Source organism: Balaenoptera musculus, chromosome 7 (genome assembly GCF_009873245.2).
Source record: "Balaenoptera musculus isolate JJ_BM4_2016_0621 chromosome 7, mBalMus1.pri.v3, whole genome shotgun sequence".
In the NCBI taxonomy this organism is placed as follows: domain Eukaryota; kingdom Metazoa; phylum Chordata; class Mammalia; order Artiodactyla; family Balaenopteridae; genus Balaenoptera; species Balaenoptera musculus.
The window spans coordinates 7,850,634-7,922,722 of record NC_045791.1 but is presented as its reverse complement, the minus strand read 5'-3'; positions in this window follow the sequence as shown (position 1 = coordinate 7,922,722).

Genomic DNA, 72,089 nt, shown 5'->3' with positions numbered 1-72,089 from the left:
TTATCCTGTGCATAGTCAAGCTCTCCTATTCTGTGCTTGTCCTTCTCCTGGGGATCAGTATTCTTTTGCAGCCTGTAAAGTTATCAACAACTGGTTATTACCTTAATAATAATAAATATGGCTTGTTGATTGCCCAAGATTTAGTTACAAGAATTCTGAAAAGTGTGCACTATTTTTTTCACTCAGGAAGAAAGAGAGGCACAAAGCAGTTAATGAGGTAGCCTTAGGCTACACAATTCCTAATTAGTGCAGCTTCTGTGGCCCTCTTATGGTGGTTATTGTCTCAGAGGGAAAAGTTTCTGAAGTTTTATATTTGAGTATAAAACCAAATCTTTGCTTTCATCTTGAAAATGATTCTGTGGGATATTCTCTGTGCTCCTAAACACACAAGAGCATTTGGTCCTACATCCTCTCCTGCCCATACATGGCAACCCATCTTTCTTGTGTGTATTGACTTAATCAGGTGTCCTGATTGTATGATAGAGCTAAATGGGCTTCCTGCCAGGGCTGTCTCTGTGCTACCGAACTCAGGTTCAGAGGCTCCCTGCTGAAAAGCCAGTAATCAAAGGGCAAATGTTGGTAGAGAAGAAAGGTAGTTTATTCAGAAAATCCAACAATCTGGGAAGAAGGTAGACTCATGTCCAGATACCAACTCTGAAGATTTTGCTCAGCCACAACAATTTAAAGGGAAAAGTGGTAGCTGTCTCAGTTAATCATTAAGATAGGAGGTCAGATTCTTCATCATTTTTCCATTGCGTGCAGACCTGCTGACTTCTCCTGATGTTCTTTTGGATGCTGTCTTGCCGGTGTGGTCCGCCTGCAATTGGATGCTGTCATGCCCACGTGGTCCGCCTATGTCTGTGGGGTCCACCTGCAGATTTACTCAGGGGAAACTAGGAGTAGAGAGTCATTCATTCTTTAACTACTTAATTCTTCATTCTTACTCCTTTTAATCCAAAAAAGGAGTCAACTGGTTAGGTAAGGCATTGTGTACATTTAGTAGAGCATAAGTCAGGAATTAGGTTAAATGTTGCCTTGTGATCTCACTTTTATAATTAAGGTTTAAGGGGAACAAAAATAGACAAACGGGAAGAGGCAAAAGAGCTGCTAATATGTGTCTGGGCAAAGCATGGAAGAACCACTATAGGCATGAGTTGTTCAGTAAATATTTATAAAAAGAAACATTTTTAGAGCAGAAAAATATCCATTACAGAAATATGCTAATTATAAAAATAGTCCCACTCAATCTTACATCATCAATATCTCTCCTGTCCATCACATCAGTAAATTTGTCGGAATATACTAATTAGTAAATGCTGCGAAGTCATGAAATATGATACCATGTAGATAGAGAGCAAATTATATCAAAGTTTACGTAGCAAATTCACAGAAATGCTGAAGCATGTAACATTTAAAAATTAAAGTTAATATAGATGGTTCAAGGGATAATTAATTAACTATCGAAGAATTAAGAGATATTTTTCACTACTTGGAAAACCCTAAAAGTGTTTTTCAAAGTTCATCTTCTTTCTGGTTGCGTGCTGGTCTTTGAGTTCCCAGCAGAGAATATATGCGTAACAGCAGCAAGTTGTTGAGTTTTTCTTTTCTTTTCTTATCATTTTAACCCAAGATCTGGAGTTAGAGAAACACAATTGGAAAAGAATTAGTTAAATCTACCATGAGATTACAATTACAGAGTCAGGGCTCCTTAGGGAGCTGCTCAAGCTGGACCATAAAAAAGCCTCACAGCTTCCCAATGATGAAAACAAAGAGGAAAATAGACCCATTTTCAAATGTTTAGGACTGTTAGGATAACAAAAAACCCACACTATCCCTGGAACTCAGCCCTGAGGGACCTTCTGGGCACATGCAGTAAATAGAAAGTTTTCTATTTGTATAAGATTTTTGCTATGCATTTTTGATATGACAATATTATAACCTATATTAATACAGTACAGTGATTAAGTTCAAGGCTCTATGAATGCTTACTTTCTTTTTTCTTTCTTTCTTCACTTTTTTCTAAGTTTAAAAATATGATTTTCAACGATTAAGTATTGTCTAGTACCTGGAAAATCTATTTTATATACTTTTACTTTCTATTTTTTCTTCTGGTGTTTAATAAATGAATTGTTATAAGTAACTGTGGGCTGTAGCTAAAATCTTTTAACAGATTAAAAATCATCCTCCAACACACTCAACTTCTACCCTAACCAACCCAAATCAAACTTTCATGCAGTTAAACTCATTCACCGCATTTTGATATGAAGGAGGACTCAGAGAGTCAAACACCATCATGGATTAGAGTAATTTTTATCTAGTGTTCACCACAAAGCTTAGATGTCATAGTCAGCTCAGGATAATCTAAAGCAGTACCATCCAACAGAAATAAAATGCAAGCCACATTTAAATGAAAATTTTTTGAATAGCCGCATAAAAAAGGTAAACTGAAACAGATGAAACTAAGGGTAATACCATATTTTGTTTAATCCAAGATATCAAAAGAATTATTGTTTCACAGTAATTCAATATAAAATTACTAATGAGATTTTTTTTTTCCTTTTTTATCTATGTAGACTTCAGAACACAGTGTGTAATATACACGTTCAGTAACAGCACATTTCAGTTTGGACTAAGGACACTTCAGAGGCTGCATAGCCACAGGTGGCGAGTGGTTACCACACAGGGCCACACAGCTCTAGAGGATATATATTTCTGCTCTTAGGGAGGACTCACAGGAATTAGCTATCTTGCTGAGGTACAAGTAAAGGAAACTTATTTTTCTGAATAATTTTTCCAGCCCATGGTACATCCCAGTACATGGTCTCACTGTGTATAAGTAGCGCTAATGCGACCCACCTTCACAAGTCTGACATCACCTGAACTGGGCTCTGCTGTGTCCCACCAGGCGGGGACCAGATGCTATGGCAATGCCGAAGTGTTCAACGACTTCCTGAATGTAAACTCTCAGTCCCTGCCTTTGTCTCCTAGCTGATCAGTATCAAGTAGATCCAGAACTCCCTGTGCTGCGGGGACCACTCCCTGAGTAGCACTGCTCTATCAGAATCCCAGAAGTTGAGACTTATAAAAAGAAACATTTTTAGAGCAGAAAAATATCCATTACAGAAATATGCTAATTATAAAAATAGTCCCACTCAATCTTACATCATCAATATCTCTCCTGTCCATCACATCAGTAACTTTGTCGGAATATACTAATTAGTAAATGCTGCGAAGTCATGTAATATGATACCATGTAGATAGAGAGCAAATTACATCAAAGTTTACATAGCAAATTCACAGAAATGCTGAAGCATGTAACATTTAAAAATTAAAGTTAATATAGATGGTTCAAGGGATAATTAATTAACTATCGAAGAATTAAGAGATATTTTTCACTACTTGGAAAACCCTAAAAGTGTTTTTCAAAGTTCATCTTCTTTCTGGTTGCGTGCTAAACTAAAATGTCACTCGAAAGTTGTAGTAGCATGTTCTTTTCTTACAAAATTTGATCGGAAAAACTGTATACCAGCAAGGTAACAATCAACAGTTTTTTCTCTTTCTAAAAAGTACATAGACATAATTACAATAGATTTGACTAAATACAAAAAACAAAAGTATTTTGATAATTTCTTCATTTTATAAGTTTAATCTTTCTGTATCAAAGGGAAGCATATAAAATTTAGTCTGTGAATGGTAAAAGCCATAATCACCAAATATTTGCCTCTCCTTTCTTTAACATTCTCATATTCAAAAATGCTATGTTGATTTTTAACACACAAGGAAATTGATGCTTGCACATGTGCACTTTAAAATATGGTTTATAATATATGAACATCTGCTCCACTCTAACCCAGAATATCAACAGGGAAAGTGCAATAGAATATTGTGTTGCCCACATCATTACTGTTACAATGAGTAAGATAAATATTTGAACATAATGGCATACTTTATCATAAAAACATATTGAGGTTATTTGGGGAATTCATAATGTTTCATTTAATCACAACAAAAGGAAAAGCATGAAGTGTGTAGAGAATGGGTTTGCTGACCTGGGAGCTGTTTCCCTTGCTGTGACATTCAGTAAAATCTTATTAACTCAGACCCTACACAGTTCGGAAATTAAGGTTATTCAAACATTTGACTCTCAGTTAGGAAAAATTTGGAAACAATGTCTTTATTTATGAGTTATAAAAGTATTGTTCATGAGAAAGGGGAAGGTAGAATAATCAAACATGGCTCAAAACCAAACCAAACTTAAAACTGTCTCTGTATAAGGTGCTATAGTTGTGAACTCAGAAGATGATGTTGACTGGGAAAGAGACAGAGTCTCGGCCTGGCACCAGGGTGTGGTCTTAGCCCCCATGACTCTCCACCATGTGCTTTCTGCCCATCATTGGAATTTTGGGCTTCTGCATGCTCACTTTTAAAGAGTGGAAGAGATGTTTATTGATTTTCCTGCCAGCTTTGAGTGCCTGTAATCCTAATTTTTATGAGTTAAATAATGTTTGTGCTTAGGATATATTATTATGTAATTAAGATAATTGGGCATTTATTCCCATTTAATAAATCAAGGCTTATGCAGCATATCCTCTATAAGTTATATTTTTCATCTTTTCTTACTTTTTTTCCTTCACAGTTAGAGAAATTAGCCAGCAGGTGGGCATTAGTCTCATATTTATGATTTTGCCCATCTCAGCATTCTGATTTTCCATAGACTTATTCAATGAAAAAATCATATTTTATTTTATGTAAAATTAATATTTATGGTAATTTAGTATTTATGCATATACATAAAATAGATTTACTATAGTGTTACATTTCAACCCAACACAAAATTTTAAATATGACTTAAAATGTACTTATAAGGAAACACTTATTTTGAATTCTCTCTTTCTGATCCTTTAAGCCTGGCTTGATCATCCACATAAGATTGTTGAGTTGGTTTATAATCCTCCTAGAAATAAAAGTTTTTAGCTTCCAAAAGTGTATCACATGATCTACTTAGAGCTGGAAGAAGGTGTTAGAATTTCTATCTCTATTTTTATTTTACCTGTTTAAATTTTCTATTTCTCCACACATTTTACAAAAATATACCAAATTTTTATAGAGCTTGGCAGATCTATCATTTAAAAATAAATGTTGAAGATGCATTTAAATTGTGTTTACTGACAAGGGTATGTGTTCAAGAAAGTTGAGAATCCACTCTCCAAACATATGATGTCCAGTAGAAATATAAACATCATTTATAAGTTCACATTTCCTAGAAGTCACATATGTATAGATCTGTGGCATATATAAACTGTTATCCTTTTGACATGTAAAATTATAAATGTATTAATGGTTTTTTTTATATTAGTTTACGTATTTTGTACTATATCTTGGAATCCCAATGTGTAGTTTACACTGATGACACATCTCTGGACTACTCGTATTTCAAGTGCTCAGTAATTACCTGTGGGAAGTGGCTATCATCCCATGTAACTCAGTTCACGAAACAGCACAAAGAAGCTCTTCCTCCAGCTGGTTTTGTCCTGACCCTCCCGTTTCCTCCCGGTCCCTGGATCTTCATATTCTAGCCCCACCCCTGAACCTGTCTCTGCACCTTGGATTTGGGCTGCACAAAACATGTTTAGCTTCCTGTTCTTAGTGCTCTTGTCATGTCTTAGCTCTGCTGCCCACTTGGATTTTGAGGACTGTCCCCAGCTACCTTCAGAGAACACCTTAGCCCTGGGTTCCTGCCTGCAAGAAGTTCAGGGTTTTTTTAAATTGAAGTATAGCTAATTTACAATGTTTTGTTAGTTTAAAGTGTACAGCAAAGTGATTCATATATATATATATATATATATATATATATATATATTTCAGATTCTTTTCCAGTGCAGGCTATTACAAGATGTAGAGTGCAGTTCCCTGTGCTATACAGTAGGTCCTTGATGGTTTTCTATTTTATATATAGTCACATATATATGTTAGTTCCAAACTCGTAATTTATCCCTCCCCCCCTTTCCCTTTTGGTAACCATAAGTTTGTTTTCTGTGTCTGTGAGTCTGCTTCTGTTTTGTAAATAAGTTCATTTGTATCATTTTTTAGATTCCACATATAACTGATGTCACATATTTGTCTTTCTCTGTTGGACTTACTTCACTTAGTATGATAAACACTAGGTCCATCCATGTTGCTGCAAATGGCATTATTTCATTCTCTTTTATGGCTGAGTAATATTCCACTGTGTATATGCACCACATGTTCTTATCCATTCATCTGTTGATGGACATTTAAGTTGCTTCCATGTCTTGACTATTATAAAAAGTGCTGCTGTGAATACTGCATGTACCTTTTTGAATTAGAGTTTTCTCCAGAAACTCGAGAGTAGGATTGCAGGATCATATGGTAACTCTATTTTTAAGAAGCTCAGATTTTGCTTCTGAACATTTAATCATTTCTAATAATTGTTATTCTTGCTCAATCATCAAGTCCCAGTTGACTCAATAGTTTTCCTACATCTGTGGTTCTCAAACTATGCTTCTCCAAGCTGAATTAAGGTTTTCCTTTACTTAAATACAATAATGGTGGTCATTTTCTAATTCAAAGAAAAGGAAAAAAAAAAGAAAATCAATAGTACAAATTAATTTTCTCAACATGCCTTTAAAATTTTTACTTTAAAGACTTATTTCTACAAATATTACTTCCTGCTCATATTTCTCTCCAATGACCGCTAGTAGTTGGTGAAATAAATTTAATACAGAGAAAATACTGTTAATGGCAAACATTAAAAAGTATCTCTAAGATATATATATAAAAAAATATATATATAATATTTTAAAATTTCTTTAAATAGTGCATTTTGGCCTTTGCCAACTTCTATTAGTTCATTAGAATGTAAGCCCTGAGATTACGGATTTTTAACCATAATACTGGTAAATTCTCCTAGAGTGGCTGACACACATTTGGCTTGCAATAAATATTTATTAACTAAATGAATTTTTTAAAATCATCTTTTCTGTTCATAAAATTGCTCCTGTAGGACAAATGCTTCACAGTAGTAGCACCACTACTATTAAGTGCTTGCTAACCAAAGTAGTGTGAGGATCAGTTGTGAAAAGCCCTTCTACATTTTATTAAGCCCTGGAGTGTCTCACCCCTTGAGGACAGCTGGTAAAGTTTGCCTTGAGGACGACCATGCTTCATCCTTTAATTTTTCTCTTTCTGTTGAGCAGGAGAACTACATTTGCCCAAGGTGTTGATATTCTTCCATGGCCCCTTCTCATACTTGCGGCTTGACAACTCTCAAGAACAAAAGCAGAAAGAGAAGGAGAACATGAAGTCAGTCTGCTGGACTACATGAAAAGTTTAAAGTATGCCCTTCTTTATTTAATCAGCACTTTCTCCAATATCTCAGCAACAATTATGTTTGCTGTTTTATTTTTTCCCCAGATTAAGAAATGATCCACTGTCATTATTCTTTTCATCTTCTGGCCAGTGAAGTACATTTGTTACATTTATCTGCTTTATAGTTACATACCATTCTATTTTCTTTGTAGGAAAGTTAGTATGTATGTGAAACAGAAACTTTTGTATAGTTTGACAGAAATATAAAATGGTGTGTGCACATACTTTTTGAACACTATAATTTTAGTTATTGTTACTCTATTTTATTTACTGGATCTCATTGTATATTAATTTGTTGAACGAATTACAATTTAGATAATCAATGTTTGATGAAATCACTCTGGTGAAAGTCTTTTCCCCTTGCTTCTTTGCCTTTTCATATTCCTTTTTCATTCTGTTTATATTAACTTTATATGCCTGATAGAGAACAACTTCTTTATGTGCCTCACTCCTGAGTATGTTGTAGTAAACTGAATATATTATTTAGATTTGGGGGAAGAAAACCAAATCCCACTAGAGCCTTATAGAAAATAAAGCATTCTGAGACTGTATTTCACATACACACTTGAGTATCCTCCAAAATCACTGAAGTCAGTTATTTCTGGTCAGTGCTTGAGGCCAGGGGGCTAGGTGGGAGCTGGGAGATAGAATGGGTAAACATGGGTGGTTTATGGGCCATTTAAGCTGGAGAAATGCATGGAAAGGATGCTTTATACAGTATTGTTTTCCAGAGAAATGAGGTACCATGTGGAGGATTTAGTGAACTAGTGAAATGGGTAGTTGGTGAATGCCCTTAATTTTTTTATGAAATAAGGACATTATCTGGAAACAGTTTTAATTCTTTTGTATCTCTCAACGATAATTTGTTTCATTTTGTGATCCCAGCATTATACCCCCAAAACATCCAGAAAGGCAAGCAGGCACAGTCCATGAACAGAACACCAGCTAACTCATCAAACATATACAGAGTCTGGAGAGCCATACAGAGTGTATAATTTTACAGTTGCATCATCCTTTTTCTCCTATGGAATCAGCCTCGGATGAACTTTCTCCCTCTGTGTTTGTTTCCCTCTTTCTATTTTTGCATTTTTACCCATTCTTCCTGATACTCACCCTGCCCCTGTCCCATTCTGGCTGAGTGCTATCTGATCAAGACTGTTGGGGTATCATTCCTCCTTTTCATGTGCTTTGAGTTCCCCATAGTATGTGTAGGGTCACAGCTCTCCACGGAAGAAACAGTAGCTATTTTAGACTGGCCAAAATAGATCCTCTATGAGACAAACTTTCTACCTGCCAACACACATTGCTTCTCATAGCTTAACTTCAAAGGGCTGCTAGATTAAAACATTCCCTTTTAAGAAGAAATATGAGTGAAAAGGGGAATACATGGAGTTAGTGAGACAGAAAACCCTGAGCTACCATTCATTTATTCATTCAGAATTACATGGGACTTGTCTGTGTACTTACAATCACCCAAGGAAGGTCACAGAATATTAAAATGAAACAGACACTATCCTTTTTCTCAGAATTTATCTTTCTAATGGAGAAGGCAAACATGTAAATGGATGAATTACATTGCAATGTGTCTATGTGATATACTAGACTGTAAACAAAATACTGTAGAAGACAAATTGAAAGCTGGGTTTTTTCAGGTAGCAGTTTACCTGGAAAATCAGACAACAATGGAAGTATCACTTTTTCACCTGCACTGCCCACATGGTTCCTGCAAAAGAAATCTGGTGACAGATTAATTTATCCCTATGATACTGTATTTAAAGTATGTCTATAGAAATATCTGTACAAATATGTGATGGCTTTATTAGTATTGATAAAACCTGAGGCATAGTTCTATCAATAATCGCTACACAGAGGACTGGGAACAATTTAAATAAGAATTGATAAAACACTAAATTGGACTTTGCGAAGTCCTGAAAAAAAATCCTTGGTGTGTATCCGTCTTCTGTGAGATGTTAAAAAAAAAATGTTTCTACAACGTTTCTACAATGTTTCAGGATGCCTGCAGTTCAAGACTAGTGAAAGAATAAATGTGTTAAATTATGGGCAGTGGCTTTATGGAAAGAAGTGGAAATCTATGTCATTCGGAGAAGGGCGACAATTTTAGGATGATATATTTTAAAGTTATTTTAAAGATTTTTCTTTGTTCTGTAAAATATAAAGTACTTGGAAGAAAAGGTATCTTTTTTTATAATTTCCTAGCCCTTCTCATTGTTAACAAGATGAATTTATTTTAAATGGATTAAAGACTTTGTGAAATGTCAGATCAAATGGAGAGTTGCCTTCACTGAATTGATGTCACTTAGCATGTCTGGACATGTAGCATGTCCAAACTTTTTTAAACTACTTTTTTTCCCCTGCCAAAGTAATGAATCCCACACTACTCTCACGGCATGATGAAAAGAGTTGTCTTAAACCCTGGATATACTGTAATATTTGTGGTACTCTGTGTAAGGTACCCTTGAATTTCATTTACATTAATCTATCAATCAGATGGTCTAAATAATACCTATCTTATAATCTTGTATGAGGGTTAAACAGAATGATCTATGGACAGCGTCTTGCTTACAACCCTAAGGCACTTACCTGAACTTCCATGGATTTGTTCCCAACTCCTTTCTCTGACCTCAAAGCTTTGAGCTAGATATCAAGTTAGATTAAAATTTGAGTTTAGTAGATGGACGAGCTCTGTGTTCTTCAAATACTTTGATTGCATATACTCTTTCAGACATGCTCAGAAAATTTGAGCACTTTGGAGAGAAAGAGGAGTGGATGAGCATCTTTCGAATGAGCACTTTATGTTCCTATCTTGTAAATCAAGACTAAAGATAAAGTAGATGGACAGGAACACAGGTTTTTGAAATATTGTTACTGAATAGATCAAATCCCGCTGTTTGCTGCTTAAAAAAATCAATTACATACTCATAAATGATGGAGGAGAAATGTGCCTTTAATCAGAATGCTGGCAATCTGGGGAGATGATGGACTCCCCAGTGTCCCCCAAAACCCACCTCTGAAGATTCTGCTCAGCCATGAAATTTTTAAAGGGAAACAGCGAAGAAATCTAAGTTAATCATTGAGATGGGGGATCAGAGCCGTCACCATCCCCCACTGCGTGCAGGCTTGTGTGCAGGCTGGTCAACTCCTCGTGATCTTCCTCTAGAGGCTGTCTTATTAACACAGTTTGGTCACACAATTTTTTGTGAGGTTACTGAGGGGGAAGCTCGGGAAGACATCTATTCACCTGTTAATTTCTTTTCTTCATTTCTACTTCTTTGATCTATGTAAAGAACCCACAAGTTAGGAAAAGTATTGCCTGATTAAATGATTTGAAAGGTGTGCTTGGTCCAGAGATGAGTAGAGCATGGGGGTGCCTGCTTAAAAGTTAGTTACAGTGTAGCTTTGCTAAAGCGACAAGAAAAGAGGCTCCCTGTGGAGGGCAGTTTCCTGCAAAGGGCTGCTTACAGTACGATAAGATAATTACAGTAAGGTTGTATAGGCTAGGTACTAGGGAAAATGAGGAAGAGCACAGTGAGGGTTAGCATGTGAGGATAGAAGTTCTGCACAAGCTGGGTTTGGGCGGTGAGAGGCATTTTTACCAGTTGTCAGATGTACAGAGGCATCTGAGATAATCCTGGAATCGCAAATAAGGAAAAAAATCTGTATTGACAAAACTGCCCCTAACACGCAACTCCTCTAGACATTTATACATTCTAGAAGAAAATGCCTTGATGAATGTTGTTCTCCAGGATCCCATGAAATGGGGATCAACTAATCTTGAGGAATTCTGAGAGAAAAAGACTCCACTTGTAACAAGGGAGCTCCTGAGTATAAGCAAATGATACCACACCATGGGTAGGTATGTCTTATCTCTGCATTGTTTTCCTATACCCTGAAGACCTGTTGGGTAACAAATGAGTTATGATTGGCTGCTTAAGGCCAGGCTTCTGGAGAGGTAGGAAGGGCAGAAGTGGAATGACAACATCCCTCTCATGGTTCACTCTTAGGGCTGGAGAAACCTAAGAGGTTGAGAGATCTATGCTATCACTAGAGGTGAGTAGAGCAAGGTGAGTGTCTTAATCTCCAGTGTGGAGGAAAAGCAAGTCTAGGAAACTGGAGGGACTGGTTGAGTTATCCAGAAACTTCACAGCCGCAAGACTTGGGTGGATCCCAAAAGCCTGAGCCCACTTCAAAAGCAACCCCAGCTTCAGCTTCCAATATCACTCTCCTCTGCCACCAGCCAAAGCTACTGCCTAGAATTCCTGGCTCGGGGTTAAATGCCTTTTATTCCCGGGGATTTTCCCCAGAGTTTTGAGCCAGGTGTCCCTGTTGCCTGGGAATTTGCTGTCTGCACTTTCAGTGATGCTCCCTCATTCCTTCACCCCAGGTTTCATAGACTTGAACTTAAAATTGACCTGGAATAAGTTTGTGGAAAGTCAGTCTCGGTTTTCAGTGGAACTGAGAAGTGGTCTAGCTTAGTGATCATTAATGTTTTTGCTGTAACATCCTCTAAAGAAAATGTGAGAAAGACATAGAGAATAGACTTGTGGTTGCCAAGGGGGAGGCGGGATGGTGGAGGGATGGACTGGGAGTTTAAGATTAGCAGATGCAAACTAGTATATGTAGGATGGATAAACAACAAGGTCCTACTGTAGAGCACAGGGAACTATATTCAATAGCCTGTGATAAACTATAATGGAAAGTAATATGAAAAAGTATATATATATATATATATATATAACTGAGTCACTTTGCTGTACAGCAGAAATTACTATAACATTGTAAATCAATTATACCTCAATAATTTTTTTAATTAAAAAAGAAAATGTGAGAAATATGAATATACTTACAAATTGTAAACTGATTTAAAACATTTTCATCTTATGTTTAAATACTGTAGTTACAAATGTTATATATGTTGATTTTTTAAAATACTGACATTTAAAAATAAAGTTTTTATATAAACATATACAGCGAAGTAGAAATACCATAACATTTAGACACCTACAACAATTCATTTAAAACTAAAAAGATTTTTCAAAAGTCATACATTTTACAGTGTTCTACTTTCTCTTTAACTTTTTGTGTTTCTTCCTTATTTGTGCACAGAATTTAATTCTAATGTAATATATTTTTATCCTTGAAAATCTTCTACTTATCACTTTCTTATGCATCACTGCCGTAAAATATCTCTGTATTTAAAATTTAGATGTTTATATATCTTTGTGTTTCTTGTGATCGAAAAGCATTAAGCATTTTTTTTTTCATTCTGGATTAAGCCATCATTACATTTCTTAGTAGCACACAACTGAGTAAAATGACTTTATAGTAAAAATTTGGATTAATCACTATTAAACATAAAAGTACAGTTTTAAATGAAACCCATCTCTTAGTGAGATGGATTTTTTCAATTAATTCATGAACCCATAAATAAACATTACTAATTGCTGGAATGAGAGAGAGTTCAGTGAAAATTAACAGGAGAAAAAAAAAGAAGAAAGTTTAGATCACATTAACAAGTCCTAAAAAGGTGAATTAATAATTGTTGGTGATGCATTATTTACAGTAAAATGAATACACATTCTCATTAATTATTTCAGATTTAATTAGTTCATGCCAGAAATGAATAAATGAGCAGATAAAAGTTTGGATAATTATAGAATGTCAGAGATTTGATAACAAGTAAAACGAATATGAATTTGGAGAATATGGTAATCTTTTGGGAAATTAATGAAAATATTTCTACTACATACTTGATAAATATTTAAGAAAATATAAAACCTTCACTTATTTCTAATGTATATTCTTATTACTCAGTAGCAAGTTGATTTGGAGAAAATAATCATGGGACTTTTTATCCCCTCCTCTTTGAGATCATGTAAAATTTGAGACTGAGCTACAAACCAAGACAAGGAAGAATGAAAAGATGCACCAAGATACAAAAGTTCGAAATGTAGAGAGGACACCCTTTCCGACAGATTGGTAATTTTCAGCGTGCTTTTTACAATTCTTGACTATTTTATATCTAGCTTTACAGAGAGTCTATATATATAGGTTGATAAGGACGCAAGCTTGCCACCTTCAGTATTTCTTACTAACCTTGTCATTGCTCTGGAACAATGAATGCTTTGACAACTAATGGAGGCTAGAGTAACTCCAATTTATTACATGGTGTCTTCACTAAAAGTCATCCAGTTGGCTCCAGCATTTCAAATGGTCCATTTTCAGGGTATCCTGAGTTTTTCACATTTGAAATGAATAACTGTTTGATTTTTTTTTCTTTTTAAGTCTTTATATACTTATTTTTCTTCTCTTATTTCAATATCTAGTATTTTCAGTACACTTTTTACTAGAAGTGATGATAGTATAAACCCATGTCATTTTATTTCTGAACAGTAGTTTATCATAACATGAAGTTTACTGTACATTTGTTCCTTTTTAGAAATTCATTGTCCAAAAAAGGAATTAGAAAATAACTTTATCATTTAGAGAAAAGCACTTATATATAGCTTCCTTCACCTTTAGTCTCACTGACTCTGCTCATCTCCAATATTATTTATGCCAGCACTTTTTCCCCACCCATTTCAGTGAGATTTTTTCATACATTTATAGTATGGTTAGATTATTTTGTCACATTCACATTCCATCCTGAGATCCCCTAACTATGTATATTTAAACATATATATTTAATTTAGATACCTTAACATTCACTCTTTGAGCTTTACAGCTCCATGGATTTGACAAATGCATTATGTCCAATATCTGCCATTACAATATCCTGTAGAATAGTTTTACTGCCCTAAAAAAAAAAATCCTCTGTGCTTCAACAACTCAACACTTCCTGTTCCCAAACCTCTGGAAACCACTGAACTATTTATTGTTACCACAATTTTGCCTTTTCCAGAATGTCATATAATTGGAATCACACTCTACACAGTATTTTCAGACTACCTTCTTTCACATAGGAATGTGCATTTAACGCTCTTCTGTATCTTTTTGTGGGTAGGTCATTTATAGTCATTGCTCAAAATATCCCACTTTATGGATATACCACAGTTTATCCAATTATTTAAAAACATCTTGGTTGCTTCCAGACTTGGTGGTTATGAATAAATCTACTATAAACATTTATCTGCTGGTTATTGTGTGGACATAAGTTTTCAGTTTAATTGGGTAACTATCTAAAAAGCATGACTGCTGGATAATATGTACTATTTTTCATTCCCATCAGAAAGGAATGAGAGTTGTTTATGCTCCAAATCCTTGCCAGCAATTGGTATTTTCAGTATTTTGGATTTTAGTCATTCTAATAGTTGTATAATGGCATGCCATTGATGTTTTAGTATTCAATTCCTTAATGACAAATGATTGAATATCTTTTCATATTCTTATTAGCCATCTATATATTTTCTTGCTGAGAAACATATTCAGATTTTTAGCCTATTTCTTCAATAGAAATGTTTACTTTCTTACTGTTGAGTTTGAAGTGTTCTTTGCATGTATACTTTTTGGATATAAGAACTTTATCAGATATGTGTTTTACAAATGTTTTCTCCCAGTTTGTAGCTTATCTTATGAATCTCTTTTTTTCACAGCTTTGTTGAAATGTAATTCACATACCATAAAATTCATCCAGTTAAAGTGTGCATTTCAATGTTTCTGGGTACACTATTTACTTTTAAGTTTTGGTAGACTATTTGTAACATAAAATTTGCCATTTTAACTTTTTAAAGTGTAAAATGCAGTGTCATTAATTACATTCAAAATATTGTACAGCTATTTGAAAAATTTTCGCATCACCAAAGTAGAAACTATAACCATTAGGCAGTAATTCCCCATCCTTATACTTCCAACTCCTGGAGACCTCTAATCTACTTTCTGTCTCTATGAATTCACCTATTCTAGAAATTTAATATAAGTGGAAGCATACATTTGTCCTTTGTATCTGGCTTATTTCATTTAGCATAATGTTTTCAAGGTTTATCCATGCCATGGCATGTATCAGAACTGTGTTCCTTTTCCTGGCTGAATAATATTCTATTGCATGTGTATTCAACATTTTGTTTACCCATTCATCTGTTCATGGACAGTCAGGTAGTTTTTAGTTTCTGTCTATTGTGAATTACATAGCAATGAACACATACAAGGATCAAAGTCCCTGCCTTCATTTTTTTTTTCTGCCTTCATTTTATTTGAATATATATCTAAGAGAGGAATTGCAACATCATATGGTAATTATTTGTTTAGCTTTTTGAGGATCTTGCAAACTCTTTTCCATAACAGCTACACTGCAATGTACAGGGTTCTGATTTCCTCACATTCTTGCCAATACTTGTTGTTAGTGACTGAATGTTTATGCCCTCCCCACCCAAAGCATATGTTGAAGCCCTAACTCATGGTGTGACTGTATTTGAAGAGGTGGACTTTAAGAAAATAATTAAGGTTAAACGAGGTCATAAGGGTGGAGGAATGAACCTATAGGATTAGTGCACTTATAAGAAGAGGCACCAGGGAGCTTGCTTTCTCTCGCTATCTCACTTACTCACTGTCTCAGTCTTTCTCTTGCTCAATCTTGCTCTGTCTCTTCCCACACACACACAAAGAAAATGCCATGTGAGCAAAGAGTGAAGTGATGACCACATATAAGCCAAGACAATAGGCCTCAGAATGCAATCTACCTTTCTGGCATCTTAATCCTGTTATGTCCCACCCCCAGAACAATGAGAAAATAAATTTCTGTTGTTTAAGCCACCCAGTATGTGGCATTTCAGTATGACAGTCCTAACAAAGTAATATAGGTTTTGGTGCCAGAGTGGGGTGTTTCTGTAACAAATATCTAAAAATGTATAAGTGGCTTTGGAACTGTGTAATTGGTAGAAGCTGGAAGAGTTTTGATGTGTGTGCTGGAAAAGCCTAGATTTTTATGAAGGGACAGTTGGTAGGAATATGGTATGCTGAAAGTCATTCTGGTGAAATCTTCAAAGGAAATGAAAAATAGTCATTGGAATCTAGAGGAAAGGCAGTACTTGCTGCAAAGAACTTAGCTGAGTTGTATTCTAGTGTTTTGTGGAAGGTAGAACTTACAATAAATGAAACTGGATATCTAGCTGAGGAGATTATTAATAGTAGTGTTAAAGGGCATACAACTATGACCAACTGGATTTTGTAAGATTGCCAAACCCACGCATGGTAAAAGAATTCTCTTCAATAGATAGTGCTGGATTTCCACATATGTGTTCTATATGTCTGTTAGAATAGTCTCTTCAATAGATAGTGCTGGATTTCCACATATATGTTCTATATGTCTGTTAGGTCCACTTGGTTTGTAGTGTTATTCAAGCCTTCCCTTACCAAACTTCTGTCTAGAGGTTCTATCCTTTGCTGAAAGTGGAGTATTAAAGTCTTGAACAATTATTATAAAACTGTCTATTTCTCACATCAATTGTGTCAATATTTGATTTATATATTTTAGGACTCTGTTTAGTTTATTGCATACATGTTTATAATTGCTATTCATCTTTGAAAATTTGGCCCATGTTACAATATATATTTTTCTTATTCATCTACTGTAATAATATTTGAATTAAAGTCTATTTTGCCTGATGTTAGTGTAGCTACCTCAGTTTTTTTGTTTGTTTTACTATTTGCATTGGATATGTTTCTCCATCCTTTTACTTTCAACCTATTTTTCTTTGTATCTAAAGTGAGTTTCTTGTAGTCAGCATATAGTTGGATTGTATATTTAAATATTCATTCTTGCAATTTCTGCCTTTTGATTAGAAATTTAATCTACTTACATTTAAATAATTACTGATAGGGAAAAATTTACTTCTGTCTTTTTTTTCTCTTTCTGTTCAGTATGTCTTATAACTTTTCTGTCCCTGATTTTCTCCATTATTGCCATTCTTCTTTTTTTTTTTAGTTCATTATTTATAGTGATACATTTTTATTCCCTTCTCATTTCCTTTTGTATATATTCTGTCAATAATTTTGTGTTTATCATGGGAATTACATTTGCCACCTTAAATTTATAACAATTAATTGAATTGATAGTAACATGTCTTCAACATGGTACCAAAAAATCTGCTCGTATACAACTCTTTCCCCCTTTAACATCATTGTGGTAAAAAATTTTATCTTTATGCATGTGTGCCCAATAATTCAGATTAATGCTTTTTATACTTTTGACTTTTAAATCCTGTAGGAAATTTTAAAATGTAGTTCAAAACTAAAAATATCATAATATTGATTGAATTTGAAATATATATTTTAACTTATCTAAATCCACCTTTATATAGCCTCATCTCACATCATGTGTTGCAGACACTGTATAAGAGAGTATTCCCATTTCTTTCTTCCCATCCTTTATGACATTGCTGTCAGTTATTTCACTTTTTCACATGATATAATCACTTAATACATCATTACTATTATATTATTTTTAAGATTTTTTTGATGTGGACCACTTTTAAAGTCTTTTATTGAATTTGTTACTATATTGCTTCTATGTTTTGGTTTTTTGGTCACGAGGCATGTAGGATCTTAGTTCCCTGACCAGGGATCGAACCTACACCCCGTGCATTGGAAGGCGAAGTCTCAACAACTGGACCGCCAGGAAAGTCCCATTACTATTATATTTTTAAGCAATTAACTTTAAGATAAATTAATGATAAAATAAAGATTTTATTTTACTTTCATTTATTACTTTCCTGATATTTTTCATTTCTTTATGAAGATAATGACTTCTGACATATATAATTTTTCCTCTCTTTGGAGAACTTTTAATATTTCTTGTGTGGCAGGTTTGCTGGCAATGAAATCCCTCAGTCTTTTTTTTTTTTTTTTGGAAGTCTTTATTTGCCCCTTATTCTTGTGGAATAATTTCACAAGATATAGAATTCTGTGTTTTATTTTTTAAGTACTTTAAATATTCTACTCAATTAACATTTGCTTGCATGATTTCTAACAAGAAATCTTCAGTTTTTACCCTTTGCTTCTATAGATAGCATGATTTTTCCCCTCTGATTTTATTCAAGATTTTCTCTATGTCTTTGATTTTCTGAAGTTCAAATGTAATATGCCTGGGTGGAGGTATTTTGGTTTTAATCCTTCTTGGTGTTCTCTGAGCTTCCTGAATCTGTAGTTTGGTTTTTGAACGTTCTCAAACATTATTACTTCAAATAATTTTTCTGTTCTAATCTTCTTATCTTTTTGGTATTTCAGTTATGTGTGTGTTGAACCTTTGAAATTACATCACAGTTCTCAGATGTTCCATTTTGATTTTTAAAAATTTTTTTTCTCTTTTCATTTTCATGTAGGAAGTTTTTATTGATCTGTCTTAAACTCACTTATTGTCTCCTCACCTATATCCAATCTACATATAACTCCATCAAAAGTGTTTTGTTACATTATTTTTTATTTCCAGAATTTCCTTTTGGCTCTTTCTTAAAGTGTCTCTCTTCTTATATTACCCCCATCTCATCCACAGTTTCCATTGGAGTCTTTTATATATTAATTATTTTAAATTCCTTTTCTGATGATTACAATATCTGTCATGCATGATTCAGATTCTGGTGCTTGCTTTACCTCTTCAGACTGTATTTTTTCTTGCCTCCAGCACACATTGTAATTTTTGGTTGTTAAAAGTCTAACATGATACAACATATTATAGGGACTGGAGTAAATAACCCTTTAGTGTGAGGTTTTTGTTATTTTTTTTAGGAGTTGAGTTGGGTTTTTGAGCTTTTTGGGGGGAAAGGGTTAGTTGCCATAGTTTTCAAATTCTTCTAATATCCTTATGTGTTTGTTTTCATCCTTCTCCCCATGTTGACTTTGGGCTTCCCTACAAATTTCTCGTCTACAATTCTGGAATAAGACTCTGATAAAGTCTTTTTCCCTGGAAAGTAGGTTTAATTATGAATAATGCTCTTGGTATATTAGACCAGGGTTAGTCTTCATCTTCTTCTGTCAGAGTCAGGGGTATACCTCTTAAGTATATCTCTTAACTCTAGTTCATGAGGACATCTTGGGGTCATGGAAATAAAACTAATGAAATTGTGGAGAGTCCAAGAATGTTTCCACTGTTATACTAATCATACTCAACCTCCAACAATTTGCCATTAGTACTATTTAAGTCTTCCTACCAGTTTATGGCTTCAGCATCTCCAGTTAAGTAGGTCTTTGTGAATCTTTGGATTTGCTATCTCTCCAGATTTCAAGGTGACAGTTTGTCCCATATGCTCAGTTTTCCAGTGAGCCCAAGAAAATCAGTCTGCTGTTCAATTGTTTTCAACTTTCTTTTGTTTTAAGTGTGGGTGTAACAGCTTCTAAGTTATTTATCTGTTGAAGCTAAAAACAGATGTAACTTTTAAAATTTTAAATTAACTTATCTTGATTATCAAATTTTCATCTATGATGTGTTTGTAGTTGATTATTTGGACCTGAGTATTGAAATTCACACATATCTTAAGTTAGATTGTAGTTTGTCTAACTTGGCTCATTGATCTATTCCATTTTCCTGATTGCTGTTTTCATTCCTTAGCTCAGAATCACCTTGGAATAATTTGAATGTGTTTTCCCTAATTTTGTTCAAGTCATCAATAAAAAATGTACTTCAGGACATGGTTGACATTGTCTTATGTTGAGGCAAGCTGTTGGAGAGTGTTTTCTTGACTGTTACCAGTAATATTTAGTATTTTTCTGTATTTTCACTAAATAGCATGTTGATTTACCAGATAATTTTTACTCCATTTTTAAAGCTTTTTTTTTCACCAGAGAACTATCATGAGAAACCATGTAAAGTACAATTCAGAAGACTACATGCTCTATTTACTTTACCGTTTGATTTATTATCATTTAATACTAATAGACATAGTAGTAACTAACATTTACAGAGACCTAGTATATGCAAAATACTACCATTTACTTTACATTTCATATTTCAATTTTTGCAATGACCATGTAAGTAAAATCTTTACCTCCAGTTAACAAAAAGGCAATGAGAATCAAAGAGGTAAACATCACAAAAACTACAGCATCAGTAGAGCCCAGCATGAACCCTAATTGTTTGTGTTGACAAAACTTGCTTTCCATGCACTACATCAGTGATTCCCAAATATGACTCTGATCAGAATTATTTAGAGAGATCATAAAAATATTCCATATGTCTGAGGGGGTTCAAGTAACCTGCATTTTATTTAGAACCGAAAAGTAATTTATGCAGTCTGGTTTTGAAATGACTGTATGCTTTACAATCAGTTTACAGTTAGAGATTTGGTGCATCTCAGCCTTTGAATATTCTCTTTATCTGTCTTTGGTGAGTTTTCATCCAAAGATAGTGTTGCTTGTTTGAGATAAAAATGCCATGCTGTAGAAGCTTCTCCACTGGCTTCGCATAGCTGTTCTTACACTTCCTTAGTTTATTGTGCTCCAAATAAAATCACAATCCATTTTATTTTTCAGAAAAATCACTGCTTATTTTAGCTTAAAAATTCTTTAAAGTCCTAGACATTTTCTTCTATGAGTCCCATAAAAACCCCCATGTGGTTAATCTATGTTTGCCACCCCTACCCCTCATCCTTCTCTGCTTTAGTCTGCACCCTGTGAACTTGACCTGAAGAAACTGCATCACTGAGGCTGCCATGCTCTCTGGCACCAGAAACCAAAAAGGAGGAGAGAATTGAGAGGTTGTGGCATTTATTCCCTTGCTGTCTCTTGTTAATTAGTTCTAGGGGCAGCTGTGTTCTTTAGGTACATAGCCCTAGCTGGCAGTCTTTCATCCATGTCTCTGGGTCTAATTTACTATGGTAATATTGACCACTTCAATTCTGCCTTCAGGCCAAGGGTTGGTAAGAACTTGCAATAATTGCTAATCCCTGAAATCCCAAACATCTCTTCTTGTTTCCTAGCTGACTCTTTCCACAACTGTAAAAAAAAAACAAAAACAAAACAAAACAGAAAAAAAAAAAACCCAAAAACCCTTCACTGATTTCTTTTGAACTGAACACTTTGAAGTGTGCTATATATTTCCTAGTGAAAATCCTACTCATACAGTCCCTGGTGGCTTCCCATTGCATTTAGAATAAACTATTGATACAAATGCTGATCTTGTCCCTGAAATCCCTACATGTCTGGCCCCTCCTCATCCTTCCCACCTGTTCCTGTTGTATTCTCCCCATCATCATCTGCCCCTTCTTCCTGTTTCTTTAACCTGCCAAGTTTAACAGTGCCTTAATACTTTTCTCTGCACTATGTCTGCAAGGGTAATTTTCCTTCAGATCATTAAATGTCTGCATCCATCTGGTCTTTAAAATCACAATTGCCAAGTTATCTGCTAAATGAAGTCTTCTTGATCACCTTACTCTGCTGGGGAAACAAAAGAACCAAGGAAAAATTAGTTGGAAGGTTTTAAGAGCAAACTTAATTGACCCCGCTGTTTTAAAAAGGGCTAGTCCAATTTACAGACTTTTCTTTATCTTACCAATATGTGCACCCTTGATGAATGTAGGCTGTGAAGTTTCAAAATTTTAAAATAGGTAGAAATTTTCTGCAAACTCCATTTCAAAAATAAAATTAAACAAATAGTATTTAACCTTTTATGACTTCAACAATATTTCAATGGTGCAGGTTTATTTGCATAATCTACATATGTGTATTCCAAACTTTATCTTCCCATTCACACTGCAGACAGTAACTTCCTGCAGTGTGAATGTGTCCACAAGGCTGGATCTTAATGATTCATTTAGCCAGCCCCTTAGCATACACAAGGATATCTTGTCTTTTTTGTGGTATTTCCATCAAAATGTGTAAACATTTGCTTGATTTAATAACAATAGGAAAGGTGTGAGAAAAGACAAAGTGTCTAGGAAAAAACCCATCAACCCACCATTATGATTTATATGGCACAATGTGAAACACCTTTGCAGTATGTTTGTATAAAAAAGTCTATAAAAATGAATGTCTGGGTGGAATTCATTATAGAGTGGGATTTGCATGAAAGATGAGTTTTCTGCTAAACAAAGACACACTGAAAAAGCTTTAGAAAGTGTGTTAACATTGGAGACTGACAAGTCAATTTCTGTGACTGACGAAAGTCCTACCATGTCAACTAGATAAAGACTGATGCCCTGTTTAGCACCTGATACAGGTACTTAGTTCAGTACCTGGTATAGCTTTGAGGCTTTGTCATAGGCAGTAATCACCATCCTCCAGAGACAAGGCACTAATCTAATTATCCACAAGTCAAAATGTACCAGTACCTTGGAAAACACTGAGGGACAGGAGACTCCATGTTTAGGTAGTACACTAATAAGTTGTAACATGCTGAAAGCTTGAACTGATGATGTTTGGATTTGTTTATTGACCTACAGATTTTCTTATTTATTTAGACTATAGGAAAGAGCCAGCACCTACACGTTGGACTTTTCCTCTCTGCTTCAACCCTTTCTTGCCATCAGAGACAAAACCAAATTTAAGACAAAATTAAGAAAGGCTGTTTATTCATCAATTTGTGGCAAAAGAACCCATTTACTGTCACTTTTGTTTCAGCAATATCTCAAAAATATCTGAAAGCAAAGTTAATTTTATAAGGTAAAAAGGGGAAACACTGAAGGGCAAGCATTCTATTAAGTTGGGATTTTAGGAGACTCTCTAATTGGTCTGCAGGTACATTTGGCAGTCGGGTGGCTACAGAGGGTCAAGAAAGTTGTTTGGAAACAATTTGAAAGAGGAAGTTTTATTAAATATTAGGAGCAGAAGATTCTGTGTGACCAGCCATTTCCTGGAACAAGCAGAGTTGATGGAAGGCTTTTTGTTACACTGTCACAATAGTACTTCTGGGGCGTGGCAGCCATGGCCCGAAGTTTCTCATTGTTCCTATATGTGCTTTTTGCAAGGCATGAGCCTTTCACTTTAACTTTCCCTTCAATGATCTGACTACATTTTGTGAGCTCCCTTTTAACATTTCGAGGCTGTGGTTAAATGCACTGTCAACTGAAATGACAACCAGGTTTTCAAGCTACCATTTCACAAGGTGGGAGCATGAGCTTTAGCGAGTGGCTTAATTTCACATTGCTGGGGAAAAGGGAGTCTAGATCTGAATCTAAGTCTCTTGCTCCAAAACCCAAATGCCTCCCCTGCTGCTGGGTTTTGTCTTTTTCCCAAATCAAAGGAAAGTAATAGATGGGAAACTTTTGAGCCAGGAAATTACATCCTTACCTTTCAGTGAAAGAGTCTGTGGCCCAGAAGCAAAAATGGACTTCCTGAAGAGCATATAGCTAATTAATGACAGATCACAGAGCTAATAATGGGGAAGATTAACACTGGATTCCCAGACTCCCAGACTCATCTACTGCAGCTTCTTCTGTTACGAGTTGCGTGATTCTTGGGGGATTGTAGATGAAGTGGTCATACGTCACAATATATTGCTTTGACTTTGCTGGCCAGAAGCACAGTGCAAGAGGGTTATAATAATAACCTACCTCATCAGGTTATTATTATAAGGATTAAATTAAAAATTAATATGGGGGCTTCCCTGGTGGCACAGTGGTTGAGAATCTGCCTGCCAATGCAGGGGACACGGGTTCGAGCCCTGGTCTAGGAGGATCCCACGTGCCGTGGAGCAACTGGGCCCGTGAGCCACAGCTGCTGAGCCTGCGCGACTGGAGCCTGTGCTCCGCAACAAGAGAGGCTGCGATGGTGAGAGGCCCGCGCACCGCGATGAAGAGTGGCCCCCACTTGCCGCAACTGGAGAAAGTCCTAGCACAGAAATGAAGACCTAACACAGCCAAAAATAAATAAATAAATAAATAATTCCTATTTGAATTTCTCCCTAAAAAAAAAAAAAAAAAAAAAACTAAATCCAAGGTCACTTACTTCTACATAAAGAGAATATTAAAAAAAAAAAATTAATATAGGTAAAGCTCAAGCACAATATCTGGGACCACACTGGGAGCTGGCAAGGCACTGGCTATGAGACAAGCAGGACAGCAACACAGAAATGCCCCTGGTTTGTACTTCTTGGGTCAGCTGCCTTAATTCCTCTGTGGAAGTGTCTCATTAGTGCCTCATTTTGATTTAAGACAGACATGGATACCTTCCAGCAAATCTCTTCTTACCCATAGCCCAGTGCCTCTGTGCAGCTTTGTTTGGATATGCATAGCATCTGGATAAAATCAGAAACTGTAAGATAGTACAGGTAATTTAGGTCTTGGAGGAAATGCCCCTTTGTGTTTCTGCTTAAAAATGCAAAGCCAGTGGGTTTCTGAACAAGAAATACTGCTGGCTTAGCCTCTGAGCTAGATTTACCAGAGGTCAATGATCCTATTTATTTAAATCAATATGCATTGATTTGCAGCTGATGTTTTTGTCTTTATATATTATGTCCTCCTAGAAGGGTACTTTTGTTTTTTCGCTTAAATTCACTGGTTTACTCCAAAAGGACATACGCTCCCTTCAAATATATGCTGAAGGCAAGAAAAGTGCTGATTTAACTCTCAGAGGAATTCACATGTAATATTAAGTCAGGGGGCTTCATTTCTGTAGTCACCTTTCTAATTTAATGCATGTCAACATGCAAACACCCTAACAAGTAAACCTTAAGGATTATCCTCTGTGTTACTGAAGGTCTTTGGAGTCTGAATTTATTCGACTCCTTCCAATACTCCTCAACATACACACAGACACAGACACACAGCTTCTGATACTGTAGGATACAAAAGAGCCACCAGTGAAGGTCTTAACAAAGGTGAACATCTTCTATTAACTGCTGCTGCTCTGACCCTCCAAACTGACTAAGCCCTTTTTCAGCAGGTTTTCCCTGGTCAGCCAGAGGACAGCAGGTTAGGGTATGGGCAATGACTCCTTGTGTGTCATGTATATTTACATTTATTATATGCATGTTATATGGATATGTAGATTATGCAGATTAATTTTACATGATATGTATAAATTATATACATTTATATACATTATATATATACAATGTATACATTATATGTATTTACAGTGTACATTTATGGACATAACGATGCCTTCAAAGACCTCCTGATGTGGGAAAAGTTCACATAGTTTGGGGAAGAATTACCACCTGTCCCAAAATTTTATAATCCTCCTTTATATTTTAGCAATTTTGCAAATGCAATGGTCTTCAGCAGAAACCCAGGCTTTGCTTTTCGGAAGTGGCCTGCTACAGTGGAAAGTACACAACCATGTCCAGGTGTTACGTCTCAGTTCTGCAGTTTATTGGCTGCATTGCCTTAAGCATGTTACTTAACCCTCCTGACCCCCAACTTCCTCAGTAGGAATAGGGGGCTAAAATTCACATTTCGAGAGATTATTGTGAAGATGAGATGCCTCTTGAGCCTCTAACATGATGTCTAGATTTCAGCAAAGATTCAGAAAATGACTTTCCCTCATTGCAACGGTAACAGGAGAAACTCTTGGGCTGCAAAGAGTGGAAAAGGGCCACCGAGGGTTCTGTCCCTGGCACAAGCTCAGAAAGGCCCTTGAGTTCTCCGCTTAGCAGGCCCTGTGCCCCCTGCTCACAGCCAGGGGGAGAACAGGGAAAAAGAGATGGGGATGTGCTTTGGAAGTCAATGTGCTCTATAAATCCCAGGTACTATTCTTAGATAGCTCAACTGTTGGTGGTCCACTCAAGTCTCCAAAATCCTTAAACTTGCAGGATTTCATAGCACTGGATACTTATTAATACACTGAGGGATTCTTCTCTTCCTAATCTTTCCTCTGCCTCAGGCTACCACTATTTCTACCTTTCCTTGGCACTTGGGAGTGATTCTTCCCTGAACCTCAAGCAGGGCTCATTTCTACTTCCTAGGCAACAAGAGATGAAATGGAGAAGTGATAGAGAAGCTTCCCCACCACTAATCCTCTATCGTCTTTCTTTAAAGGTGGGGGGACTCTGACATCTAAGCTTCTCTTCCTGTCTCTGCCTTTGCCCTGCCAGTCCCCTAGGGTGTCTGCTCCTCTGTTTGCTCCTCATCTGAATGGCTAGCACCTAGTGACACTTCCAGAGCTCGCTTAGCTGTGACATCTCTCAGAAAGGTTTCAGAAACCTCTGTGACCTGACACTTTCTGGCTGGATTCAATTCCTGCCCTGTGTCATCTCCTCACCATTTCTTTGTCTTACCCACTAAAAGAAGAGCTGCTCTGATGACATAGACCCTGGCTCTTGTCCCTGACATCTCAAGATCAGGTGTATGGCTGGTGCTCAGCAAACATCTGTTGTATTAACTGAGTCAGTTCCTTCTGGCAGAAGCAGAAATGGATCCAGACTGCACTGCAGTAGAGGTTCTATCAGTTCTGTTCACTCTGTTATTTCCAAAGTACATGAAATAAACAGGGCTCTTAATACCTTTTGAATATATAGATGAAAATACAAAGCCAGAATTTCATCAGAAGCACATTGAAAAAAAAATTATTTAACAGCTTTAGTGGTACATTGTTCATATACTATATAAGTCATCCATTTAAACAGTATAATGCATTGTTTTTATAGTATATTCACAAATATATGCAACCATCATCACCTCAGTCAATTTCAGAATATTTTCATCACCTCTAAAAAACATCCTGTATCCTTTAGCTATCACCACCTTCCCCCATCTTCCTCCTCCAGCCATAAGCACCACTAATCTACTTTGTCTCTATGGATTTACCTGCTCAAAACATTTCATATGAATGGAATAATAAAATATGTGTGCTTTTGTGACTGGTTTCTTTCACTTGGTATAATGTTTTCAAAGTTCATCTAAGTAGCCCGTGTCAGTATGTCATTCTTTTTATGGCTGGATAATATTCCATTGTATAGATATGCCACATTTTATTTTACCAGTTCATCAGTTGATAGACACTTGGGCTGCTAAGAATAACCATTTACAAGTATTTGTGTGAAGGTACACTTTAACTTTTCTTGAGTTTATACCTAGGACTGGAATTGCTGGGTCATACTGTAAATTTTAGGTTTAATTGTTTGAGGAACTATTAGACTGTTTCAAAGCAGCTGCAACATTTAATATTCCATCAGCAGTGCATAAGGGTTCAGATTTCTTCACATACTCACCAACACTAATTATAGAGTTTTTTTTTTTTTTTTTAATTTTTATTTATTTATTTATTTATTTATTTATTTATTTATTTATTTATTTATTTATTTATGGCTGTGTTGGGTCTTCGTTTCTGTGCGAGGGCTTTCTCTAGTTGTGGCAAGCGGGGGCCACTCTTCATCGCGGTGCGCGGGCCTCTCACTATCGCGGCCTCTCTTGTTGCGGAGCACAGGCTCCAGACGCGCAGGCTCAGTAATTGTGGCTCACGGGCCTAATTGCTCCGCGGCATGTGGGATCTTCCCAGACCAGGGCTCGAACCCGTGTCCCCTGCATTGGCAGGCAGATTCTCAACCACTGCGCCACCAGGGAAGCCCAATTATAGAGTTTTTGATTCCAGCCATCCTAGTGGGTATGAAATGGCATCTCATTGTGGTTTTGATCTGCATTTCCATGATCACTAACAATGTCAAGCATCTTATGTAATTATTAGCTGTTCATATATTTTGGAGATTTGTATATGTTAGAGAAATGTCAATTCAGATACTTTGCCCATTTGTAATTGTCTTTTTTTATTCTTAATTATTTTTGTAAACGTTATTTGTATATTTTTGGAAATGAATCTTTTATCAGAATATGATTTGCAAATACTTTCCTCCATTTTCTGTTTGCCTTTTAATTTTCTTGGCAGACAGCTTTGAAGCATATGTTTCTTATATAGATGAGGTCCAATTTATTTATATTTTCTTTTGTTGCATGTGATTTTGGTATCATATTGAAGAATCCTTTCCCAAATCCAAAGTCATGAAGATATACTCCTGTGTATTTAAGAATTTTATAGTTTTAGCTCATACATTTAGGTCTGACTCATTTTTGTAATTTTTGTATATGATGTGTGGTAAAAGTATAACTTCATTCTTCTGCATGTGGTTACCAATTGTCCCTCTTCCCCAACCTTTTGTTGAAGATATTATTCTTTCCCCATTGGATGGTCTTGGCATCCTTATCAAAAGTTGTTTGACAATAGATGAATGGTTTTGTTTCTGGACTCTCAATTCTATTTATCTATGTGTCTATTCTGTGCCAGTTCTACACTTTTTTTTTATTACCATTGATTTTAAGTAAGTTTTGAAATCAGAAAGTATAAGCCCACCTACTTTTTTCTTAATTTTCAAGAATATTTGAACTATATTGAGTCCCATGCATCTTATATTAATTTTAAAATCAGCTTGTTAATCTCTATAGAGAGGTCAGCTGAGATTCTGATGGCGAATGTGCTGAATCTTTCAATAAGTTAGGTGAGTATCGTCATTATAACTATTAAGTCTTCTGATCCATGAACATAGGATAATTTTTCCAGTTATCGAGATCTGTATAATTTCTTTCAACAATGTTTTATAGTTCTCAGATTATAAATTGTGTGCTTCTACATACAGATGGCAAACAGGCATGTGAAAAGATGCTCAACATCGCTAATTATTAGAGAAATGCAAATCGAAACTACGATGAGGTATCTCCACACACTGGTCAGAATGGCCATCATAAAAGAGTCCACAAATAATAAATACTGGAGAGGGTGTGGAGAAAAGGGAACCCCCCCTTACACCGTTGATGGGAATGTAAATTGGTGCAGCTATGATGCAGAACAGTATGAATGTTCCTTAAAAAACTAGAACTACCATATGACCCAGCAATCCCACTCCTGGGCACATATCTGGGAAAGATGAAAACTCTAATTCAGAAAGGTACATGCACCTCAATGTTCACAGCAGCACTGTTTACAATAGCCAAGACATGGAAGCAACCTAAGTGTCCATTAACAGAGAAATGGATAAAGAATAAAATAATGCCATTTGCATCAACATGGAAGGACCTAGAGATTATTATACTAAGTGAAGTAAATCAGACAGAGAAAGACAAATATCATATGATATTACTTATATGTGGAATCTAAAATAATGATACAAATGAACTTATTTACAAAACAGAAATAGACTCACAGACATAGAAGACAAACATGGTTATGGGGGAGGGAGATGAATTAGGAATTTGGGACTTACATTTATACACTACTATATATAAAATAGGTAAACAATAAGCACCTACTGTATAGCACAGGAAACTATACTCAATATCTTGTAATAACCTATCTATAATGGAAAAGAATCTGAAAAAGAATGTATTTGTGTGTGTATATATATATATATATATATATATATATATATATGAATATATATAACTGAATCATTTTGCTGTATACCTGAAACTAACACAACATTGTAAATTAACTATACTTCAATTAAAAAGAAATTTGGAAAAAATATCCAATGCTTTGGAATTGTAGCAATAACAAATTTCTATGTAAGTTTCTTACTTAAATGCCTGTATTTATCCTATTGCAGACCCATAATAAAAGGTAATGGAACAGTGCTTGTCTTTAGACCACACCATGACAATCACTTCTCTAATCTTTCTTGAAGCTCACCAGATATCCCACCCTTTAGGAGCTGTGAGAGGTAGGTGTGTGAAGTAGATTACTAGGCCATTTATTTTTTTAAAAAAGCTTTCCGAATGAAATATATTGTTTTGTATAATTTTGGACCAAAATCTTCTCTTATAAGGCAGGATGTACAGAACATGTGCCTAGAATAAAAAAGAAAAAGTGTCCAATGAATGAATAAAATTTGCATTGCTTTTTATTAAAACTTTGCAATTGTCAAGCGTTCAGAAATGCAACCTATATCTTACCCATATCTTCCAACATTTTAAAACAAACACACAAAAAAGCATGGTATAAATTAGAATACAGGCAGTGTGCACACACACACTTGCACCAAAATGACAGTGGGGATGAGCTCCTAGTGGTCTTTGGTGGAAAACAATTCAGAGTTCTAATTGCTTCCCCTCAGCCCAGAATGATTAAATACGATTGGCAAATGAATACAATGTTGCCCATCTCACCTGCCCTTCTCCTCAATCCATTTACCATATAATTGAGGCCCTTCCCTGTACAGAAACTGCTTCAGTTTCCTTTTACTAACTAGATTCTATTGAAAATGTCTGCAATAACTGGTGCAGGAGAAGAATGGCAGTTCTTATAACCAACAGAAAGGAGAAAATAAACCATGAAAAAAAAAGAGTTAAGGAAATTTTATTCATCTACATTTGACATTTTTTTTTTTTATAAATTTATTTATTTATTTATTTATTATATTTATTTTTGGCTGTGTTGGGTCTCGTTTCTGTGCGAGGGCTTTCTCTAGTTGTGGCAAGCGGGGGCCACTCTTCATCGCGGTGCGTGGGCCTCTCACTGTCGCGGCCTCTCTTGTTGCGGAGCACAAGCTCCAGACATGCAGGCTCAGCAGTCGTGGCTCACGGGCCTAGTCGCTCCGCGGCATGTGGGATCCTCCCAGACCAGGGCTCGAACCCGTGTCCCCTAGCATTGGCAGGCAGATTCTCAACCACTGCGCCACCAGGGAAGCCCTACATTTGACATTTTTATTACTACCTGAGAAAACAATGTTTCTAATCTCTTTGCAACTGTTTCAAATCCTTATCCTTTATTACTTAAATCCAGTTAGATATAAAATTGTTTCTGGGTTTTATACACACACACACACACACACACACACACACACACTCTCATTCTTCAGGAAGTTTGAAGAGAACAACAGAGATTTTTGTATCAGTCTTTCTATTTGTTTCTCTGTGGGATTTCTTGTATCCATTTGACTTTCTAACCTTCCTTACTTTTGAAAACAAAACTTTGTAAATTTCCATTTGAGAAGAAAACGGCCAAATAGCTTAGCCCTCACATCTTCAATTATTAATTTCTGACTTCACAGCTATTGAATAATCATATGGGACAATTAAAACAAAATACCAACTGTTAGATGAGGGAAGTTCCAATGAAGTTAATACTGATAATTTCTGGAAAATAGAAAGGATATTTAGCCTTTATTAATCAGCCTGTTATATTCATAAAGGTCATAGAGTTACCAGGAAAGCCCTAGAAGTTAATGAATAATTCCAGAATTGTTTTCAAACTTCTTATTAGTATAATAATCCCTTCAAACTTGTGTTGATCTTTATATAACTCAGCCAGTCTCACCTTTCAGTACAAACTGAAAAAAATTAATGGATATTCATTCCATCTTTTCAAATATTTTTATTTTTTATTTTTTAAATTTTATTGGAGTATAGTTGCTTTACAATGTTATGTTAGTTTCTACTGTATAGCAAAATGAATCAGCTATATGTATACATATATCCCCTCTTTTTTGGATTTCCTTCCCATTTAGGTCACCAGAGCACACTGAGTAGAGTTTCCTGTGCTATACAGTAGGTTCTCATTAGTTATCTATTTTATACATGGTATCAATAGTGTATACATGTCAATCCCCATCTCCCAATTCATCCCACCCTCCCTTCCCCTTTGGCATCCATAAGTTTGTTCTCTACACCCGTGTTTCTATTTCTGCTTTGCAATAATATTATCTGTACCATATTTTTAGATTCCACATATATGCATTAATATATGATATTTGTTTGTCTCTTTCTGACTTACTTTACTCTGTATGACAGTCTCTAGGTCCATCCATGTCTCTACAAATGACCCAGTTTCACTTTTTAAAACATACACTTACAGCAGAGCATATACTCAAGAATGAGCTTTCTTTATTCATGGAGTTCATCTTCTTGACTGAGAAGCAAAGAAAAGATACCTGATTATGAGAAAACCAAAAATAGTGTGAGTCAAGACCAAATTCAAATGGATGCAGGAGGAAAATTAGTGTCACACAGGCCAAACTTTGATCAAAAGCTGCTTGGAGCAGGACCTGGAAGGAGAGTAGAGGCTCACAGGATGAAAGGAGTGTTTATAATTCATTCACACTTGTGAAAACCTGTTATCTAAAACATCATCATAACTAAAAGTGGGGTATTGACATCTATATTATTGCAGAATTGTCTATTTCTCCAATTCTGTCTGTTTTTGTTTCATGTCTTTAGGGGATTTCTTGTTAGGTACATATTTATATTTTTAGATCTTCTTCAAAAAATGACATTTATCATGATAAGTATTATCCTCCATCTCTAATAATAAGTTTTATCTTAAGGTCTATTTTTTTCTTGTATCAATACAGCCATTCCACCTCTTTTTTGGTTACTGTTTACCTAGGATATCTATTTTCACTCTTTTTACTTTCAATTTATTTATATTTCAATCTAGAGTGTGTTACTTGTAGGAAACAATTTGTTTTGATCAAGTTTTGTTTTCTTTTTAGTCCATTCTTCCAGTCTCTGTCTTTTAATTGGAATGATTAATGTATTTACATTTAATGTAATTAACAATAAGGCAGGAGTTACATCTGCCACTTGGCTAGTTATTTGTTAACTGTATGTTTTATGCTGTTTGTTGTTGTTGTGTTTTTCCTCTGTTCTTTCATTGTTGTCCTCTTTTGTGTTAAATAATATTGCATCATATTAATTACTTTGCCATTCTTTTACTTTTTCCCTTATTGTTGTTTAATAATTTTCTTAATGGTTTCCCTGGGGTTTACAATTAACATCCTAATTTATAGTAATCTATTTTGCATAAATACTAACATAATTTCAGAAGAATACACATACTTTCCCCCTATATAGCTATATTTCTACCACCTTTTTTGGTGCTTATTGTCAACACACATCATTATTCATGGATTCTATATTTCCACATTTCCCTACTTGCTAAAATACATTTGTAACTCCAAAAGCAATACTAGTGACACTTTTGTGGTGATTTGAGGACAGGTACATGATAGCAAAAAGAACTGAGTCACCCAGCATGTACGTTCACATCTGAGGTCAAGCAAGACAATGCTCTGTCTTGTTGTTTCAGCTCTCATACAAAGATGACCAAAGGGTGGAAGTGGTAGGGAGAAGTGTAGTGCACTGCAAGAATTTCTCCCTCTTGATCCAGTTGGATGGGGTTTGAATCTAAACTCTGGCACCTGTGATTGGGGAGGCCTCCAGCAAGTCAGTTAACACTTCTGAATCTCATTTTCTCCTTTGTGAAATAAAGAAAACAGAATCCACCAAGATGAGTTGTTTTTAGGATTTAATATTATAATCCATGAGCTTGATTACATATATGTAAATATACTATCTATATCTATATCTGTGTCTATATCTATATCTATGATTTTCCCTAGGAACAATGGTTCAGTATTCACTAATTCAGTGTTTGCCATGATTTTGTACAACATATCTATGATGAATGATGAGAATTGACTGTGTATCTGTATACATCGCATGATTTTTCAGCCATGTTTCTCCAGAGAAACAGAACAAACAGGACATGCTTATTGTAAGGAGTTTCTTCACACGATTGTGGGAGCAAGCAAGTGAGAAATCCATAGAGCAGGCCATTAGGCTGGAAACTCAAAAGGACTTGATCTCCCTTCCTGAGTCTGAAATCTGTAGGGGCAGACCGGCAGGCTGAAGACAGAATGGGATTTCAATGTTACAGTCTTGAAGCAGACTTTCTTTTTCTATGGGAAATGTCAGTTTTTGTTCTTAAGGCTTTCAACCGATCAGATGAGGTCCATTCACATTATAGAAGATAATAACCCTTACTTATGTTCAATTGACTATAGATGAAAATCATGTATACAAAGTCCTTCACGGTAACATCAGTGTTTGATCAAACAATGGGCACTGTAGCCTAGTAGGCACATAAAATTTAATCATCATGATTTAGAATTATCACTTAATAGAGTTTTCTTTTAAGTCAGATAGGTTTTTTAAAAAGTTGCAAGTAAAAATGCATCCATATGTTATATGTTTATGTATGCAGTTACCTTTTCCAGTTACCTTTATTTCTTCATGTCATTTTAAGTACTGTCTACTGTTCTTTTATTTCTTCCTCTGAAAGACTCCCTTTATTATTTCTTGTAAGGAAGATTTGCTACTGGCAAATTTTTTGCTTTTTTTTTTTCTTTTTGATCTAGAAATGCTTGAATTTCTCCATTGTTTTCAAAGGAGAGTTTCGATAGATCTAGAAGTTTTTGTTAACATTCTTTTTCTTTTAGCACTTTGACTATATCATCTCACTACCTTTTGGCATCCTTCCTTTTCTGATGCAAAATCAGCTGTTAATTTGAGCGAAGATCCCTCATTTGTGAATAGCCACTTCTCTCTTGTTGCTTTAAAGATTCTTTTTGTTTTTCAGCAGTTTCATTATTGCTTGTCTAGGCATGACTCTCTTTGACTTTACCCTACTTTGAGTGTATTGAGCTTCTTAGATGTGTAGATTAGTCTTTCAATCAAATTTGGAAAGTTTTCTACATTATTTCTTCAATCTCTTTCTGCCTCCGCCTCTCCTCTCTGTCTAGGAATCCAATTATGTGCATGTTGATGCCCTTGTGGTCCCATAGATTTCTGAGGTTCTAATCACTTTTCCTTTTCTTTCTGTTCCTTAGGCTGGATAATCTCAATTGACCTGTCTTCAAGTTTGCTGATTCCTTTTCCAGCCTTCTTAAATCTGCTACTGAGATCCTCTAGTAAATTTTTCATTTCAGTTGTTTTAATTTTCAGCTTCAGCATTTCTCTTTGATTTGTTTTTAAAATTTCTACCTTTTCATTTGTATGCTCTATTTGATTAGATATCAGTTATGCTTTCCTTTTATTCTTTTAACATAGTTTCCTTTATTTCTTAGAACATACGTAAAATGGCTGATTTAAAATCTTTCTCTTAACTTGTACTCATCTTAATCTTTGCATAAATCTTCCAATGTCTGGACTTCCTAAGGGATAGTTCCCATTGATAGTTTTTACCCCCCTGCATGGAACAAGCAATTCACCCATTTAAAATGTACAATTCAATGTTCTTTGTTTATTTGTTTGTTTTACTATAAGCCATACTTTCTTGTTTTTGTCTAACTTTTTTTTTTTTGAATTAGTTCATTTTAAATTATACATAGTAACTTTGGAAATAAAATTCTCTCCCCTACTCAGGATTTGTTGTTGTTTCTATTTATTGTGGTGTGTTTTTTTACTAACTTTTCTGAACTAATTCTGTAAAATCTGTATTCTTTGAAATGTATGTATAAGGAAGTCTCTCTCTGGATAGCTTAGTGTCACCTAATGAGTAGATGAAAATTTCTTTAACTGCCTGGAACTAGCAAGTCTCCCAGTTTCTGTCAATAGGCTCTGTGTGTGTTGGGACACCCCTTAAACACTAGGCCAGGCAGTTAATTCTGTCTTTATTTCCTGCTTGTGCAGGTCCCCAAGTTTAGCAACGAGAGGTTAGAACATCCTCATGACTCTTTTGACCATGTACATAGCCCTGGGCAAGTGCAGATCCCCACACATGCACGTGGCCTTCTATAATCCCAGGAACATGTCAGAGATTTTTACAGCCTCCTATGAATATCTCATTCCCCAGTTTTTCCTTTAAAGGTTTCTGGGTAGCTATTATTTGTTCAAAATGTAATCTGCTGCCTCAGGCAGCTGTAATGTTAAACAATTGCTATGTCTTTTTTAAACAAATGCCCCAGGATAGAGGCTATTCACTTTGAGGGAGCTCCAAGTTAGGACAAATGAGTAGGAAACAGCTGGAGAGGGCAATCATAACAATTCCTGGAAATGGGGCTTTGAAGGAGCACCAATCCCATTTGGCCTCCTCCAGTAGCCATCTTGCCTGTTTGGCCCTGATTGTTGGCTGTTCATTTTTAAGGCTACCATGGAGCTGGAGATGTGGAATGAAAAGAGCACAAGTTAAAAAGCCCCACAGCTCATAGTTATTCTTGAGGTTCAGTCACTTTTCTTGAATAAGCACTCCCTGGATTGCTGCAAGCCTTTGGTTAATTTTCAGACTCCTTAAAATTATTCTGACAATTTTTCCAGTTTTTTTTGTTGTTGTTTATTATGAAGCAGGTTTTTGCATTTTTGGAGGTTCTTAGTTTGGCACTTTCACTGACCACCATCCTCCCACCAATGTTTGAATTTTTAAGACAGTATTTCAGTTAACTGTTGACAGATTTCACAAAATACTGAACAAACAGGGGTATCTGACACTCCATTAACTGATTTCTCTAATAATTCATTCACCCTTCCTTGATATCCACCCTTAGTGCTGTGCTCCAGCCATAACAAGGCACTTGCAGTTTTTCTGATATGCTGCAACAAAGCTTTAGCTTTGTAACTCTGAACAACTTACTCTTTGTTCAAATATTCTGTTCTCCCACCTACTATTGACCAGGACAATTTCTACTAATCCATTAGAATTCTTATCAGGTATCATCTCCTTTGTAATTAACCCTTTTCAACCAGACAGGTTTGGGAGTGTCTCACATACTGCTGTAGCATCCTGTGTATCTCTATTACAGCAGTTGTCAAATGCTACCATATTTATTTTTCTCCCTAAGTAAAAAGGACATTCACCAAAAGATATTTGTTGAGCAAGAGGACAACACAATTCCAACTTAGTACATACAAACTTAAACATGTATGACTACATACATACAAGAAAAACATACAAAACATTTTTGCCTAAATGCCAAGTTGTTATCTCTGAATGGTGATTGCAATTCTTCTGCTTGATAATTTTCTCTATCTTCTAAGTGTGAACCCATAGCTTTTCGTATTTGGCTTTTTTTTTAAAGAGATAATTTGGAGGACCTGGAATCCAACCTTGGAATATTCATATGTGTCTGCAATAGACTGATCTACCTCTGGAGGATCCTGCTGTCAGGGGAGACAAATCAAGATCCACAGAGGGCCCTTTCGCATGCACAGAATGTGGCTACACAGGAAGTCTGACTTATTCTTGTTTAACAGGACAGAATCCCTCTGGCAGCCACTGGAGCAACCTTAGGCCATAGCAAAAAAATTTCTCTAAGCAGTTCTGCCAGCACAACAGAGGTAGTTATTGTGAAAATTCCCTACCACTACCTTTATGGCTGAATCCAAATACCATGATTTTTCATACCTGCTGTCTACCACGAAAAATGACTCTGGTGACACTTCTATGACACTGTCTTGTTCATGATGCTTAACATCATAAAAAGCTAACTGGTGACTACATGACATGCACTTATCACCACTGCCCATCTAGCCAAGAGAAAACAATGATATTTGTCCCATCTTCAGAATCTCAATCAAAACCTATCTACTCTTGCTTTACACACTATTTAATCAAGTTTCTAAATACAAGGATACTTAGTAAAATATATTTTGGAAAGGAGGGAGAGGTTTAGGCATTTTAGAGTTAACTGATAGACATCTTTAGTCTTGAATATTTTGGGGCAATATATGACCCTATGTCCTTTTTGTAATCTGCAAATGGCCTGCAAACACGCCTGCAGGCATCAAGTAGCATTTTCTCCACCATTCCTTTCTGATATGGCAAGGAGGTACACTTAAAATTTTGTCTAGATTTTTGGGGTTCTAATTTCTTATTCTCTCCGAGTCTTTGATGTCTAAATCTTCCTTCAGTTCAGATTGAATTACGACCATTAAATTCTGTTAAATTCTAGCACCTCCAGGCTATGACTCCAACTTCATATTTCCAACATTTATACCTTATTTCTGATTCTTATTGATCAACTCTTCAACATGGAGGTTTCCCAAGGAGTTTCTGCTTTGAGCTCAATCTAAATACACCAATGAGCACTCTTGAGGTCTCCCTTGTCCTCCTGGTCTACATTCTGAGGACTTGCCATGCTCTTCCTCTGAGGCAGGCTCCCTGAAACACTCCCAGACCCCACATGTCTGGGAGCAGATAAAGAAGCTCAACCATCAAGCTAGGGTGTCCTGACTGTGTTTTCTGCTTTCTGCAGGTTGCCATTTCCAGGACTTATGATCTTGAGCACTTCTAATATGAAAAATCCCAACTGTGTCCTATGATGAAAAAAGCAAAAACAAACAAAAAAGAAAAATGAAAACAATGCCCCCCTCATAATAATTCAATAAGCGACCCCTTCAAGGAGCTTATGGTCTAGTGGTGGTGGTGGGGAAGACAGGTGCAAAATCACTACTCAAGACAGTAAGCAGACAGCATAAAACAATTACCAACGCAGAATGGTTAGATACAGAAAAGCACAAATCTTGTCTAGAACCTTCACTTAGGTAGAACCGTTGAATTGTGGTTGGTCACTGTTGCACAAAACATCTCCATTGTTCTCCCAGAACAAGAATGGGGTCCATCCTCCCTCATGGTTCTGCTGAAGGTATCCCACCTTCCTCTCTATTTTCATTGCTCCTCTCTTGCCCTTCTCAGATCTCATTCTCAATGCACCTGAGCCAATACCCTTCACCAAATGTTCTCTCTAAACACATGATCCTTTGTGTCCAGAATGCTCTTCCCTGGCCCTTTTTGCTCCCTGTTCTTCCAAACTCAGCTCAGGCATAACCTGCAGACAGGAAGCTTTCCTGAGCAGTCCAGCCAGATGTGCCAAACTCCCTCCTTTACGCTCCTGGTACTCCCTTCCTCTGTCCATGCTGCTAATTTGATCACTGATATTATAATTGCTGTTTATTTCTCTGTCTCCACCAACAGAATGGGATCTCCTTGAGGATATTCCCGTGTTTCCCCTACTATCCCTCAACAGAGACTAATTAAATGCCAAACTAAGACTCCTTTTTATGTATTGTGGCAATGCAGACACACACACACACACACACACACACACGCCCATATTTTAATTATCAGTGCCAGGCTGGGCTGAAGGATTTACAGTTAATTGGAAATGCCCCCCAAAAGCTCTCACACAAGAGATTTTCTTTCCCCTGGAAGAGCAGTTTCACCCCTATCTCAGTTTCAGTTTTAAAGCCACTAGCCCTTCTTTTCCTTCCTGCAAATTGCCAGTCTTGAAAGAATGCTGAGAATGACACCAAGCACAAATGAACGATGCCTGTGCAGAAGAGTCATTGTCGTTTAAAATGCACCTCAAATGGCAGGGTTGTGATGGATTCACTTCTCCTGCTTGTCCTTGAGAACCAGCAGGGGCACCCATGTTGGGTAATAATTGCTCTGCCTTGCTTGAAGGCCTAGCACTTGCCTTATAGGACATTGATTCATTTGGATATTGTGTCTATTCCAGCCCCACGGCATTCCCCACTGATGAAATTAACACAGAACAGGAAGAGATAAATGTGTAAAGTCGGGGGCTTTGGGGAGCCCTGAGGCTGATATGGATGAGGCAGTAGCTGTGGAAGTTGCTTCCTGTGGCTCTTCTCCATCACAGCGAAGGCAGACTGAGTCCCAGACTAGGAGTGAAACCACTCCCACCACCAACATTTTGTAAACCATCTTTGCATCACTTCAGAGGGAAAGGGAAACATTGGGGAACTTCCAGAACTAACAGATGGGGTCTAGAAATAAAATCAGCAAAGGAGAACGTGTCTTCTTGAGTCCTTGGGCTCAGCGTCCCTTCAACATATGGAATTTTAGCCCATTTAATTTTTAACACTGTGTAATCCTAACATCATGACTAAAACCCCTTCACAATTCAATGAGACTGGAACCAAGATACTCTCATATTCCTCTGCTAAACAATTCTAGGATGAAGAATATTTTTCCTGCTTCTAAGCTCATCAATACGAAGATAAGGCAAAAATTGCTTAGATACTTCCTCCAGGAAATATCTGTTCCTGGAAAATACAACTGCACCTCAATTACCCTAGTTCACTTGTTGAGGCTAACAGCTTGCTAATCAATACTCACTTTGACAACTCTCTTCACGTCCACACATCCAAATTTCTTAGATAACCCTGCTCAGTTTCAACCAGTTCCCAACTGTGCAAACCCTGTCCTGAAATCACCCAGTCCAGGCTCCCAAACCTTACGTGTCTATCTTTCCCTGACTTGTCTTTTGAAGATGAAAGAAGACAGCAAGAGAGTGGTGTTTTCCCTCAGGGATGTAAGTCTAATAGTCTTCATTCAGCTTTGGGGAGTCAAGGAACCCACATCTGTAATAATTTCTTCCTCTCGAAAGTAAAACTTTGGGTATAATTTTCTGTCTCACTTATCTCAATCCCCTGACACAGTGGAGAACAACCTACCTTCAACCTCTACACATATTGCTGTGACACACACCCTCTCCCTTCCCTTCATCTTCCCCATATGCTTCTGCTACCTGGTGTTCTGACTCCTCTTTCTCCCCAGATGAGCTCATTGAAAGCTTGGTCAAGGTGGTTGTTTGTATCTTCTCCTCTGAGTCAATTTCCCTTTACACTCCTTCTCTCAATGGTGAAACTCATCTCTTTCTCTCTCTCTCTCTCTCTCTATATATATATGTAACCATATAAAATAATTGGATTTCATCATATTGTACCTACACACAATTTATTTATACACTTCTGTGCAAAAACTAAAACAAATAAGAGGCTATAGAATATAAAGTCACAGGCAAACATATTAAATAGAATGTAGAGTGAAGAAGTTCCAGCTAAAGTATATTCCCTTTGGGGAAAGAGTCTGGAATTGTGTTTTACGGAATCATTTCACTAGATCTTGCTGTCCTGGATATGTGGAAGCTCCTTGTTGTGCCTGCCTGTGACTTGAGGGGTTGATAGAAATAAATAAAATGGTCTTATTGCCTGACTTGTTCTACCTAATGATTATTGCTTCTCTACGGAAAAATCACAGCTAACAGGAGGATAAGCCTAGGGAATGCCTGAGGCGAGGCATCTAACAGAGCAATGAGGGCTCCTCCAGGCCTTTCCTGCTCCCAGGGAGGGAAACTGCCACCCAAATGACCAAGGCTAGGAAGGATAGGGGTCAACAGTGGTAACACTTTCAGTACTGTTGTGTGCTAAGCATTCTTTATTTCTGTTCAACTCAAAGACAGATCTGTATTCCTCTTGAGGTTCTCATACGGTATCTGTCATGGTGCTCAGAAAGTGTTTACTGAATAATAGTAAATTCCAAGGACTATTTTAGGATACAACTCTTGAGAGCACAAACATCAGGCTTATGTGCTTTTCTTGTACATTGTCATACATAATTAACTGCTTAATAAAATTTTCCCAATGACGGTAAATCTAAATATATATTACTATAGGAGTTTTAGCCCCATGTGGCCTTTCACTATAGCTTACATTAGGGCTCTGACATTTTATAATTGCTGGAGACAGGTTTTGCATATCAACACAAAATGTAGTTATTCATTAATAATTTATTGGAACAAGCTTCACTCTGATATAATAAGTGAATTATTAATCAATGTTCCTAAGGAAAATAGTTCTGAACAGAAGTTGCTTTATTTCTTCTTCCCTGCTTGGGTTTTAGGTTAGCACAATATTTGCAGAAGAAACAGATGCCACAAATTGAATTATGTACACAAGTACGTAATAACACAAGTCAGTGTTACTTTTCAAGATCCATCACGTTACTTCAAAATATATCAACATTAGCACATCCAGTGACAAACCAATTTAAAGGATGTGCTCGAGCCAGGAAAAAAAGGCATTCGTGGCCTTTCGAAGAACAAACATGTTAGGCAAAGATCATTTGGACCAAGTTCTAACAACACTGGGAGATTTACAAGAGAACAGCTGCTAATTATTTTTTTAGAGAATGATGGAATCTGTCAATGTCTCCAATGTACGAGTGCTTTATGGGTGATGTAGTGTGTAATCTGCATTGAGAGGAAAGGTCTCTTCCATCTATCCCACTCCCTGTGTCTCTAGGTCCTGGAATAGTTTCTGGTTCAGAGAAAGCTCTCAGTAAGTAGTGTTTGTTTTTATAATAAAACATGGTATGATAGTTATCTTTAAAAAAAGGTATCAGTCTATCTAGCTGGAGAGAGAAGATCTGCACTGTTGAGAAGTTCAATGATGACCTTAACACGTAATTAAATGCCAAATGGCTTGAAGAGGCTTCCTGCTACAATCTGTTATCAATTGACATCGAATGTGTGTCTGCTACAAGGCACTTCGGTTCTCACTAGAGATTCAGAATTGGGTACGACCTAGCCCTCATCCTTGGGCAGATCTTAACCTAGCAGAAAAAGAATAAACAATTTGAACTGATTTGCTCAGGAAAAGCTGCTGGAATGACTTTTTTTTTAAGGCTCCCAGTGCAATCAAATAATTACCTTGTTAGAAACACATCTTGGCTTTCCAGTGCCTACAAAATCAAAGCCAGACTCCTTAGCAGGAGCTATCCTGCTCAACCTTACCTGACCCCTCCCCTCCCTCTGTATTTTTCACTCCCTTTCCTCTGAATACCACCCTGAACTCCAAGACCATTAGCTTCTGGGCATTCACTAGACACTTTCCACTTCATGGACACCCTATCTCCTATAGGAAACTCAGCTTTCCCACCCTGCCACCCCACAGCAATTTATTATCCATCTATTTCTGAGTCCTTATTAGCCTTTTAGACTCTACTGAGATATGACGTCCTCTAATAACAGCCTTCTCTGACACAAGAACTACAGATTATAGGAGTCAGTATTGATATTGTCAGCATTAAAGCTATTTAACAGAGCCAAAAATTCAGAATAAAACTAGAGGTGGTAAGTTTGTGCAGATCAAATGGAAGTATAGAAACAAGAGCTTAATATACACACAGTACTATATATAAAGTAGGTAACCAGCAAGGACCTACTGTATAGTACAGGGAACTCTACTCAATATTTCATGATAACCTATATGGGAAAAGAGTCTGAAAAATAATGTGTATCTGAATCCTTTTGCTATACAACTGAAACTAACACAACAGTGTAAATCAACTATACTTCAATTTTAAAAAAAGTCAACAAAAACATACTAGAGGAAGAACTGAGGTCATTAGAGCATTGACCAAATAGATAGCAGTGGACATAAAAACAAAGGGAAATATAGAGATGTTACTGGTAAGGACTCTGCTGCTTTCTATTCGAGTTAGAATATAGGGACTAAACAAAAAAATGTATCACTAGTCAAAGATACGGCTATGAATAGAAGTAGGAAAATTGAAAATTGGAGGCACACACAGGGTTTAAGATGGTGGTAAAACATCTAGATAAAATTGACTAGTAAGTGTTTAAAATGTGGACCTTTAGATTTAGAGAAAGCATAAAGATGGAGATGATGGTTTTGAAGCTTGAAGTTCATTTCTTTGTAGCATTTCAGCAAATGTTATTTACTTGTAATGTCTATTTCCCTACCAGACTGTCAATTCCACAAACAAGGTCTATATTCTCAGTTGCTATAACTCAAGCAACAGAAATAATGTCAGGCCCATAGTAGTGGATTAACTGACAATGAAAACAAAAATTACTCACGAAAGGGAACGCTGATATAGCCTATAGTGGATGGCACATATTGTTGCTTTAAATATGCTTTCTGCCTTAAAAAAGTTAGTGCCTTGAGAAAATGAGACATACATAACACACTTTAGACACCTAGGCAGAAAAAATATAGGCCAGAGGTATAGACGTACAGGCAAAGGACATGGGAACGTGCTTCTGGAACTGTAAAGGGTGGGGAGGAAACATATATGGAAGTGTTCTTATTTGGTCTGGTCTTTTAGTGAAGGAAATCATATGGAGGTCTTCCCAGACTCAAAAGAAGTTATAATTGTGAAGTTTATGTGGCTTTTTCTCCATGTTCGGGTAGAATTGATGCTCTTTCCCGTTTTCCTAGATAGTTTATGCAAGATATTTAGATAATGAGGCTTTGTTTTGTTTGTTTGTTTAGTTTTGTTCTCAATAGATATTAGTGTCTCATTGCTTCTTGGTGTAGAAAGAAGGTGAAGGGAAGAAGAGGCTACAGACAACTGGGGGCCTAGATTGAGTTAAGCAGGTTTCCTATCCATCTCCTTATATCCAGGTTGACCTCTTGTTCTTGCCCTGGGACCTTCCAGACACCTCTGCTGGTGTCCCCCTCAGATGGGTGCCTTCTCTGCTGCAGGCTCTTATGGCCCTTGTTCTGGGCTAAGACTTCTTCCATCTAAGTGATTCTTCTGTCAACAGCTTGAACCTTCTCATTTGTTGGCAGCCCTGTTCTCATTCTCTTTCCTGTTACATGTTGTCCTCACTTCCTTATTATCATTTCAGTAGAAACAGAGGCAAGAGAAAGCAAAATCACATGATTTTGACTGGATGATTTTAATAATTTAGATTTTAGTTGTTCAATAATGAAGAGTTGGAAATGCAAGCTACAATATTAATTATTCCTGGTTTTTAGGGTTTATAATTCTGGGGTGTGTGTTAACATCAGATTAATATAAAAAATGAATATTCAACTATTGTTTTATGATAATTCCTAAAATCTGTGAAATACATTAAGATGTTGATATACAAGAAGAGATTAACACTTTGCCTGGATTCAAAGTGATTTTCTTTTTCCAAGAAAAGCCTGTAGGTTTTCAGTGTAATGTTTCAATCAAAATGCATGTGTATACACACATAATTGGATTTTTATTATCTAAAACTCTCAATTTTTCTCTAAATACACCCTTGCATCAGAAGAGCCAAAGCACTTGGATCGGCAGACCTGCTTGTATTTTTGCAATAAATGCTGATCTAATCTGAATATTGGTAGTGTGATTGGTTCAATGGAGGTGTTAGTGTTGGGGCCACTGACTATTTCATGGGTATTGAGAACACCTTAACCTTATATAATCAGTTTCCTCTGAGATCCATTTATTCTAAAGCAGTACCAGGTACAGGCTAAAGAAAAGAATTAGGGTCTGAGGGAGCATCAAGGCATGGAGGATGCATCCAAAAGTGTTAGATACCAAAAGAAACAAAACAAGGAACACGTCAAAGCTGCTTCAGAAGGCTGATTTCGAGGCAGGGAAAGCAGGAGCAGCTGAGAAGTTCACAGGCAGGAGGAGGTGGAGCCAAGGCTCAGGAGTCAGATGAGAAGAGAACTGAAATGGATTTGGTTTCTGGCCCAAACTATGTCATAGTGTGTGGTTTTCCACCCTACAGTTTCCACCTCACATTGTTGATACCACATCTAATAAGGAGGTGAGAGCATGGTGATGCCAGAAGGCAGCCAAATACTAATCAAGTAGATACTATATGAAGATCCTGCAATATTTAGCAATTTGGAAATGAGCACTTTATTTCATATCATTAGAGGCCAAAAGAACAACGAGGCCAGAAATGTTAAAATGACTACCGGCTACCAAATTAGACCTAGGGCCATATTAAAGTCCACATTTCTGTTGTGTCTATGAAGTTTGGGGCACTGAGAAGTGTAGAATATATAGCTAGAAACCACATACATATGAGAAATAAAGAACACAGACCACTAGCCTATACATGATATAACCCTAAATCCCTTCCCTTAAGCTTAGATAGAGGACTCCACTTCTGTTAATGGACCACTTTGTCCTTAAAAATTGCCTATTTACAAATGATGCTCTATAGACAGCTTGTGGGGCTTGTATTTGTTGATTTTCTAAACTTAGGACCCTAAGGACATATGCATAGGACCAGTTGCACAGCAGGCCACCAAGGACCAGAAAGCTTCTATCATGACATAGGAGCACCAGGTAAAGCTAACCAAGTGAGAGAGTTAAGCAACCAGTTGAAGAATTTAAATCAATAGTCATCAAAATGTCTGTGACTACTCCCTGTTCTCTTTATGGAAATGCAAGTCAGAGAGGTTTAACAGAATTTTGATGATCATGTTTCAAAGAAAACAAGCAGTAAGTCTTGTGGAGTTTTTATTTGAAACACACAACGCTGATAGGAATGAGGTCAAGGGCTCCACACACCATTTATTGACGTTTCTGAGAAAGTCATCAGACTTTCTCCTCATCCTCCAAAATGTCTTAAAGTATTAACTGTTTCTACATCCATTTTTGGCACTCCATAGTAATTTCCCACAAAGTGAAGACAACTGTTACCTTTTCTGGGGAAGAACTCTTGTGTCTTTGGAGAAAACTTAAGCTTTCTGCCATGGAAGAAATATTTTCCTCCTGTTCCATGGAGAAGAAAACTAGATGGAACAAACTAGCTGAATCCCATGCCTGGAAGGCTGGTGGACAATACACTGAGGAGGTTACGGAGGAGAATAAAGGCAGGGAGACGTCAACTAGAGATGAGAAGTTCACCAATGTCTAGCTAAAGTGTAGAATGATGAGCAATTTATGTGAATGGTGTAGTACTGTTTTTTTATATTTGTATGAACGTGAAGTATCCAGATAATAAAGCTTTTTTAAACATGATAAGTTCCTATATCTTTACATATTTCCAAATATGATGTATGTAGTTAAGGGGTTAAATGGTTGATTGAAGAACAAAACGGGTATATCTTGCTCTGGTGAATTTAAATAAAATACATTACTCATTCCCCTAAAAATGCCCCCAAAGATGTTCTTTTGTTTCTTCACTGTATATCAATGACGAACAAAGTAAATATTAATTAGGGGAAGCCAAAACTTGTAAACTTCAATCGTTGCATCCGACTGGAATGCAGGCAGAATATGTCTTGATATTTTTAAGAGCATTATTTGGGCGTAGCCCTTGCTTATCTATCCACTAAGACTAGAACGAGGGCTTCCCTGGTGGCGCAGTGGTTGAGAATCTGCCTGCCAATGCAGGGGACACGGGTTCGAGCCCTGGTCTGGGAAGATCCCACATGCCGCGGAGCAACTGGGCCTGTGAGCCACAACTACTGAGCCTGAGCGTCTGGAGCCTGTGCTCCGCAACAAGAGAGGCCGTGATAGTGAGAGGCCCGCGCACCGCGATGAAGAGTGGCCCCCACTCGCCGCAACTGGAGAAAGCCCTCACACAGAAACGAAGACCCAACACAGCCAAAAATAAAAATAATAAATAAATAATAAATTAAAAAATTAAAAAAAAAAAAAAAGACTAGAACGAAACGAGGAGCAGCATGTCCTCTAAGTAAAGGTAGGGGAGAGGGTGTCCATTACCATCTGGAGTAAAATGAAAAATGTTAGTAAAATAGCTGGATTATTTGACTCTGTTGCATTACATTCAGCTAATTTTGAAAGATCCATTCACTCAGTTTTCTATTGCTGCTTTATTCTAGGTGATAATAAACGGTATGCCTTCCTTTGCTCTGTTGAATTTGAATAAAATAAATTACACCTCACAAAGGAAGATGAAAAACCAAAATAGTAACATTTTGGCCCCAACTGAAGTCTTAAATGAAAAGCCACAAGATAACGTAGTCCAGAAACTTCCAATACAAGAGAGACTTCAATAGAAAATTTATTTGCAGAAAAAGAAAAAAAATATATATATATATATATTTTTTTTCTATTGAACTGATAGAGTCATGTTAATAATAATTCTCCCTTAGGTTATTAAGCATTATAGGATTATCTAATTTTGGAAGAGGGAATAAAAGGGGTAGTGCTAAAATGTTACCTGATGTAAAAGGAGAAGAATTTGGAGCTGTTGATTCAATCTTTGGAGAGGGAGAAAGAAATTTGATTAAAAAGGAAAATCTAGCAGAATGGAAAGAGATGGTATCAGGGTATATGAAACTGCTGGGATGGCTGAAATGCAATTTTAAAATTAAGGTGGAAAGTTATTTGAATGTTTCCTCCATCTCAGAAGACTTTTATTTGGACTTAGAATGAAAGTCACATGTCTCACTTTGCCCTCAGGCCCTAAATCCCTACAGACCTGACCATACTATCTTTATCTTCTTGCCTTTCTTTTCATCATTTAAGTGTCAGCTCAGCTTCACTGTGAAACCTTATAAAATCTCCCATTTAAATAATTCTTTGTACTATCTATCAAATCACCCTGTTTTAATGCTGTATGGCTTTCTTTGTTTCCTAAAAATTATCCTGTTTATATTTGTATTTATTTCCTGTTCCCCTCACTGAAACGCAAGCTATTTGAGAGCAAAGAATGTGTTTGCCTCAAATTTCAAAGCCTGGAACTCTACCTAGGACCAACAAATTACTATTTTGGAAGGAGTGATTTTTTACTTGGCTCACAATGAACACAATGCTCCATCTGACGTATGTAGTTTATCCTTATTAATCACTTTTATGTATCTACCATCATGTGATGGGCTGTGGAGTCTACGGTAGAAATAAGAGATAAGCTTTGCTCTTTCAATTCCGTCGTAAGGAAACCAGGGACTCCTGAAGCATGTTAATAAAGAATTGAGACTCAATTATGTCTTCCAAGACAATGCAGAAGATTGGTTAATATGCAAGGAGATACCCGACTTTTAAGGAAAGAGAATGAAGCAAGGTTTGTATGATAGGACTTTATTTAAGCAACACAATAAAAACTTTGGTGCGGTATGTTAAGCCTTCTGATAAGTCACAATAATTTGATAACTATAGAAATACTTTACAACTGATAACATTTTATCATTCAGCTTTTCCTTTCATTTTCCCTTAATATTAATAAAAAACACAAGAAAAGGTGAAGATTTTATAAAAATTAAGACATTTACACATCATAGAACTCAGTAGTTCACTTCATGGACGAGGAAAATAAAGTCTAGACAGTTAGTGATGAGCCATAGCAGATAGTGACAAAGTTTTAACTGGACATTACATCTCCTGGAAGATGGCCCAATGGTTTTCTAAATAAATAAATCAAGCCTCTAAGGTCTTCCAGAACTAGAGTTCTTTATCTCTGAGGTCCCTGCTATTCTATATTAAACAAACAAACAAATAAATATTCAATACCCTTTCTATTTTGTGTGCCTATTTGTATTTTAGGAATCTGGGCCCTCCAATTGGAGACTTGGCTGCAGAGTTAGGGATAAAAATGAACAGAGAAAAATAGATCAGAAGGGGAGAATCTAGGAGGAAAATATGCATATGTATGCATATACATATATACATATATATGTATTTACATGTTATTTATTTAATGTTGGTTGGGTTGTTGAATCATTTCTGTGTAATCAGAGACAGGGCTATTTTCTTGCTGACGAGAGTAAGGTAGAAGTTTCTATCTCAGCATTTGATAATGTAGAATATGAGTTCTGATAGCCTGGGTTTAATTCCCAGATCTCCTACTGAGTGGCTTTATTGGAAATGAATTTAAATCTTTTGGTCTCAGTTTTTTTCCCTTAATGTGTGTAACAATAATGTCTCCCTCACAGTGTTACCGGGAGGAGTAAATGTGTTAACACGTGAGAAGTTAGCAAGATCTGGAGATAGAATTGCTGGATCTAGTCTGGGTGTTAGGGTGTGTGAGGGCAGTGCACTGCCTTCTCTCCAGAGACATGGGCTCAAAAGGCCTCTGTCCTCCCCATCCATCACCAACTTCTTCTGTTCCATCCCATGTTTGAAAATAATCTACCAAGTATTTTATGTTACAATATAAAGACCCTAAAAGCAAGAAACTGGATTCTTAGTGGTAAACTTCTAGTGCTATTAACAGGTTAATGAGATGTAAGGTGTGTGTGTTTACCATTAGGAGAGTGGGATTCACCTTCCATCTACTGCTCAGACCAAATTCTGCCAACTTCATCCACTTGCAAATTTCTTCTCCACTGAAAAATGTCAACAATTTGTATGCTTACAAGCCAAAAGGAAAGCAATATTTTCCTAGTCTCAGCTCTTTGGGATGTACAGAAAGAAAAAAGAAAAAGAAACTGAATTAACTTATTCTATCAGGGTAATGAAGAGGATGGTGATGTGTTTTAACTTTGAGAACATCTACATGTGTCCATCAACTCAGAGGTCTATATGTTCATTCATTAATTCGTTCTATGTATATGTAGATAGATAGATAATATGATGCGTCTCATTCTATTCTATTCCACTTTATTCTACAAAGCCATGAGGATAAAGTCCAAAACAAGACAGAATCTTGTGTCTTTCTGATTCTTGCTGGGTAATTTCTGTTGATCTCCCTAGGTCTGGCAGGACTGAGTACCAAGCCAACACATTTCCTCTTACATTATCGTTACAAAAATCAACTGCCAAAGAGCTGATTTCTACATAGGTTTGACCTGGAACAATATTGGAATTTTCCAACCAAGAAAGAAATTGTACTGATTGCTTGGAAGTTGTGTCATGTGGGGCTTGGGTGGGGAATGCTTTAACTCTCAAGGAAGGATTAAGTTAAAGCTCACTTTCTATTCCACTACTTTTTTCCAGTCTTATAGGCCTCATCATTGCTCACTTGCACACCTTCTTTCACCCATTGATTCATTCCATACGTGCTGGGGAGTGAGTCACAAGTTAGTGCAATGTGATAGCACAGTAAAAACATTGTGAACAGAAGATGATTGAGGGCTTCCCTGGTGGCACAGTGGTTGAGAGTCTGCCTGCCAATGCAGGGGAAACGGGTTCGAGCCCTGGTCTGGGAAGATCCCACATGCCACGGAGCAACTGGGCCCGTGAGCCACAACTACTGAGCCTGCGCGTCTGGAGCCTGTGCTCCGCAACAGGAGAGGCCATGATAGTGAGAGGCCCGCGCACCGCGATGAAGAATGGCCCCCACTCGCCGCAACTAGAGAAAGCCCTCGCACAGAAACGAAGACCCAACACAGCCAAAAATAAATAAATAAAATTAAAAAAAAAAAAAAAAAAGAAGATGATTGAGACCTGAAAAGTATAACAGCCTAGGGAACCAAGAAGAGCTTCACGCAGAATGAGTCCTAAGGAAGATGAGAAACACTAAAGTGATATTGGTTCTAATCTGGACACTCTGCTATAGGAAACAGCAGCATCAGGCACCTTCAGGGGAGACAGGAAAGGCTCTAACAGACCCGGTGTTTTTCACAGCAACAAACGGTATCAGCTCTGTAAGCAGAGAAGAAAATGGCACTTGCTTCTCATAGGTAAGAGCATCAGCTGACTTGTGACAGCCCTGGAGTCTCCAGGAATAATTTGGAAGGAATGTGAGAGGCTCCAGAGTAGGACGGGATGAGAAAGAGCCTGTCTGGGGACAGTTACTGTGACATTTATTTAGCCACGATATGAAGTGCTCTTTGGTAAAATGCCTATCCCCTAGAGATGAGGAAGCACAGGCCAGGACACCTTAAATAATCTCTTCATGGTCTGAGACTAAGGGGCAGAACTGTGAATTGAACCCAGAATTTTCAGCCAAGTCCATTTTGGTTTTCTATTGTGTGTAGAGAGCGCCACAATAACTTAATTTAGCCCCTGCACTGCTGACAAAATTGCCATTTCTTCCACTGTCCTCTACTGCATATTTCTAGACCCAATCTGCTTTTTAGTATTTTTCTTCCTTTGTAAATAAGATAGGTTTTCTGACTGAAGTCAAGGCATGTCCTTTTAAAGAACATGTTCCATTGAGAATGAATGAGATGGTACCTTCTTGGGTGCTGATATTTTAACATTATTCCTATCTGTTACATTTTTTATTGATGAAAAATTCTCAATGAAAAACAGCAATGAAATTTCCCCTGGGCAATAAATTATTGTCAAGATAAGGGGCTGCAACTTTATCTCACCTAGCTGAGAATGCAGATTATTTAAACAAGGCTCCATTTCACCTCTCACTTTTCATGTTTAATTTAGTGTGAATGAACTGTTAATTCTCTTCTCTATCATGTATTTACTGAGAGCAAAATGGCTCCATAGATTTCCTTATTTCGCAGGCCAACATCCTATATCCAACTATTTTCCTCCACTCACAAATTCCATTAAACTGCTTATCACTTTAGTGATAGATTCCTTCAATTTTTCAGGAGCAAGCATACATTGGGGGACTTTCTAAGATCTTTTGCTCAAGGGCAAACCTTATTACCAAATAGGATCAAGTTGAGAAGCACTGTGCTGTCATGAAGTGCTGTCATTAGGCAGGTAGGAGAGGAAAATAATGCAACATGAGAACTGTGTTCTTTAGGTTGCTGCCTATTTGTCCCTGAGATATGCTGTGTGAGCTTGCTTATTTGCTCCAGTCAAAAACTGAAACAGGTTCATACTTATCAATAGAGGCAGGTAGCATAATGGGATGGAAACCTACCTGCTGACGAGCGTCTGGCCGCTGTGCCTTTCTTGTAGTTGGAATCTCTCCACTCAGGTGTTAAAGACAACAGCTGCAGAGATATGGCATGTACATGAGCAAGGATGGAAAGTCTCAGACTGGAGGACAAGGAAGATTTATGGTTTTTATATGAACAACTTCTCCCAAAGTTTCTCTCTTGTTCTTAGAATGGAAGGAGTCTTTAGTATGTATTGGTCCTTATGGAAAAGACCTAATTGATAAAGAGGTTAAAGATTTTGGAAAAATGAGGATTTTACTAACATTTAAATAGCTAACATGTATTTATATAATGTATACATTATGCCTGGAATTCTTTTATATTCCTTGCTTATAAAAGTTTACTTAATTTTTATCACAAATCCACAAAGTGAATACTCTCATTGTAAATATTTTAAACGAAAATACACAGACACACACACACACAAACGTGGGTTAGATGATTCCTGAGGTGTATCCCTAGGATATGGCAGAGCTGTATTTGAGCTCAGTCTTTCTGGCTCTGTAGTTGATACTTGACCCTGGTTCCTGAAATGAGTGCTCAAGTGTCCAGAGCACCACATGACATGAGGCCACTGTAGAAAACTTTAAATTTTTGAGCAAAACACAGTGACACTTGACAACAACAAAGCACCACATAAACTACTTGGGTGAGGCATTAGACATTTTCACCTGTAGACTATACCATGCACTTACTGATGTGAAGCTGTGTTCTTAGTTTTTGCTGCCATAAAATGCAAGTGCCATGGGAAAATCACCGTGAAACAGGATACGAGGGTTGTGGCATCCAGTCTGCTTCTATGGTTTGAAAAGTTGTGCAGTGTCCAATAGGCACACCTATCCCAATAGTAAGTGTGAATGGAAAATATTGCCTGCCATATCAGTAAACAAAGGATGTGGCAGCCATCAAACCACCACATCACAACCACCCAGACGGTGAGCCCTGAGGGAACTCAGAATGGAAACAGAATGCGGCAACCACCCCTAACAGTACATCCTGAGGAGATACAAATCAAATGAATGATTTCAATGAGCCCAGACTTTGCATCTTCTCTATACATAGAAAAGTGCTAAATTCATTAACTTGAGATGTCTGGGTTTTTTGGTTTTTTTTTTTGATTAACAGTAATCTTTTGATGTTCTAACTACCTGGTCTTTTGTTACAAAAACTCCTATATATCCTGGCTACCCCCTCCCCCTCCCCTTGCCTCTTCAGAACAGTTTCTCAGCATTATCTGAGATGCTATGTCCTGGGCTTGAAGTCCTCAGAATGTCCGCTGAATAAAACATAACTCTCCACTTTTAGGTTGTGCATATTAATTGCAGCTTTAGCAATAAAATCAAAATTTTTTCTTTCAATTTATGTATATTATTTTTTCTAGCAGATACAAAGTTATTGGGACATAGTTATTTATTATTATTTTTTGTACTTAGTTTCTTAAATTGAACTCTTAGATAATTCTTTGGACCTGGGAGTGCAGTGAAAAATTTACTGAGATTCTACCAGCATTGTGAATTTAGAAAGTTTAGAAATATCTGCACTGAGTTGAAAATGGGAAGGGGGAACAAATGCTTAGATGGAGAAGTTAATCTTGGATTAACAGAGGACGTTAATGATTTTAATCCAGAGGACGGATATGCCTTATTCTCAAAGAGAAGCACATGGGATCAGAACATATACATTGACATTTTCAAATGAAGAAAAGAGAAATGAAAAGAACTGTGTTCATTTAGCCAGGATCTACTCAGTGAGGAGGGAGTTATTTATTTAATCAAATACCATCAGTTTTAATTTTTTAGATAAAAGATATTTCATTGGAACTTTTGGAAAAACTAATAAAAGAGAGGGAAATAAAATCTATGATTTTAAAGCTTATCAAGATATATCTGATACACCGTGTTTCTATTGATAGCTCTGTATGAGATCTGTGTTGTGTATACAAATACACACATCTGTTCAAATCAATAAACACAAGGAAGGTGGCTTCTGTGAGATGGATACTGGCATCCATCTAGAGGTACTTACAGCTGCTGTACTAATATGTGCTGGATAAATACATATTCCAAAAATTGTTTTAATTCGGCACTTCTGTCAAAATACTCCTAAACGCTCTCTTCACTCACTTTCTGCCTCAGAGTCTGTAACATGGCACGGTACAGCCCTCTTCTCCCAGTTGGTCTATTTTGAGGTTTGAGAAATGTCAGTGAGAATAACAAGCAAAAATCCAAAAATAGGTATTCAACTCAGAAGATAGCCAGTGTTTAGAAAAGATTATACAGAGAAGAAAAAAAATGTCTTAGACTTACAAGGAGAATTCAGTCTCATTTTAGGTAAAAACTTCATCCAAATGGCTTGATCACATGCCCTTCCCAGCTCTTCTAAAATCCTGTCAATGTTTCTGGGTTACTTTTAGAATGAGGTCTACCTTCTTCAAGTTAGCACTTAAAACATTCAGTTTTGTGGCTGTAAGCTATCATTTCAGATATCAGAATTGGGAAAAATACAGAGGGTGAGGGTTATTGAATTCAATCACTGGTACTTGCTGTAAGCTTCAGCAAGTTGTTTAACATTTCTGAGTCTCAACTTATTCATAATTAAAAGGAAGAGAGTATGATTTCTGCTTCCAGGAAGATGGAGTAGACATATGTTCCTTTAGTAGTCCTGCTAAGAACAAAAGAATCTTGCACAGTTTATAAACAAACAAACAAATACATACATACATAAAATAACAAAAACAAACCAAACCAAAAAAAGAAAAAAAAAAAAACCATGAGAAAGCTGAATGGTAGAGAGAAGATGAGAGATCCACTGGGGACCTCACAGCACAAGGGAGAGCCTTGAGTTCCCTGCGTCTTCATTTTGCTTCTTCTATCCCAGACATGGAGTGGAAAAAGCTGGGGACAAAGAAAGTCCAAAGGGCACAGACAAAAGTCCTGATAAAAGTTTGCTCTCTAGCCAAAGAACCAAGAAAGAGGTAGTCTAGAAGGAGGAAAAATTGTAGACAGTAACAACTCTACTCCAGCCTTAAATGCTTAGATGTCTATGTAACAAAAGATGTATAGGAATTGTATGCTGAAAAACACAACAAAGTAATGAAATAAATCTTTTGAAAAATCTAAATAAATGGAGAGATATTCTGTGTCCAGGATTGGACAGCTCAAAAAGTAAAGACGCCAATTATCCTAAAACTGATATTTAATGCAATTTTTACCCAAATCACAAGATTTCTTTTTGTGAGAGCAGACAAGATTATTCCAAAAATTATATAGACCAGCAAAGGAACTAGAATGGCTAAAACAGTTTTGAAATGGAGAATGAACAAGGAAGAATATTTATCAAATGGCTAAAGTAACCAAGAATGTATGACAATGGCATAGAGGTATATACATGGATCCATTGAACAGAAAAAGAACCCAGAAACAGAACTTTTCAAATATGCTCAACTCATTTTAGACAAGAGTCAAAAGCTACTTAATAGGGGAAGTAAATCATTTTAAACAAATGATGCCAGAGCAATTTCATGCAAAAAAATAGAACCTCTACATAAATATCATACCATATACAAAAGTCAACAAAAAATGCAGCATGGACTTAAGTGTAGAACACAAAACTATGTAACTTTTGGGAAATAAACAAATGGGAGAACATCTTTAGGAAATAAGACTAGGCAAAGAGTTCTTGGTCTTCACCACAAAAGCAAAAAAAAAAAAAAAAAAAGATAAATTCAATTTCATCAAAATTTAAAATTTTTTGTGAAAGACTGTTAAGAGGCTTTCAAAACACTGAAGAAAATATTTGCAAACCATTACTTGACAAAAGACTAGTATCTAGAATATATAATGAGTCCTCAAACTCAATATTAAAATACCAAACAATGCAATTGTAAAACAGGGAAAACCATGAAGAAGCATTTCACCAAAGAGGATACATAAAACTTAGATAAACACATAATATGTTCAACATCATTAGCCATTGGGAAAATATGAATTAAGACCACAATGATAGACCTTTAAGAATGGCTAAAATAAAAATTAAAAAAATAGTGCCACATATGGTCACCTTATCTTTGATAAAGGAGGCAAGAGTATACAGTGGAGAAAAGACAGCCTCTTCAATAAGTGGTGCTCGGAAAACTGGACAGCTACATGTAAAAGAAAGAAATTAGAACACTCCCTAACACCATACACAAAAATAAACTGAAAATGGATTAAAGACCTAAATGTAAGGCCAGACTATCAAACTCTTAGAGGAAAACAGAACACTCTATGACATAAATCACAGCAAGATCCTTTTTGACCCACCTCCTAGAGAAATGGAAATAAAAACAAAAATAAACAAATGGGACCTAATGAAACTTAAAAGCTTTTGCACAGCAAAGGAAACCATAAACAAGATGAAAAGACAACCCTCAGAATGGGAGAAAATATTTGCAAGTGAAGCAACTGACAAAGGATTAATCTCCAAAATTTACAAGCAGCTCATGCAGCTCAATATCAAAAAAGCAAACAACTCAATCCAAAAATGGGCAGAAGACCTAAATAGACATTTCACCAAAGGAGACATACAGATTGCCAATAAACACATGAAAGGATGCTCAACATCACTAATCATTAGAGAAATGCAAATCACAACTACCATGAGGTATCATCTCACACCGGTCAGAGTGGCCATCATCAAAAAATCTACAAACAATAAATGCTGGAGAGGGTGTGGAGAAAAGGGAACCCTCTTGCACTGTTAGTGGGAATGTAAATTGATACAGCCACTATGGAGAACAGTATGGATGTTCCTTAAAAAACTAAAAATAGAACTACCATATGACCCAGGAATCCCACTACTGGGCATATACCCTGAGAAAACCATAATTCAAAAAGAGTCATGTACCACAATGTTCACTGCAGCTCTATTTACAATAGCCAGGACATGGAAGCAACCTAAGTGTCCATCAACAGATGAATGGATAAAGAAGATGTGGCACATATATACAATGGAATATTACTCAACCATAAAAAGAAACGAAATTGAGTTATTTGTAGTGAGGTGGATGGACCTAGAGTCTGTCATACAAAGCAAAGTAAGTCAGAAAGAGAAAAACAAATACCATATGCTAACACATATATATATGGAATCTAAAAAACAAACAAAAAATGGTCACAAAGAACCTAGGGGCAAGATGGGAATAAAGACGCAGACCTACTAGAGAATGGACTTGAGGATATGGGCAGGGGGAAGGGTAAGCTGGCACAACGTGAGAGAGTGGCATGGACATACATACACTACCAAATGTAAAATAGATAGCCAGTGGGAAGCAGCCGCATAGCACAGGGAGATCAGCTCGGTGCTTTGTGACCACCTAGAGGGGTGGGATAGGGAGGGTGGGAGGGAGGGAGATGCAAGAGGGAAGAGATATGGGAACATATGTATATGTATAACTGATTCACTTTGTTATAAAGCAGAAACTAACACACCATTGTAAAGCAATTATAGTCCAATAAAGATGTTAAAAAAAATAGTGCCAATACTAAATGCTGGTGAGGATACAGAGAAAATAAATCACTCATACGTTTTTCATTGGAATGTAAAATCGAACAATCACTCTAGAAAACAGCTTAGCATTAAGAAACAAAAACAAAAAACAAAAAATCTAAAACTAAACATGCAATTACCATATACCCTAGCAGTTATACTCCTGGGCATTTATCCCACAGAAATGAAAACTTTGATCCTGAAAAACCCTGTACGTGAATGTTTACAGCAGCTTTATTTGTAATAGTATAAAGGTGGACGCAATCTAGATGTCCTTATAGAAGTGAATGTTTCAACTGTGGACCATCCATATCATGGAATACTACTCAGTAATAAAAAGGAAGGAACTATTGATATACTCAACAACTTGGATAAATACCAAGAGAATTATGCTGAGGGAAAAAAAAAAATGCAGATCCCCAAAGACTGCAAACTGTACAATTTCATCTATGTAACATTCTTTAAGTGGCAAAATTATGAAGATGGAGAACAAAGTATCAGTTGCCAAAGGTTAAGGAGGGAGTCTGTATAAGAGGGGAGTGGGTGTGGCTATAAAGGGACAACACATGAGATCCTTGTGGTGATGGATTATTTTATATATTTGAATTGTATCTATGTGCATATCCTGGCCCTGTAGTGTAGTACAGATTTGCAAATTGCTACTCTTGGGGGAAATTGGGTGAAGGATATGTGTGATATCTCTGTGACTATATCTTGCAAACTCATGCCAATCTACAATTAAATCAAAATTGAAACATTTTTTAAAAGAAGATAACAATGCCTACACTCTAGATTTGTCGTCAGAATGAAATCTATTTGAAAGTATCTGTTTAACATCTGATATTTAGTAACACTCAGTTTATCTGATTTTTCTTGCCTTTTCTCTTGCTCCTTTGTAGGTACCTGTGACTTCTTGCAAACTAAATTTTTTTCCCCCAATGGTATATACCATGCCTTTCCTGACCTCTTGACCTTGACAAACTTGTCAGCCTGAACAGATGCTCTGTTACATCTGTATATGGGGTAAAGATAAGACCCAGGAGTGGAGCTGATATGACACACAGACACAGCAGGTAATTCCCTAAAGCTGTCAAAAGTAGAGATGAGATTTTAATGGCATCATTTGGTATCAAAGGGAGGGAAGCAAGAAGGCCTGGATAATACCCTACTTATCACCCCGCTATCCTGGGAGATGCATGAAGACAAAATAGCAGACTAAGAAAATAAGTACCATCTTGCTGATTGTTTTAGGACTCCAGGAGATGTGGGCTGGAGCCCAGGTCTCAAGTTCAAGGTCATAGGCAGGACTTATGCCCATAACCTTCCCTTGCCACTACCAAACCTTAATACCAGCAACTGGTAGTTAGTAGTTGAAAGGATAACTGTCTAGTTCCTACCAGGGCCCTAGATACATTTACCTACTCTGTAGTGTGACTCTGTAGCTAGAGTTCAGCTAAAACTAACTTCTTTATTCCATAATAAGTGAGCATTTCCACAGAGAAGCAAAGTGTCTCTGTTCTCCCTGAACTCAGGGGAGGAGCAAGGTCAGTGAAGTCAAGGAGAGGAGAAAAGGGCTCAAGGTCCTAGACAGCAGACCGCCTGTGCAGGCTGAGGATATAGAAGAGGGAGTGAGTTTCTTCCTGCAGCCACTGGGTTCTATCTAGTCAAAGAGCAAAAGCAAACAGCACTTAATCCAGGGGATCTCAGCCAGTGTCCTGATGGGGAAGGAGAGACAGTCACCAGAAACTCTCAGGTTTGGGGTCCACGTGGGTAGAATCCAGATGTTTCTGCACTTCTGGCAGGCAGGCAGTCTGTTGTCTGCCTGTCTCAGTGGTGGTAACTCATCAGTCTTCTAAGAAGTCCACCAAGATTTTTCACCTAAATGAGAGCCATTGAATTAAAATCAGGTGCTGTCAGATTATGGCTTATTGGCTTAATTTAGGAAATCATATGGGCACCTAACCTGGGTAGTTTCTAGCTTCAGGGGAATAGAAAGACCACTAGAAAAGAAAATGAGAACGGCCATCATGCCATGGTCCCTAAAGAGGTGGTAGCATGTTATAAAGGCCAAATCCAGCCAAGCGTACTGCCAGGATATTGCAATGATTCAAAGGTTCTTCCTGACTTGCAGGGCGGATGCTCTCTCTCTCACCCAATAGGGTTTTTGAGATCCCGGTCTGCATCCCATTTTTGTGCTAAATGCTGAGTGGACCTTGGAATAGAGTGTGGCTAGAAGTCCAATCCCAAATCCTAAAACCTCCACCAGTTATTGATGCAAATTCCAATGGATACATGAGGGTGTGTGCACATGTGTGTGTTTAGATAGATACTTGAACAGAATTTTCTGGCTAATGTTTCTTTTGGTGATTGGAGCACACAATCCTTACAGAGTTTCCTTTCTGATCAACTATTTTTTTTTTTCTAATTTTACTGGAGTATTGTCAAGTTACAATGTTGTGTTAGTTTCAGGTGTAAAGCAAAGTGATTCAGTTATACATATACATATATTCATTCTTTTTCAGATTTTTTCTCATATACGTTATTACAGAATACTGAGTAGAGTTCCCTGTGCTATACAGTAGGTCCTTGTTGTTTACCTCTTTCATATATAGTAGTGTGTATATGTTAATCCCAAACTCCTAATTTATCCCTCCCCACCCCAAGTTTCTCCTTTGGTACCATAAGTTTGTTTTCAAAATCTGTAAGTCTGTCTTTGTTTCATGAATAAGTTCATTTATATCATTTTTTAATTAGATTCCACATATGAGTGATATCATCTGATCAATATTTTTTGTCTTCATGAGAATCCTGTAGATCCCTTTTATTATTCTCAATAAATAATAATACTAAACATGAGTAGTAATGAAATAATAATGAGAAACAGTTAACATTTTTTCAGTACTTACATATGTCAGATTATTTTATGCTCACAAACCCCTGTGAATGGAATACTATGTAGGGTTTTTTGATTTTTTGCATTTTATACATGAAGAAATTGAGTCAGAGAGGTTATTAAAGGTTACCAAGGTCAATTAAGTCTGACGTAAGAAAATGAGATTTGATTTTTTGCTATCTAGGATACATTTTCTTGCTCCTTTTCTCCGAGGTCAGTTGCCTCATCTTGTTCTCCATCACAATGCCAGAACGAGGCAGGCACACTTGTCCACAGGGAGCCTAGAGCCCTTCTCTGGGCACTTCCCTTCTCTCACTTTATCTCTCCTGCGAACTCCAGGCCTCCTTTCTTTTGAGTCTATTCTAGGGTCCAGAAGCAGGACATCCCAGGTCTTTCTCACTAGCCAATCACATAGGAGGGAACAGAAGGAAAAAAAATAAGATGAAAGCTCTAAGCCCGCTCTCCTCCCACCTGAATGAGCTTAACGCCCTTCCCCCACTCCATCCACCCCAAGCTACCTGCACCAATCCATATCTACCATGTATGGTAGCCTCAGGGATCTTCATCTCTGGGCTCAAACAAACAAACAGGGGGTAATGGGGTCTCGCAAAAGCTTTTCATCTGGCCAAGGACAAATGCTGAATTCTGCCTTGGTCCCCAAGTCCCATGGACATAGGTGAAGCCAGTGACACAAAGGAAAAGGATGGACCACACAGCCACACCCCTGTGATCCCACTCCAAACACAAGCATTCAAATGGCCTTTCCCAGAAAAAATATGTATCCTTTATATACCATATGAGGTGAGGTCATAGAACTCCCACTTATTAATAGTGGATGGCTTCCTGTGTTCCCCAGGACTTTAGTATCGATGTTTGCTTACATTTCAAAGTAGTAGAGTCATTTATTTCCTTTATAGCTGCCCAGGAATTTTAGATAATGCTTTTTTATCTTCTCTTTTGTGAAGACATTAGTGCTTTTATTCAGCATATACCAAGGCTTGGGAAGGCAGACATCCCTTCTCACAGCAACTATCAGGGAACTCACTGATTTTGATAGATTCAGGTTCTTTCCTCCATCCTCAGTTCATACTTTCTATTTACAAGGCCTCAATGGGCTTAAAAACTTCTGCTTAGAATACAGAAACCATAAAGAAAAATGCTAAAAGGACAAGAGGTATAGTCCTCCTCATTTAATTAAAATAGACACTTGAGAAGATATGACAAATTCAGAAATGGAAGAAATGTTTACCATACAAAGTAGTCTTTCTACCCTCTGGTTTTTCCCCTGTAGTACATTCTCTATAAGGATTTCTCAGTGAGACTTCTAAAGACAAATTTCACAGGTCAATTTTTAAAATAGAATCCATCGAGGATTGATGTTGAGGTCAAGTAAAACGAGCTGCGTACCTCTTAGCATACTTTCAAGGTACTTCATTTCCTGGACCTGGCCATCTTTTTTAGACATTGTTTATGTCTTCACTCTTTACCCCAGCACCCCAAGTATAAATAAACCCTAACCAAGTAGGCTGTGTAGAATTTATATCCATGAAACTTTATTTCCTTTAGTGCCTCATCCTGATCTCTGGTCTCCTATCCTGGAGATTGAATCTGACCATCTTTGTGTTTTCCCTTCCATGTCAATGCTTAAGATTACCGGTCTTCATTTGTAGGGTGTTTGTAGGAACTAATGGGGTATAGATTGAATGGCTGAGCCTAGCCATCTTTTTATGAGTCTCAGCTAAGAGCATTTATTTAGACTTCTCTGTGATGGTGGAGTTTACATCCAGGCTTATATGAATGTGTGACCATTGACCAGCATGCAAGAGGTTCTGATTCTATGAGAAATGACGAACACAGTACCTGACTGCCAAACATTTATAATACTAAAAGCAGTACACACACACACGCACGCACGCACACACACACGTGCGGTCATGCACACAATACACAAAACTCAGTAGTCTCATTCATTCATTCATTTTTTAATCAATATTTATTAAACACCTACTTTGTACTCAATCTTGCATGGGTATTGTGGATATAAGATCACTACAGTCCAACAGATTAATGTCTGCTCTTGGGAAGGTTTCATTTGACCAGTGAGATGGAAATAAGCAAAAAAAAAAAAATGCATTTTTATAACGTGATCTGATGTAATACATATAAAGCATAGTGTCCAGGAATGATATGACATAGATGTGAGAAGCTACTGCAGGTTGCACTGGTCCCACAGTACCTCCACCAAATGAGAGCATAGCTTGTCTTCTAGGGCAGCCTCGAAAGGGGCTCGCTAACTTCCTCAGTGCCAACTACAATATTTCCTGTCTTAACCTATCTTCCCTCCACACCAATTTAAATCGTTCCCTTGGGTTCTTCCTTTTAGAACTTGAGTTCTGACACACTCAAAGGGCATAAGAACTCCTAGAAAGTTCAGGAAAAATGTTGAAGAATGGAGCTTGTCCAATTGAAACTACAGTGGGATTTGGGAGTAAGCAGAAAGCAATTACATTTATAGTTGGCCTGGTACCAGGGTGTTGGGGCCAGGACCCTCACACCATCTCTCTAGCAGCTGCTCCAAACTTTTAATAATGATTGATTGTAACACTGTTATTTACAGGTCTAATTTTTACCCATATGGTGTTCCATTTAATGAAAAAATTACATTAAGAAAACCTGCTAATCAGCTGCTTCAGCTAATTTAAAAGGAAAAAAAGTCTAATAGTACTTTTACATTTTCTAATTAAGTATTATGAGTTTTAATTAATGTCTTAATTAGATGCCATTATCTACTCCTGACAGTGGTGAATTATTTGAAACCAGGACTTGATTACTATGTGATATGTGTTCTGTTCTTTTTGTTCAACAAGCAAGTAGCTGGCTTTATTTTTTCTATTTAGGAAAAGCTTCTCTGCAGCTAAACAGGGTTGGTTCCCAGCCACATTGCCTGGAGTGTGATTTCTTCATCTGGGTCCTGCCAGGGCTCTTTTTTTCTCACTTCCTGAAGCTCTGATCCCGGAAGTCTCTAGCTGGGATTCCGGGAGCTCCTGCTCTCTTCAGGCGACCCCACGGTGCTGAGCATTCACTCTGTAATTAGGTGTCTCCTCCTTAATGCTCATCAGATGCTGGCTTGGCAGTGAGGATGAAGAAAGGAACTAAATACAGAATCTGAACTGGAGAAGGATGAACGCCTACAGTAAACAAATAAATGAACTATAAGATGACACAGTTTCAGAATGACAGATGTAAAAATTCCTGTGTTAAACTTTGAACTACTCTGCAACATCACTTCCAAAACAACCTTCACGGTAAAAGAATAGTGTACCTGAGAAGTGTGTGCAGGTGCACACTGGGCTAGTTTCCTATCCAGGTAGACATGAGGATGCATTCCTTAAGTGAGGCCTGGGAAACAATGTCTTGTTGATTTTGGTGTTTATGTTGTAACTTCTCAACTAAATGGAACAGGAAAAACACTGACCTTCTGCATATTTTGTACAAGTAGTTGGAATAAGAAAAAAAGCATATTTTATGCGATGCAAGTGCCATGTGGTCAGAAGGGATTCAGGTTTAGACTTGACAGAGGTAAGGGGGACAAGGAGAAAGATGCAGAGAGTACTAACTTATGAAATATAAAAAGAAAATGTGGTGGTTCTTGTGATGTGGTTGATTGGTGTTTTCCTTCGATTCTATCCTCTGCTTAGTATGATTCTAGGATTAAAATGGCTGAGAAGCTAAAATTATATTTTGAAGACTTTTCTTAAATTGAAGTATAGTTGATTTACAATGTTGTGTTAATTACTGCTGTACAGCAAAGTGATTCAGTTTTACGTATACATTAATTTTTTTTTTTTTTTTTTTTGCCACATGCAGGATTTAAGTTCCCCGACCAGGGACTGAACCCAGGCCCTCGGCAGTGAAAGTGCCAAGTCCTAACCACTGGACCGCCAAAGAATTCCCTATATACATTTTTTAATCTTCTTTTCCATTATGGTTTATCACAGGATACCGAATACAGTTCCCTGTGCTGTACAGTAGGATCTTGTCATTTATCCATTCTCTATATAAAAGCTTATCTCTGCTAACCCTGTACTCCTGGTCCATCCTTCCCCCAACCCCTTGCGCTTGGCAACCACAAGTCTGTTCTCTATGTCTGTGAGTCTGTTTCTGTTTTATAGATAGGCTCATTTGTGTCATATTTTAGATTCCACATATAAGAGATATCATATGGTATTTGTCTTCCTCTTTCTGACTTACTTCACTTAGTGTGATAATCTCTAGTTGCGTCCATGTTGCTGCAAATGGAAGACTTTTTTTATTAGCTAGAGTTCCAGATTTAATTTAGGTTGGGCCAATCAGCTGTACTTGCATCTTTGTTTGTTTGTTTGTTTCTGATGCACATTATAACAGGTGTGGCTCATGGTCCTGAAGCTAGTTTCTTAATTGGAGCAACATCCCAAATTGGTGATATCCTGACTGCATAAGTTTTCTTATCATAGAATATACAGCAGCAACCTTGGAAGCTCAGGTCTGTGGAGGGGTTTTGGGGGTAATGCTTAGAAGCTCAACCTAGAATGTATTTTTAACACTCCTAACCCTCTGTAAGCAATGTCACATCCTGTAATAAATCCCTTCCAACTTAAACTAGCTAGAATAAAATCTGTTCTCTGTAACTGAGCTGTTACAACAATGTTTTTAAATCCATTCTCATATCAAAATGTTCTGCTTTTATCTGTTTATTTCCTAGTTAGCTGTTAGAACTGGCAAACTCTAATGGTAGAATTCTCACAAAGTTGGAATGATTATTTTTTTTTGTGGGGGGGGAGAATTTTTACTTTAGCAATGGACTCCTAGAAAAAAAAGCCATAAACATATAAGAAAAATAATGTAGATAGTACATGGCCAGCTGGTTAGGAAATTTTTTCAGTCTGGGGATCATTATATGAGTTTTCTTCATAACACCTTACAAGTTAATTATTTCATCCATATTTGAGATAGCTCAAAGTGCTAAAAAATGATACAATGGTTATTTTTTCTGTTTTATATTATGGAATATTTAAACACAAGAAATAGCATGAAAACTGTAATAAACTCCTAAATACTCATAAAAAATATCAAGTCATGGCCAGTTTTGTTTCACCTATACCATCACCCACTCATCCCAACTTCGGTTATTTTGAGGAAAATCGCATATAACACCATGTCATCTGTACACATATCAGCATGTATTCTAAAAGAGAAGGCATTTTTTTTCTTCTAAAATAGCCACATTACTATGTTCAAACCTATAAGTAAATTAGCAGTGACTTTTAATATCATCAGTGATTTAGGTGTTCAAATTTCCCTGTCATTTTTTTTAAGTTTGCTTGTTTAAATTTGGATTTCAAATACATGGCAATTGGTTGATATGTCTCAAGTTCTGTTTGAATTATTGATTTATTTTCTATCTCTTTTTCCTTTCCCTTGTAATTTTTATTGAAGAAATCAAACATTTGTCATGTGAAATTTTCATAGTCATCTCTCTGATCTCAGGTAATGTGCTCTCACTTCCCCAAATTTCCTGTAAATTGGTTTTTGCATCCTATAGGCCTAATAGAGCCTTTGGTAAAAATTTTTTACACATGGGTGGTATATTTCCATTAGGAAATATGCAAAATTTAGTGAATTGTCATTGTGGTGATGTTGGCAGCTGTGGATGGTACACTACTTAATTAGGAGTTGCAAATCAAGTATTCTAATTTTGTCAGTTAGTTGGTGTTTATTAGATAAAACATCACAAGTCGATACTGGTACTCCCAATTCAAGCTCAAAACTGCATGTTCTTTACTGAGCCTCAGTGACCTTACCTCATACCTACTTTGTCCTGACCCTCAATGACAAGAATATTACTCATTACTTTATCTCACAATACATACTCAACACTCTCAGGATAATTATACCACCATTGCTTTTGACAATATGTCTACTAAACTAGTTAATGTTTTGTTTTATTTTGTTTTGGAGTTTACATTTCCCTTATGGTATAATCCACTGGGATAACAGTAAAATTATTGTGTTTTATATACTTTGAAATAATTCTTCTTGATTCAATTATGTCACCAACTTGAAACAAGTTTAGATGGGTTTGTTTCATTTTGCTTTGTTTTGGATATTATATTATTTATACTTATATAAAATAATCGCCTGCTTACAAAATCAAATCTAGAAAACATCACATATTCAGAGAACTCTAGCTTCTATTCCTGTCACCTCCACCCTTTTCCCTTTCTTCCCTACAAAATTAACCTTCTGTTTAATTTTATGGTTTATGCTTTCATTGTTTTTCTCATAAATGTAACCATGTTTGGTATGTGTGTTTGTATCTACATACCTAAGACACTACACACATTTTCTTAACAATCAATTAGTAAATGATTATATTTACTTATAGTAAACTATTCAATTTTCTCCACATTGTTTTCCTCCTTCTCCCCCTTATATTTAGGACATCACTCCATGGGATCGTATAGAGGTATTTCTCATTCCTTTATATAGTTGCCTATTCTCATTTTTATAGATCTACCAGAGTTTATTCAACCTTTCCCTTATAATGGGCTTTTGGGACAACTCTTTCTTCTGCTGTAAAAAATAAGTTTTCTGTGCATACATGCCTTGCACATATGCCTTGCAATATATTCTCTCTTTTTTTTTTTCATCAGATTCACTGGACAGACCACCACCTTCCCCCATTGACTGGGGACTGCCATTGTGCAAGTGGGATCTTTGGTGGGGGTGGAGCTTGGGGCTCTGATGCAGATGTCCTGAGCAGGGACATCCCTTCCAGGTGAAGATATGATGCATGGCTGCCTTGCAATATATTCTTAAAGTAGGAATTAGTTGGATCAGAGGGTTAATGCACAGGTAAATCTTCTAACAATGCCGCATTCCCCACTATATGCATTGGATCATTTTGCATTTCCACTGGCACTATTTCCCCATGTCTCAACACCAAAGCATGTGGTCAACTTTTAGACTTTGCCAATGTGTTGGATAAGAAATTATATATCACTGTATTTAAAATTTTTATTTATCTCATTATTACCCAGTTTGAAAATCGTTTCTTTGAAAATCCTTTTATATGATTAAGCACGCCAACCTTTCTTTTTCTATAAAATATATGCTCATATCTCTAACCCATTTTCTATTGGAGTGTTGACATTTTTACCATATTCTTCTCTCTTTTTAAATATTACTTTTGTATCTTAGACACATTAACTTTTTGTCTGTGATATAAGTCATAAATCACATTGAAGTTTCATTGCCACATTTACATCTCCATTATTAATGCTACTGAGAAGCAAAGAAAGATAAACAATAAAGAATACCCATTTTCCAGAACATAAGCTAAACTAGAGTACAAAAGTGAAGAAGTACAAATATAAATGCTTGGAGTGTATAGTTGCTTCAATTTATAAAACAAGACATGTAGTCTGCCAGATAGAAGAATAGAAATTCTGAAGGGAGAGTTCACATATCTGAAGTTTATATTTTTATAGGATTCTTGAAAAAGTGAAAATCATGTTATATAGTTTTTTTTCTCTTTTCTTTAAAAGATATAACTATGGGAGATAGTGAATCAGAGGAGGCAGTAAAGTGTTTGTAACAACAGAGAATAATTGAAATACACAAATGTATCTATAGGTCTGTCAAATGACCTGTATAACAGTGACACAGGAAAAAACCAAACTCCCAGGTAAAGTGCTATTTATTCTCCAGCAAATAGATGTTAAAGCGTCTGAAGTTTCCAACCTCATTAATACAGACAGGCTTTTTAAAAGTTTGATAGAAATTTTGAGTGAAAACTTGGAAGACAAAGCCCCATTAGATTTTTAATCTTAGTTCTGAAAGGAGATTGCTCTTAGTTCATGGGTTTTAATATTTAATAAAAATTTTATTTTTGCTTTATCAAAATCAGAGGGAAAAGCAATCTGGGTTATCTGACGAAGTATTACCTTTTTTTAAAGCCTGGATCTGGATAATATTATAGATTTGGGATTGGAAATGATAGATTTGGGATTGGAAATTGGCTCTTTCCCAGATGGAACGTGCTTTTTAATGAAAGTTGATTTCACTGTGTGTTGGAGTGAAATGTTAGAATTTCTCAAGAGCTTCAGACAGCATTTTCCTGTAAATGTTGGTATGTCACAATATACAAATGCATAGAGGATATAAATTAGAGAACCATGGGATTTTTGTTTGGTTGTTTTTTATCTGAAAGGGAATTTGGAATCTTCTGCTCTAACCTCCTAATTACCAGTGGCAAAATAAATAAGTCTAGTAGGTTACACTATGGCGCCCTAAGCACAGTGCTATTTCTTGGAATAGTGAAGACATAATTTAGCTCTCTCAGCTCCAGTACCTTGTGATTCTCTCCACACTAAGCTGCTTGTCCTGAATAATGTCATTTATCATCAGTAAAGATACACATCAGAGTCGCCCTTTGCCGCAGATCTAATACATGTCCATAGAATTAACGTATTTAATATGGATCATCAATATGGTCCTTCAAATAACCTTCAAATTTAAATGATACAAGTGTCTGCATTTTACAGGTGGAGCCCAGAGGGATAAAGCATTGATAATTAGTCCATGCTGGAGCTAGAATCAAAAATCCAAGCCCGACCAATTCCAATTCTCCATCCCACCCACAACCTCATCATTATAATTAAGTTGGATATTTCCTTTTAATCTTGGGACCCGAGGACATCAGAGGAAAGCACATGCCCAAAAGTGGTACTAAGGCATTCCTGAATAAAGGAACTCTACAGCTAGGCAATCTGATGTAAACCATCACAGTTGTGCCTACAGGGACCCTTGTATTTATCTGTCTTCATTAGTGGTTCTTAAGACATCAAAAGGATTTTAAGAAATGCCACAGTTAACTTAAAAGACAGAACTAAACACAAGCTTTTCACTAGTCAAGGCTTCAAACACATTATTTTGATGGTCTAATAATGCCTCTGTGTATGAAGGTGACATAAGAGTCTAAGTTCTTTGCACAGCATTGTAGACATTTGTAGATCCAACACTACACACTCTGTGCCCCCTTCATGATCAATGGTGAGAGTCTGACCACAGCTCTGAAACAGTACAGAATTCACCGGCTTTCTTGAGCAGTTTACTTTATCATCACTGGTGTCTTAACCCCACTACTAACAAACACCTACAAAGTAACTTTTTTAGCTGAAATGGCCTAAAATCAGAAGCTGAATTCTATCCTTAATGCTGTGTACACCTGCTCCTTCTCTTGTGAAATATGGCAGGCATGGTGAGTAGGAATACATCTATGGCCAAGTGTCTCAAGTTGATATAACTTTGGTGAACATTTTGTAATGGTTTTATGTCCCAGATGCTAGAATTTGAAATTATAATGGGGTTAAATAGAGCACTGGCCTGGAGTCACACTCAACTGGTTACAAATAGAGACTCCCTATAACTGAAACTGAGCAGGACCCTGCAGGGCCTTCCCAGGTACAGACACTCCCCAAGTCCCCTACCTCTTGTTTGTATGAAATCTTTAGCTTCCTAGGCCTTCCCTGAGTTCCAAAGAGCAGAGAAGTGAGAAAATGCAGAAACAAAGGAAAACAATCAAGCAAGACAAAATAATAATAGTTTAGCCATAAAACAAAGTCAAGGGCCTTTAGTTCCTCCTCAAGGGCTATATATAATATCCTGAATTATATCCTTGAGCTGTTTTGCAGACACTAAAACCCCCACCAGGTGGAGGAAGTTAAATACATGCTGACCACCAGCACATAGAGCCGAGACTAGTTGGAATCAAAAGGTTGATGATGTTGACTCCCGAAGTACCAGCCTGTTACCTCACCACTAGCCAATCAGAAAGATATCCACAAGATGATCACACACCCCTCGACCCTCTCCCTTACCTTGCCTTTATTTTATTTTAATTTTATATTGGAGTATAGTTGCTTAACAATGTTGTGTTAATTTCAGATGTACCTTGCCTTTAAAAATCCTTCCCTGAAAGCCGTGAGGGAGGTTAGGTCTTTTGAATATGGCTTGTCCATTCTCCTTGCTTAGTGTTCTACAATAAACGCTGTACTTTCCTTCACCACAACCCAGTGTCAGTACGGCAGCTTTGTGAGCATACCTCAGAATATTTACTTCACTTCTTTGAAAATATTTTTTTTTGTTTCTAAAATGAGTGATATTTCCTCTTTCTGTAACTCTTTTCCTTCTTCTATCCATTTGTTTTACTGTCTCATCTCCCTTAATTTTTGGCTCACGTGTCCCAGTATCAAGCAGGTCTTCCCAAACTTCCTATTCAAAATAGCAATTTGTCCTTATGTGGCATTGTCTAGTCTGATTTGCTGATTTATTTTCAATATTACTTATCATCATCTGACATGCTCTGTATTTCACTTGCTTATTGTATATATTCCCGACTGGAATGTAAGTATTATGGTGGAAGGATACTTGTCTGTTTGATCATTGCTTTATCTTCTGTGTTTAAAACAATTCATGCTGTGTAGCAGCCTACTCAAATACTGTAAAATGTATTTAAATACATGTGTGTGTGTGTGTGTGTGTGTGTGTGTGTGTGTGTAGGAAGACTAATACCCATCTTAAAGGAATGTTGAGAAGACTAAATGAAATAATTTATTCAACAAATATTATCAAGCACCAATTTTGCATGCATCAGAGTCTTGACAGCTAGTAGGGACACAGGTTCAAATTAGATGGATTTGGTCTTAGCCTTCCTTGACCTTATATTTTAACAGGTATTGTGAAAGATTAAGATACAAATTCTGCCATAAATTAATTATTTTTATATGTCTTACCAGGAGAAAGTAAATGGTGGAATGAGAGGGTACAGCAGGGAAACAGGGAAGTCTTCACAGAGAAGCAATGTTTACCTTAAGACATAAGAGATAAGTGAGGCTTCAGGAGTCAAGGGTGGGGGTGGGGAATCCATTCCACACAGTGAACAGCATGTGTAAATGCATGGAGGTAAAAAGAAATGTGTGTATTTGATGATCTGGAAGAAAACCAGCATGAGTGGAGTGAAGAGAATAAGGACAATTGTCTTTTTTTTAATTATTGAAGTATAGTTGATTTACAATGTGTTACTTTCTGCTGTACAGCAAAGTGATTCAGTTATACATAGATATATTTATATATACACATTCTTTTTCATATTCTTTTCCATTATGGTTTATCACAGGATATTGAATATAGTTCCTTGTGCTCTACAGTAGGACCTTGTTGTTTATCCATTCTCTATATAATAGTTTGCATCTGCTAATCCCAAACTCCCACTC